The 72,089-nt window shown below is 35.6% G+C and overlaps 1 long non-coding RNA gene across 1 annotated transcript; it reads right to left on the reverse strand.

Annotated features, from left to right (window-relative positions):
* Positions 1-13,235: 13,235 nt before the first annotated feature.
* Positions 13,236-54,984, reverse strand: LOC105500016 (uncharacterized). The gene is made up of 2 exons (XR_011624232.1): positions 54,221-54,984; positions 13,236-13,377 (listed from the first exon to the last, which is right to left on the reverse strand). It is a non-coding gene; the product is annotated as an uncharacterized lncRNA (long non-coding RNA).
* Between the last annotated feature and the right edge of the window lie 17,105 nt (positions 54,985-72,089).

The raw sequence follows: 72,089 nt of genomic DNA on the forward strand, positions 1-72,089 counted from the left end.
AGGTATGGTTTGATGAGAGTTAATTGTTCATACTATTTAGTACAAAAGGAATGGAAGATAAGGCAACAAATTGATGCATTAGTAGCCATTCCCACCTCCAAAAGTTGCAGGAGGCATTTTTAATAGCCTTCATTTTCTTTGCAGGGGATCTGCTCTGAACAAAATGGAATATTCACTATTCTACCTTACATTCATTTGTCAAGAAGCATTATCATCCATCCCAAGCACACATCTTTACAGAATAACAAAGATGTACACAGTAGCAATGGCCTTCATCCTAAGCACAATGCTTTGAGTATGCAGTTTTTGTTTATTAAGTGCTTTTCGTTTTGCCTTAGGGTCTCATGGACTTGAGTAGATTCTTTCTCTGAGGTGCACAGATGGCCCTTTTATAGCCATTATTATATGTTGTTAATCTATGGTGATGGAGAAATCAGTAGATTCTCTCTTTTCCCCTTGCCTGTGTAACCTTCCTTTTGGGTTTAATCCTAATAATTAGTTTTGGGGAAAATGAATGAATAGAATTATAGTATTACTTCCTGTGATTCTGTGGGGTGAAAATACATTAGATTTTCCATCATAAACATCTACATCTGGAATTGTATGCAACCATTGTAAAAATGTTCCTTGGGCTGGAATTTAATATTGCTTTTTGCTTTTTTTAAAAAAAATTTCTGCCACTCTTTTTAAACCTTGAATAAAATGGGAATGCATTCTGAAGGAAAATTTCTTTTCTATTGCTAAGAATAAAAAATGGAAAAAGACAGCATTGTTAAATGAAGAGGAAACTTACATCAAGGTTAACTGTATTTTTTCATAATGTGCAAAAAGTTGCTTGCCCTGAAAGGAGGGATTTCTTTTTTCTAATAGCAACAACAAACAAAACTATAGTTAAAATTAAAAATATATAAAAGCCAGCCTATGAAAATATAATCACACCCTAATGAAAGTGCTCTGATGACTCAGATTCTAGAATGTTCTAAGGTAAAAGTTGAGAATAGGGTAAAAGATTAAAGCCCTTCCTCCCATCTCACTTCTCTTAACACTCTCATCTAGAGTTTGTCAGAGTTAGTACGGGGTTTCTGAGAAAGGCAAAGACTGAGATACAGTTCAAGCTCCGGTCTAATCAGAAATTAAGAAAGTCAGAACATTTCTCTATCGGCCTTATTCTCTAGAGAAGAGTATACCTGGAAATACATTATAAAGATTCCCCTATTATACTAGCCAGTCTTTAAATGTCTACTGAATAATAAAAAATGATAAATTATGTTGTCTACTTCTATCTAAGCATGCTCAATCCTAAATATTTCTACGTGTTACCAAAATATTATTGGTCAATCCACTTCATTGGTCCAGACTTTGATTTATTAATTAATTTATTCATTCAATAAAACATTTATTATCTAATATGTGCCACATAATATAATACAGCCATAAAAATAAAGTAGTTCTTATTCTTTCCAAACTTATAGCTTGAGAGAGAAGATAAACATTATGCGATTAATTACCACAAAATTGGATGAATACTATGAGGAGGAAAAGAGCTTGGGGATGCATGTGGTGATAAAGCCACAATAAGTCTAGTGTCTTCCAGTAACAGTGAATAATAAAATACTTACCTGTTCTGATGAACCTTTGCAAAAAATTAGGGATATTCTTAGAAACAACAATAGCACAATTTCTATCTACACCTAATCTCTATAACAATAATGATGGAAAAAATTCAAAACTCAGATAAATCTCATTTTATTGATGTTTTCTCCCTACTTAAACATATATTTACTCAACTATCAAGAAAGAAGAGATATTCAACAGCGTGTCCTTCTAAGAATAACAAAATGATACTTGATAAAAATATTTTCAGGATTCTTAATCAATGCTTTCCTCATTTAAATAATTACTTTTGCTTTTGTTCACTTGATTTTTTTAAACCAAGGGTTGTGGATTTTTAAACCAGTGGCAAATTATGACACATTGCAGTGGTTCAATTACATGTTTATTCAAGTTTTTATATTTTACTCAAATATAAATTATATTTACAGTCAATGTAAATTTCTCCTCATGCCTAACTAATCTCTGTCAAATATTGTCTTTAAAACATTTATGCCTTCAAGAAATATTCAAATCAATGACCCCTCAAAAATGTACAGAAAGGACATCGTTGTCACACTCTCAAAGCAGCAAACTTTGTAAAACGACCATTTATGATTTGACGTTCAAAGATGTAACTTTCTTAGTGTTACACCTAAAAAGATAAGAGTCCGGAGGCATCCAAGCCCATGTATTGCTGCTGTCATTGTTTGCTCATTTAAATGTTGCACAGGATGGTACATTGATGTGAAGTCAGTAGAAGGAAGTTTTTGGTAATAGCAGAAATACTATCAGAAGCGGTCCACGCGTATTTGTAATTAGTTACCAAATGACTGCATAAAGAGTGAAAAGGTAAATGCACTGGGGCTGTATTTTGGCTCAATCTGTGACTAGTTAGTCAATTCTATTTGGGATGTAGAAAGGCTCACTTTTTAAAAGGCAATTGCAATTATGGGTGTGTGCTTCAGCTTTGTTTTCCACCCTTCCTTGATTAACAGGCTTTCCTGTACATAAAAGTGAAGAAGAGAAACTAGAAGGTAGGCAATTTTCCATTTCTCTGAAAGCTGCAGGAGAAAAAAAAAATCTTTAAAGTAAAATCTGAGAGGAAACCTAGTTTCCTTTTAGTCATGTTCCATTCTTGCTCCTGTGTTCACAACATGTTCACAAATAAATGATTCCAATTTTCAGCCAGAATTTAAATCTCAAGTGTTCCATTCACTGCAAAAAAGAACATAAAGGCACAGAATGATGTATCCAGCTTTTGCTGTAACAAAATGTTCTGTTTGGAAACCAAATTAAGTTATTGGTCTAATTTCAACTAGGTTAACATAAAATTTTGACTGGAAAGGGCCCAATTCTTGGCAATAAAAAACTGACCTTTGAAATGTTTTTCATTTGTCTATAAAATAGAATTTTCTTAATGATATCAAGAGGGAAACAATTGTATATGCAAATTAGATATCTTTATTAAAGAGTATTGAATGACTAACAATAATTTCAACTCAACCAATATTGTCTATCTTCTAGCACTGCATAGGTCCTTCGATTGTAAAGATAATATACCCAACCTCACAAAGTTCTTGGTTTAGTAAGATAAATGAAAAGATTAACAAACTATTAAATTCATGGAGAACATACAAATAAAAATGAATATTTTATTTCAGGCAATTTCAAATAAGACTTTTGTTTTTCTGGAAGATAGATGTGTAAACAATATTGATGGTTACAATATTGGAATGCTCAATGTTCATGTGGCATCGGGCAGTAGACCCTAGGAGCTGGCCTCCTAGAATAGAGCAGGACAGTTGACTTTGGTAACTGGATTAGGCTAATTGAGGAAACTGGGTAGGGGAGACAGGCTCAGTGGATAAGCAAGAGTACAAAGTATCACAAGTCTCAGGAAAATTGGAGAGACTGTAAGTAAAGATCAGAGCATTGCTGAGGAAAGATGAGTTTTGACTGGGAATAATTTAGTCAGGATCCTTTCTGGAAAAAGTGACAACAATAAAACTTCAACTCACTTAGTCAAAAATATAATGTATTGGCTTTCATAATTGAAAAGTACGGGGCATAACTGAGGAATGCAGGCAAAGGCTATGCTCATGGAGTTGTCATAAATCCATTCCTCACTTTCTACTTGATTCTGTACTCCTCCATGTTGGATTCCTTCACAGACATGCTGAGTCCAGTTTTGATAATGAGCTACCACAACTATAAGTTTATATGCTATCACTCTTCATAGAATCAATCTGTCTATTAAGAATGAGATTGAGTTGCTATAAGGACAATGATTAAAAGAAGTCAGATGTTTATGTCTGCCTCACTTAAAAAATAAATAAATAAAATCATGTAGTCCAGGACTACTATGCCAAACCCATAGTCAGAAATATAAGGATTGGAAAGAAAGACACTAAACTGTCATTATGTTTATTTGTTAAAATTATCTGAATTAGAAAATATGAAATACTCTACACAGAAATCATTATAAATTATATGAGTGGCAATATTGCTGAGTATAAAAAATTATATATATAGCAATAGTTGCATTCCTATACAGCAGCCACAGAGTGGTAATATCTTATTAATAAAATATATTTATTTATTTCTTTTGTTTTCTGTCTTTCTCTCCATCTCTCCCTCTCTCTCTTTCTTCTTCTTTCTTTCTTTCTTTCTTTCTTTCTTTCTTTCTTTCTTTCTTTCTTTCTTTCTCTCTTCTTCCTTCATTCTTTCTATTTCATAGCTTTTGGGGTATAAGTGGTTTTTTGTTACATGAATGAATTCTATAGTGGTGAATTCTGAGACTTTAGGGCACCCATCACCTGACTAGTATACCCAAATGCAGTCTTTTATCCCTCACCTCCCCATTCTTCCACCTCACATCCCCAAAGCCCATTATATAACTCTGAATGTCTTTGTATCCTCATAGCTTAGCTCCCACTTAGAAGTGAGAACATATGGTATTTGGTTTTCTCTTCCTGAGTTACTTCAGTTAGAATAACGGCCTCCAGCACTATCCAGGTTGCTGCAAAAGACATTATTTTGTTCCTTTTTATGACTCGGTAGTATTCTATGGTGTATATATACCACATTTTCTTTGTCCACTCATTGGTCAATGGGCACTTAGGTTGGTTCCATATCTTTGCAATTGTGAATTGTGCTGCCGTAAACATGTGTGCATGTGTCTTCATATAACAACTTATTTTCCTTTGGGTAGAAACCCATTAGTGGGATTGCCTGATCCAGTGGTAGATTTGCTTTTAGTTCTTTAAGGAATCTCTATACTGTTTTCCATAGAGCTTGTATTAATTTACATTCCCATCAGCAGTATAAAAGTGTTCCCTTTTAACCACATCTACACCTACATCTATTGTTTTTTGACTTTTTAATTATGGACATTCTTGGAGGAGTAAGGTAATATCTCACTGTGGTTTTAATTTGCCTTTCCCTGATGATTAGTGATGCTGAACACTTTTTCATAGGTTTGTTGGCCATTTGTATAGCTTCTTTTGAGAAATATCTATTCATGTCTTTTACTCACTTTTTTATGGGATTATTTGTTTTAAATAATACATTTTTTCTATAAAAACAGATATAAAGTAATAAACTAAAAGTAAGTGATTTGAATAGTATCAGTAGACCATATTTTATTCAAATAAATTTAAACATTTGGAGAGATATACATATTCATGGATAAAAAGACTTACTGGCATAAAGCTATCAATACCTCCCAAATAAATCTAAAATTATGTGCAACAGGATCCCCCCTACAAGATTTTTTTTCATGAAACTTACAAAAGAGAGTATATGGAAAAGTAATGAAACAAGAATTTTTTCAAGAAACCAGTCAACAAAAGTTATATGGAAAGGCCAAGAGTCACAAATAGGCAAGACACAAGCTCTTTGCCCTACAACGTCAGGCTGTTATGAAATTAAAGTAATTAAGAAGCATGGTATTGGAATGAAGATAGAAAAATTGACCAAGAAAAAAATGGAAAAATCACATAAATAAATATGTTATATCAGAAAACTTAAATTGAAAACCATTGATGGAAGACACTGGCTGTTTAATAAATGTTACTGGAGAAATTATTTGTATAGAAAAAACTTGAGTTGGATACTTAACTTACACATTGAAAAGTGAAAATTATTTCCACATAAATAATAGGCCTAAATATGTGAGAAAACAATTTGAAAACCTGGAGAAAAAAAATGTTTTTATGACATTAATATAGAAAAGTATTTCTAAAATTGACTCAGTTTTGTAGGGAAAGATTGATAAATTTGATACTACATTACATTTTAATTCCATGCATGAAAACACATTGAAACAAAGTAAAAGGTCCAGTAACTCACTGGAAGATTATTTTCTAATTTAGTAAGTGTCAATTAATTAGGTACCATAATACATAAATTACTTTTTTAAATTTATAAGAGAGAAAGAAGGAAAGAGGGGCAAGATGGCCGAATAGGAACAGCTCCAGTCTCCAACTCCCAGCGCGAGCGACACAGAAGACCGGTGATTTCTGCATTTTCAACTGAGGTACTGGGTTCATCTCACTGGGGAGTGCCGGACGATCGGTGCTGGTCAGCTGCTGCAGCCCAACCAGCGAGAGCTGAAGCAGGGCGAGGCATTGCCTCACCTGGGAAGCGCGAGGGGAAAGGGAATCCCTTTTCCTAGCCAGGGGAACTGAGACACACAACACCTGGAAAATTGGGTAACTCCCACCCCAATACTGCGCTTTAAGCAAACAGGCACACCAGGAGATCATATCCCACACCTGGCCGGGAGGGTCCCACACCCACAGAGCCTCCCTCATTGCTAGCACAGCAGTCTGTGATCTACCGGCAAGGCAGCAGCGAGGCTGGGGGAGGGGGGCCCGCCATTGCTGAGGCTTAAGTAGGTAAACAAAGCTGCTGGGAAGCTCGAACTGGGTGGAGCTCACAGCAGCTCAAGGAAACCTGCCTGTCTCTGTAGACTCCACCTCTGGGGACAGGGCAATAACAAACGCAGCTGAAACCTCTGCAGACGCAAACAACTCTGTCTGACAGCTTTGAAGAGAGCAGTGGATCTCCCAGCATGGAGGTTGAGATCTGAGAAGGGACAGACTCCCTGCTCAAGTGGGTCCCTGACCCCTGAGTAGCCTAACTGGGAGACATCCCCCACTAGGGGCAGTCTGACACCCCACACCTCACAGGGTGGAATACACCCCTGAGAGGAAGCTTCCAAAGCAAGAATCAGACAGGTACACTCACTGTTCAGAAATATTCTATCTTCTGCAGCCTCTGCTGCTGATACCCAGGCAAACAGGGTCTGGAGTGGACCTCAAGCAATCTCCAACAGACCTACAGCTGAGGGTCCTGACTGTTAGAAGGAAAACTATCAAACAGGAAGGACACCTACACCAAAACCCCATCAGTACATCACCATCATCAAAGACCAGAGGCAGATAAAACCACAAAGATGGGGAAAAAGCAGGGCAGAAAAGCTGGAAATTCAAAAAATAAGAGCGCATCTCCCCCGGCAAAGGAGCGCAGCTCATCGCCAGCAACAGATCAAAGCTGGAAGGAGAATGACTTTGACGAGATGAGAGAAGAAGGCTTCAGTCCATCAAATTTCTCAGAGCTAAAGGAGGAATTACGTACCCAGCGCAAAGAAACTAAAAATCTTAAAAAAAAAAGTGGAAGAATTGATGGCTAGAGTAATTAATGCAGAGAAGGTCATAAATGAAATGAAAGAGATGAAAACCATGACACGAGAAATACGTGACAAATGCACAAGCTTCAGTAACCGACTCGATCAACTGGAAGAAAGAGTATCTGTGATTGATGATCAAATGAATGAAATGAAGCGAGAAGAGAAACCAAAAGAAAAAAGAAGAAAAAGAAATGAACAGAGCCTGCAAGAAGTATGGGATTATGTAAAAAGACCAAATCTACGTCTGATTGGGGTGCCTGAAAGTGAGGGGGAAAATGGAACCAAGTTGGAAAACACTCTTCAGGATATTATCCAGGAGAACTTCCCCAACCTAGTAGGGCAGGCCAACATTCAAATCCAGGAAATACAGAGAACGCCACAAAGATACTCCTCGAGAAGAGCAACTCCAAGACACATAATTGCCAGATTCACCAAAGTTGAAATGAAGGAAAAACTCTTAAGGGCAGCCAGAGAGAAAGGTCGGGTTACCCACAAAGGGAAGCCCATCAGACTAACAGCAGATCTCTCGGCAGAAACTCTCCAAGCCAGAAGAGAGTGGGGGCCAATATTCAACATTCTTCAAGAAAAGAATTTTAAACCCAGAATTTCATATCCAGCCAAACTAAGTTTCATCAGTGAAGGAGAAATAAAATCCTTTACAGATAAGCAAATGCTTAGAGATTTTGTCACCACTAGGCCTGCCTTACAAGAGACCCTGAAGGAAGCACTAAACATGGAAAGGAACAACCGGTACCAGCCATTGCAAAAACATGCCAAAATGTAAAGACCATCGAGGCTAGGAAGAAACTGCATCAACTAACGAGCAAAATAACCAGTTAATATCATAATGGCAGGATCAAGTTCACACATAACAATCTTAACCTTAAATGTAAATGGACTAAATGCTCCAATTAAAAGACACAGACTGGCAAACTGGATAAAGAGTCAAGACCCATCAGTCTGCTGTATTCAGGAGACCCATCTCACACGCAGAGACATACATAGGCTCAAAATAAAGGGATGGAGGAAGATTTACCAAGCAAATGGAGAACAAAAAAAAAGCGGGGGTTGCAATACTAGTCTCTGATAAAACAGACTTTAAACCATCAAAGATCAAAAGAGACAAAGAAGGCCATTACATAATGGTAAAGGGATCAATTCAACAGGAAGAGCTAACTATCCTAAATATATATGCACCCAATACAGGAGCACCCAGATTCATAAAGCAAGTCCTTAGAGACTTACAAAGAGACTTAGACTCCCATACAATAATAATGGGGGACTTCAACACTCCACTGTCAACATTAGACAGATCAACGAGACAGAAAGTTAACAAGGATATCCAGGAATTGAACTCATCTCTGCAGCAAGCAGACCTAATAGACATCTATAGAACTCTCCACCCCAAATCAACAGAATATACATTCTTCTCAACACCACATCATACTTACTCCAAAATCGACCACGTAATTGGAAGTAAAGCACTCCTCAGCAAATGTACAAGAACAGAAATTATAACAAACTGTCTCTCAGACCACAGTGCAATCAAACTAGAACTCAGGACTAAGAAACTCAATCAAAACCGCTCAACTACATGGAAACTGAACAACCTGCTCCTGAATGACTACTGGGTACATAACGAAATGAAGGCAGAAATAAAGATGTTCTTTGAAACCAATGAGAACAAAGATACAACATACCAGAATCTCTGGGACACGTTTAAAGCAGTGTGTAGAGGGAAATTTATAGCACTAAATGCCCACAAGAGAAAGCAGGAAAGATCTAAAATTGACACTCTAACATCGCAATTAAAAGAACTAGAGAAGCAAGAGCAAACACATTCGAAAGCTAGCAGAAGGCAAGAAATAACTAAGATCAGAGCAGAATTGAAGGAGATAGAGACACAAAAAACTCTCCAAACAATCAATGAATCCAGGAGTTGGTTTTTTGAAAAGATCAACAAAATTGACAGACCACTAGCCAGACTAATAAAGAAGAAAAGAGAGAAGAATCAAATCAATGCAATTAAAAATGATAAAGGGGATATCACCACCGACCCCACAGAAATACAAAGTACCATCAGAGAATACTATAAACACCTCTACGCAAATAAACTGGAAAATCTAGAAGAAATGGATAATTTCCTGGACACTTACACTCTTCCAAGACTAAACCAGGAAGAAGTTGAATCCCTGAATAGACCAATAGCAGGCTCTGAAATTGAGGCAATAATTAATAGCCTACCAACCAAAAAAAGTCCAGGACCAGATGGATTCACAGCTGAATTCTACCAGAGGTACAAGGAGGAGTTGGTACCATTCCTTCTGAAACTATTCCAATCAATAGAAAAAGAGGGAATCCTCCCTAACTCATTTTATGAGGCCAACATCATCCTGATACCAAAGTCTGGCAGAGACACAACAAAAAAAGAGAATTTTAGACCAATATCCCTGATGAACATCGATGCAAAAATCCTCAATAAAATACTGGCAAACCGGATTCAGCAACACATCAAAAAGCTTATCCACCATGATCAAGTGGGCTTCATCCCTGGGATGCAAGGCTGGTTCAACATTCACAAATCAATAAACATAATCCAGCATATAAACAGAACCAAAGACAAGAACCACATGATTATCTCAATAGATGCAGAAAAGGCTTTTGACAAAATTCAACAGCCCTTCATGCTAAAAAAGCTCAATAAATTCGGTATTGATGGAACGTACCTCAAAATAATAAGAGCTATTTCTGACAAACCCACAGCCAATATCATACTGAATGGGCAAACACTGGAAAAATTCCCTTTGAAAACTGGCACAAGACAGGGATGCCCTCTCTCACCACTCCTATTCAACATAGTGTTGGAAGTTCTGGCTAGGGCAATTAGGCAAGAGAAAGAAATCAAGGGTATTCAGTTAGGAAAAGAAGAAGTCAAATTGTCCCTGTTTGCAGATGACATGATTGTATATTTAGAAAACCCCATTGTCTCAGCCCAAAATCTCCTTAAGCTGATAAGCAACTTCAGCAAAGTCTCAGGATACAAAATTAATGTGCAAAAATCACAAGCATTCTTATACACTAGTAACAGACAAACAGAGAGCCAAATCAGGAATGAACTTCCATTCACAATAGCTTCAAAGAGAATAAAATACCTAGGAATCCAACTTACAAGGGATGTAAAGGACCTCCTCAACGAGAACTACAAACCACTGCTCAGTGAAATAAAAGAGGACACAAACAAATGGAAGAACATACCATGCTCATGGATAGGAAGAATCAATATAGTGAAAATGGCCATACTGCCCAAGGTAATTTATAGATTCAATGCCATCCCCATCAAGCTACCAATGAGTTTCTTCACAGAATTGGAAAAAACTGCTGTAAAGTTCATATGGAACCAAAAAAGAGCCCGCATCTCCAAGACAATCCTAAGTCAAAAGGACAAAGCTGGAGGCATCACGCTACCTGACTTCAAACTATACTACAAGGCTACAGTAACCAAAACAGCATGGTACTGGTACCAAAACAGAGATATAGACCAATGGAACAGAACAGAGTCCTCAGAAATAATACCACACATCTACAGCCATCTGATCTTTGACAAACCTGAGAGAAACAAGAAATGGGGAAAGGATTCCCTATTTAATAAATGGTGCTGGGAAAATCGGCTAGCCATAAGTAGAAAGCTGAAACTTAATTCAAGATGGATACGAAATTTAATATTTCGTATACGAAAATTAATTCAAGATGGATTAGAGACTTAAATGTTAGACCTAATACCATAAAAATCCTAGAGGAAAACCTAGGTAGTACCATTCAGGACATAGGCATGGGCAAAGACTTCATGTCTAAAACACCAAAAGCAACGGCAGCAAAAGCCAAAATTGACAAATGGGATCTCATTAAACTAAAGAGCTTCTGCACAGCAAAAGACACTACCATCAGAGTGAACAGGCAACCTACAGAATGGGAGAAAATTTTTGCAATCTACTCATCTGACAAAGGGCTAATATCCAGAACCTACAAAGAACTCAAACAAATTTACAAGAAAAAAACAAACAACCCCATCAAAAAGTGGGCAAAGGATATGAACAGACATTTCTCAAAAGAAGACATTCATACAGCCAACAGACACATGAAAAAATGCTCATCATCACTGGCCATCAGAGAAATGCAAATCAAAACCACAATGAGATACCATCTCATACCAGTTAGAATGGCCATCATTAAAAAGTCAGGAAACAACAGGTGCTGGAGAGGATGTGGAGAAATAGGAACACTTTTACACTGTTGGTGGGATTGTAAACTAGTTCAACCATTATGGAAAACAGTATGGCGATTCCTCAAGGATCTAGAACTAGATGTACCATATGACCCAGCCATCCCATTACTGGGTATATACCCAAAGGATTACAAATTATGCTGCTATAAAGACACATGCACACGTATGTTTATTGCAGCACTGTTCACAATAGCAAAGACTTGGAATCAACCCAAATGTCCATCAGTGACAGATTGGATTAAGAAAATGTGGCACATATACACCATGGAATACTATGCAGCCATCAAAAAGGATGAGTTTATGTCCTTTGTAGGGACATGGATGCAGCTGGAAACCATCATTCCTAGCAAACTATCACAAGAACAGAAAACGAAACACTGCATGTTCTCACTCATAGGTGGGAACTGAACAATGAGATCACTTGGACTCAGGAAAGGGAACATCACACACCGGGGCCTATCATGGGGAGGCTGGCGGGGGGAGGGATTGCATTGGGAGTTATACCTGATGTAAATGACGAGTTGATGGGTGCAGCACACCAACATGGCACAAGTATACATATGTAACAAACCTGCACGTTATGCACATGTACCCTACAACTTAAAGTATAATAATAATAAATTAATTAAAAATAAATAAATAAATAAATAAATAAATAAATAAATAAATTTATAAGAGAAATAGAAATAATTCAGTAGAAAAACTGATAATATGTATTGGCAATCTTACCTAAGAACAAATAGATACATAAAAAATTATCTCCAATTTTTAAAGAAATTCACGTTATAATCATAATAAAATAACATTTGTACCTAACAACTTGTGAAAAACACTAAAAGCCTGACAGTAGAGAATGCATATAAATTAGTTAGAATTCTCCCATCTTCATAAAATAATGTAAATTCCTAAAGCCAATTTGAGGGTTCTTTTTTTTTTTTTTTTTTTTTTTTGAGACGGAGTCTCGCTCTGTCGCCCAGGCTGGAGTGCAGTGGCCGGATCTCAGCTCACTGCAAGCTCCACCTCCCGGGTTTACGCCATTCTCCTGCCTCAGCCTCCCGAGTAGCTGGGACTACAGGCGCCTGCCACCTCGCCCGGCTAGTTTTTTGTATTTTTTTTTTAAGTAGAGACGGGGTTTCACCGTGTTAGCCAGGATGGTCTCGATCTCCTGACCTCGTGATCCGCCCGTCTCAGCCTCCCAAAGTGCTGGGATTACAGGCTTGAGCCACCGCGCCCGGCCTAATTTGAGGGTTCTTTGGCAAAACTTGGAAAAGTGGAAAATGATTTAGCAACTTATTTTTATGTATTTAACTCTAGATAAATCTTCATACATGCAAAACATGTATATAAGAATATACATAGCAAAAGTGTTTAGAAAACCAAAAAGAAAGGTACAAATAACATAAATCTGTATGAGGAGAAGAATCAATAAATATATTGTGGTATATGCATATATTTGAATATTATATAGAAGTGTAAATTAAATTAATGCACCCATTCTACATATATCCATATAGGTAGATCTTAAACACTTCTTTTTAACTGAAAAGGCAAAGATGGGATACATACATATAATATAATATAATATAATATAATATAATATAATATAATATAAATATAATATAATACTATCTTAGTTCTGGCTGCCATAATAAAGTATCACAGACTGAGTGGCTTAAACAACAGAAATCTGTTTCTCATAGTTTTGGGAACTGGAAGTCCAAGATCAAGTCCAAGTGCCAGCATGGTCAAGTTTTGTGAGGGCTCTCTTCTGAGATGCAGACTGCCAACTTCTCATTGTATCTTCCTATGACTGAAAAGAGAGAGAGAGAGAAAGAGAGCTCCTTTGTGTCTTTTCATAAGGGTAACAACCCCATTTATGAGAGTTCCAACCTCATAATCTATCTCCCAAAATCTCCACTTCCTAATACTATCACATTGGGGTTAAGATTTCAACATATGAATTTGAGTGGACACAAACATTCAGATCATAGCAAATAGTCAAATAGACTGAATATTTTTAAAGAATATATACATATTTGGTAAAACTAAAAGCCTAAGTATATATGTAAAATGAACATGGCATTTATCTCTGGGAGTGAGAATTGGAATGGATTTGAGAAAAGATACTTAGGAAGATTCCACTCACACCTGTAATCTTTTATATTATTTTATCTGAATGGTAATTAACAGGTATTATCATTAATACATTTTATATCTAATAGATTTTAATAGATTTTAAAAGAAAATATGAATTAGTTACTGAATTCATAGAAAAGTTAAGTGGAATTGGGTTATATAAAGTAGACAGCAGCAAAAGGTAAAATGTAGGTGCAATATTTTAAGTCAGGAGTCCTCCAACTGCAACACATAGGCTAAATCTAGCCCACCATTTGCTTTTGTAAATAAAGTTTTATTGGAACACGGTCATACTCACTCATTTATATATTGTCTATGGGTACTTTTACACTACATCAGAGTCCAGGAGTTACAACAGAGACAGTAGAGACATCACTTCTTATCTGGCTCTTTACAGAGAAACGTTGTCAACCTCTGCTCTAAATAGCTGACATGGACTTTGCTTGGGGTATAATAACACATTTTTATTTGTTGTACACCTACTATAGACAGTTTAAATTTATTATCTCAATTAATTCTTATGATTTGAGAGAATGTTCATATCATCCTCATATTATAGATGAGAAAACTGAGTCCCAGAGAATTTAAATAACTTGTTTAACACCTTTCTGAATACTAAGAGACCAAAATAGATGTCTCTGACTTAAAGAAAAGTCTAGTGACGTAAACCATGACAGATCAGTCAGAAATTGATTTTAAATTTCTTTATTTTTAGACTATACTTTATCGCGCTGTCAAAATAGAGGATGTTGAATCAATGATTTGGAAAAGGGTAAGACATAAGATGTAAAATATATGGAAATTAGAAGTTATAAAGAAACATAAATTTTGTTCCAAATTATTAGGAATAAAATTTTCCCCCAATAAAGGAATCACACAAACATGTACATACACAACTTATTTATTCTGCCTTAGAAGATACAGAGAAACTGTGTTAGCTTAATGTATCAATTATATGACACTCTACAACTCAACAATTCTGTTTTTCATCTGTTTCCTACAAATCACTAACACAAATTATGTTTTCTATAATGAGGTAGAAGATACTAAAAAAACAGATCTTCCCCTGATAGACTATAAATGCCTTGAGGATTGGCACTGTGTAGGTACTCAGTACAAATGTCCAGAAGATGAATTCATGATATTTAAACAGGGTGTTCAACCAATATTTTTAGAAGTGCTATATCTAATATAAAGAGCCTTGTCCCAGTTCAAAGAAAAAGAAAGATTTAGCAAAATCAAGGGAGCTTCAAAAAAAACCATATCTCCTACTCAGAAATTATCCAAAGAGCGAGAGAAGAGAATATAAAGGAAAACATAAGAAAGATGCAGTCTGGGGATGAGCTGAATCTACCCATGAGTCTTAAAACTTCAAAGGGCTGAAGTATAGAAGAGGGAGAGGCAACAATGGGAAAGAGAAAGAAGTATTAAGGAATACACTGGATTATGGAATTTACTTGGCCGTCACATGACATTATCAGTCAAAGCCAATTTATACGGTTGTCTAAGAAAAGACATCAGAGGTAGAGACAGAACACATTAGGTAAAACTGCTTTACTTATAAAATTAGCATGTTCTATATTTTATATTGAAACGATAAGCTCTTCTGAAAAATTACTTAATACCTTAAAATTAGAATTTCTGTTTTTTGTGTTTCTTAGTTTATAAATACTACAAGAAATAACTAAGCTTTATTTCAGAAGAAGCTCATAAAATCTTAAATATAGAAGACATCAAAGTGACTATATTGGTCACATTGAAGAAGGCTTTTTTACCTTTCCAAATTTGTGTTACAGTTTGATTTATTTTGAACCAATCCCCATCACTTGCTAAAGAAAATGGAAGAGAAGTAATGAAAGTCTGCAAGCAAGTGGGATGTTTGAGGCCACTAAATTATTGGTGCTATATTATGAGAGGGATGGGATTTGGGAGAACCTGGAATTTCATTCCAGAAGAAACTTCCTGAGGGTCTTTGTATGTGTCGTGCAATAGAATGTTCCTTGTGCAAAGCGTCTCTTTGCTGCTGGAGTTGAAGAACACGGAAGCAGGGTCTAGTGTTACCGACATTCCTGTCTTCCACACATGGATTCAGGATGAACATCCAATTCACAGGCAATACAGTTCTTACTGTATTTTGAGTAATCTATCATGTCTCGTGTACGTATAAGAAGAGATATACTTAAGTCTCCAGAATGATTCCTTCTGATTTGGTGAATAATATATAAGAAATGTATAGGAAAAAATCATCTGGTTCAGGCAATCAGTGTTGGTTTTGGAAACTTGGGAGTTCTGAGGTAACACCCAGACATTAGTCATTGAGTACAGTGTAACTTGAGCTTCTGGGACTTTAGGATATTGAGCTATTACAATTTATTACACATTTTCTTTGATTTTCAAAACCTCTGAAAGAGGAAAAGTTCACCTAGTAATCAGTAGCTATGTGACCTTTAGGCGGTCACAATACTTGATTGGGTATTGGTTTCCTAATCCGGAAGGTGAAGGAATTATAGATGATCTACATCTACAATCTTCTATTTCTATAAATTGAAGTAGCCTGCTAATAACACAGATAGATCTCAGCATAATTATAGAATAGTATAAAACTTCCGTAATGTGAAATCACCCCAGCCTACTCCCTCAGGGGAACTACTGGTTTGTCATTTAATTGCATGGGCACACAGTGCAAATATTTCAAAGCTGAACTCTGAAGGGCTATGGGGCAATGCTGTGCTAATGTGGACTCCAGGCATCAAATCCCTTTGAGCGATTATTTTAGAGAAATAGGAGATTTAACTAAAAGTGAAAATAAGATTACTTGAAGTGGAGGAGGACTGAAAATGTAGGAAAAAAAATACCTTAGGTGGAATTATTTTAACTTTTGGCAAAATCTGTGTGAGGGGATAAGAAAGGAAGGTGTGGGTGGCATGGCCCATAGCAAATAATTCATTCTCTTGAAAGGAGAAAGAGCAGGTCAAATACATTTTAATGTACTATTTTCCAAAGGAAAGGAGTGAAATAAAGTTCCAATGAGCATAAACATTAAAAGTATATTATGTAAAGCTACTTTTAGTCATAAAATCACCGTGTTTTACATATTTAATTTTGAACTCCACTTTATCTGGACAATACTTTTAAATTTAATAGTTGCATTTAGGTTTCAATGCTTTACTTTTTTTCCAATTGTCTCTAAGAATTGATTAAGTCTTGGTGAAACAAACTTTGTTACAGGATAATTAATTCGGTTATTAGGGGTATAGGTAGACCTGGTTATCTTATCACTATGCAGTTCTTCCTCGTGACCCAAGGGCATGATGATGCTTCACTCCAGTATGTGTAATCAGATTGCAGTGCAAGGTTTGTTGAGCTAACCAGAAAATTTGCTGCTAAAATGCATCCTTTTAAACTAAAAAGATACTTTAAGCCAGAAAACAGCTTGCTTCTCAGATATAAATTAGACCTTTCCAGCAGGACTTGCACATACTTTAAACTAGCAAACAAAGCAAAACTTTGGACAAATTCTGTATTCTCCTTCAATTTTCATTGCTTCATTCTATCAGATAAATTGTTTGGTTTTCCAGATTCACTTTACCCCCTTACTGTCTGTCCTAGGGTGCTGACTCATATAGAGTATATCAACACGTTCCCATTGCCTTGAGTCTCTAGTGGAATGTTGTGAAAGGAAGCTGAGGCAGAGAGAAAGCTGAGACAATATGCTCCATAGTGCTCTGAGGAATGGTAGCAATCCTGGCTTTGACTCTAGGTTACATGCGAACTCTCTGACATTGTTATACACAAAAAGAGAAGGCACAATTATAAATACAGAATGGAAATACATAAATTGCAGAGACAGGAAGAAATTGAAGCATATTTTTAATAAGAAGCAGAAGCAAGAGGCCACTAGCTCCACAAAGAATGGAGAAAGTAGTCTTGGCTCAGCTCTTTTGTGTTATCCAGTCATATTTTGCTTTTAATGCTTGGAGCTTTGTAAACTCTATAGCACCTCATATATTAGTTAAGACTTTAGGTTATAAGACATGACAAACTCTACTCTAACAAACTTGAACGAACAAATTAAGTAACATATTGGCACATACGAATATCTATGGAATGTCCAATGTTGGGTATGCCTTGAATTAAGAATTTAATGATGTCATTAGGAAATCTATCCAATTTTTTTTCTTTCTCTTAGCTCTCCTTTTTCCTAACAGGCCTCATTCTCAGCAATGATGATCCTTAATAGTCTTCAGTGGTCTGGATCTCTAGAGAAAGAATCTTAAATTTCAAGGTCCATATCAGTCCCTCAAAAAGAACTCTGGCTTGGCTGAGCCATTTTGTTACTGGTGACTTAATTAATAATTTTAGAGAGATAGGGTATTCTGGTTGGCTTAGCATCATTGCCATGCACCTTTGTACTACTGGTGAAGCTATGTGATTGGCAGTTCCGTCAGGGTAGAGAAAGAAAAATCTATAAATGAAAAAACTGCTGAGCAGACCAAGAAGGTAAAAGATCTACATTCCTTTATTCTGTTTTAGGGAATCAAGCAATCACCACCCTTTTCTCCTTTCAAAGCCCCTGACATATTTAATTCTTAGACATGAATGAGTAAACAAAAATCAAAACACAAAACATTTTTGAGCACCTAGTAATTTTTGAGTTTAAGTTTATTGTTGAATTGGGGGAGTATATTAATAAACAGGTACAAAATTTAAAAAAATATATAATGTGACAAGTGTGGTAGTAAGGTATATTGAAGATACACCAGAATATTTAGGTTGTCTCTAATTCCTTTAGTAAAACTTGCTTTCAAGTATATGCCACAAAAACCAACTTATATTATAAATGTATATTGAAATTGCTTAACAATCTTTATGTTGGGAGGCAACAAATCCTATTACATACATAAGGTAAACATAATATGGCTCATTTTATAAAATATGGTCTTGTTGGCATTTAGCAAGCATATGGGAAATGTCATTAACAGCTAGGTTCTTCCTATTCTTAAGAGTTATTTAACTTACAGGGTTTGTGTGTATGTGTGAGTATGTTTGAGTGTACATATATTATGTAAGATTTATTCTTTTAACTGTTATATTTTACTTTTGAAAAACAAAGTAGTTTAGATTTATTTTTATAGATTTGTTTTGTTTTGGGGAAAAGAAGTCACAGAAACGAAAGTAGCAATCTCATCATCTGTTAATATTTTGGAGACTATAACACAAGTATCTCTTTATGCATATACATCATTTTATGTCACAATTAATTTAATAATGAGTACTTTTATAATAGGATTTTTTCCTTTCCTAACACACAAGGGTAAAGTACTGTATTAGGATTTATCTCTACCTTTTTACTTAGGCCAGTGTTTACATTTCATACCCAAATAACTCTTGAAAAGGCCACTAGCTCTGCATTCAGTTTATTCTTATCTTCACTTGAAAAATGTGAATGAGAGTGTATGTTTAATTTTTCCACAGCAACACCAATGGTGTGTTGAAATGCCTAGGCCTAGTAAAGAAAGCCATTTGATAGGAATACAAAAATTGTCAGATAAATGTCAATTTATGGCTCTATAAACATTCGATCTGTCCAGAAAGTGTGTACTGATTGAGTCAGTTTTGACAGATGAAGAGCACTCACTGAAGATCCTATCCTGAGAAACATCCTTCATTAATATTTACATTTCTCTTGACAGCGCAGTTGCTGTAAGCATAGGGTGGGTAAATATAGCCTGCATCTGGCTAATATACATAGTCATGGGGCTGCATTTATCTCAGAATCCAAATGCTTCGGGTAAGAATATGGGGCTGATCGTTTCTGTGGACCGCTTGGAAAGAATTAATTTAAGCAAGGAAAACTCCATGACAGTTATTTGAAGGAAGGAGACATTTATAACCAGTTAACCTGTGGTTGTAAAAGAACAACAGATAGCTTTAATTCTCATCCCCCTCCCTCTCATTTTCTTTTCCTTCTTCATTTTTTATTCTGCTGTGAGCAGTCACTAAAAATATGCCTGGTCAATAAGGGGCAAGTAAAATTGGAGGGGTTGCTATAGGAACACACAAAGTGATGCAGAGCAATAACCACTCTAATTTATACTGTGTTTTCACGTTGTATTTCCATTGCAGTTAAACTCAACTTCAGAAGACTTTTCTTAAGAGAAAGGCTACTTGAAATGCAGGAGACTCTTTCTAAGACAATTTTATGTACTAACTTTGAAAATAATAAATCCTAAATCTGAGTAGTGTTACAAGCAGGAAACTGGTATTTCTCCTATTCATGCCATTATATTTTCAATGCATTTTGACCAAAATCATTTTTGCACAGTGAAAGACCGGGGAATGCATTTTAATAGTGATGAAAGCATGAGTAATGAGGAGTGCTGCCTGAAGCAGTCTGAGCTCGCATCTCCTCAGCTGCTCTCTTCCATTTTGACAGGCAGCATCTATATGCCAGCCCTGAGACCCTTCTCATTCCCAATTCTGTTGAATTATCCCACTCAGAAACTATGCTCTCCTCAAATCTTGTTTTTTTGAAAGGTGACAGACCCTACTGCCTTGTTTCTGACCTCCATTTGATAACTCCAAAATAATCATGGGAGGCATTTCAGATCGACATATCAAAATAATTTCACATTCGCCAGACCCATGACTGAAAGGACAGGGTCACATGCAACCATATCCACATGGAAATCTTCGAGAGAAGAGGGGAGCTTTCCTCATGATTAAATTTGAGGGAGTGATTAACTCAACTTCTGCTTGCTCATATCTGTTCATTTTCATGTGTCCAACTCATAAGCACAGTCAATTTTCTTTTTTCTCCCCACAGTTGTGGGGGTAGCCCACAAGCCATTTATTCTCAAAATGAGAGTGCAGGAGAAATTTCTAACCCAGTGATCAAAAAGCCCTGTGGATCAAGATAGCTCAGGAAACAAAATTTTCTACACAATCATGTAGATGACATGGATGGATGCGAGAGTAGTTTCCTTCCTTTTTTGGTTAAGTCCGAGACAAAGGTCAAAGGTTCATTCTTTCCTTGTATTAAAAAAAAAAAAAAAAAAAAAAGATTTTTTTTGTTTATAGCTGACAAGGGAGGAACTGTGGTTAATCTAACAGGGCTATTGCTCTATCTGATGTGGTTTCGGAAAGTGTTTTTTATTCGTGGCATTTTGTTGAAGCATGGGGTTTGACAATGAGAGGGGGCAAACGAAAAACAAACCCCCAAAAGATAAAAGTCACATCAAAATTTTAAAAAGTGGAATGGGACTTATGTGAGAGGGCTCAGCAATTAATATCTAATCAAATTATGCTATTTATTATGAAACAATCAAGCACAAGTTACTCACATGGGATAAAACACTCAAACGTTGAATAGCCGTTTGTCCTTCCAGAGGGCTAGTTAATGTCTGTTAAAGAGCTTTTAATCAAGATTAGGTAAGTATGTGTCTGGAAATGGGCAGAAAAGGAGTATAAAAACACTTTCTATGCCATATATTCCTAACCAAATAGTAAGGCAGTAAAAGTCAAGGTTGTGTTTATCAAATATTCAGCGCTTGCTCTATTCAAGTACCTAATATATATTACAACATTGCTTACTTTCTGGTAAAATTATACATATAGTTCTGGAATATATTTTAGGGACTTTTCCAAGGGCTGAAGTAAAAAATTTATCTGAAACCTTGGACTGATAAATAATGTCACTTTCCAAAAAATAAATAAATAAATGTTTAGAGTCAAAATACTTCTTTTTAGCATCCCATAAGAAAATTGTAATCTACTATCGTAAAAAAGAAACAAGATGTATTATTCCAGAAAATATTTTTAATGTTTACAAGATCCTATTTTAAGCTGAATAATCTTTTACTTTCACATAGACGTCAAGGAGAGTTGGGGGAAGGGATGGATTAGGGAATTTGAGCCTTCAAAGGCAAATGGGACCAGTTTACAAATGATACCTTTCATCTCCAGAGCTGTTTGCTGGAGGGCAATGCTGAATGTTTGGTCTGAAAAATGAATTCAAATCACTCTACAGAATAAAGGTTGCAGAGTTAACTAACAGCATTAGATACTGTGCTTTCCAAATGCAACCTGCTTTGTTTTTTTAACTACCCTGAATCTGTCTAATCATAAAAGAAACACATTTTTGTTGCTTTGAGAGAAGCGTTAGCATTTTTAACATCTATCACTGCATGCCCACGCAGAAAAAGAACTAATTTCAGAATTAATAAATTGGCTTATGTACATGTACAATTATTTACTATTTATGATTTCCTCTTAAGGACATTTCTGTGGGATGTTGCAGTTAGCGGAGTTTCCCTTTAGGCGAATGAGCATTTCTGGTTCCTTCAGCTTGGATATCTCTTCACTGCTACCACTGAGAAAGTAAAGACAGCTCTGTCAGGGTTTGATATTGTCCATAAATAACTACTCTTTCTCTGACTTGTCTGTATTTAGAACCAATATAAAGTCATAAGTGTCAGATAGATGTACATTGAAAATGCACCTCTATTCTTAAATTGATATTTGTTTATGTGGCTTAACTAAACAAAGCAAGTAAGATTCATGTTTGAATTATACAAATTCACCCTCCCCAGTCCCTGGCTGATTGGAATGACCACAGGCCTCACTGCAGAAGTACAGCCTTCACACTTGAAACTTCCAGCATGGTGGTTCCGAGAAGAATGTGAGTGCCCTGAGGAGAGTTGGCTCAAAAGAGAGAATACAAAGAGAGGCTGAACAGAACAGGCTTAACTCCTCCCAAACTCTCCATCAGATCACTCATTTCATCTGAAAGCTAAGTCAGTGGCTTAAAAGACCAGGTACGTTACTCGCACTGAGAACTTTTCACAGGGAAACATGAAGCCAAGGGAAAAGAGATTCCCTTTACCCCAGTGCAAGTTCCTTTCCCCACCTAATGTGCTAAACATTTTTAAAGTAAAAATGTTCTACGTGGAAACCCAACAGTCTGAAATAATTAACTTGCCTTGATAAGTTTTTAAGTTAATACTAAGAAGTGATTTGAATATTAGAGAAATTTAGCTCATTAATTTCTTATGTTAAGCCATATTTCCAGCGGCATGGATCCTTTGAAATTAGCCTTATCTATATGGTAATCCAAAAGCTAAAAAGCAATACACACACACACTGTTAGATTGCTCAGTCCATTTTATATGTATTAACATTATTTTAAAAAAATCTTTCTTAAGCATCCCACCCCCATACAGTATCATAAAACTTGCTTTGTGTATACAGAGCTTTTCTTGTTCCTAGAATGTCCCCTATACCACCATGCAGGACCTCCTTAGGTCATGAGATCCTTTGTAGTCTATGCCAATATTCTGTGTCTAATTTTTTCTTTTATAAAATGAAATATTAAATGAATTAACAAGAGGTGCAGAACAATAAAAATGCTTAGAACCTTTAAATATTCTCCTCGCCATTGATTTCCAAATGCTTCAGTCCAGTCAAAGACAGTAAAAATAAAGGAACCATGACATACAGGATGTACTTTATGACTCTCAACTATTCTCATATCAACACAGAACAAATATTCAAACTACAGCAGAGCTGCACTGTCACACTCTTTCAGACATGATTCATCCAAAGTGATCTTCCATCAATTAGATGGATGATTATGTTGATCAGAATGAGCAATTCTCCCTTCCCTTGTATTACGAGCAATCGGGAAATAATCATTGAACACTATGTCAGGTGCTAAGGATACAAAAATAAATAACCTAAGGTCTTAAAGTTGATTATGAACTAGCAAAGAAGGGTAACTTACACAAAATCGTCTTACTATTTGTTACAAGAGATACAAACATATTGTGGTTTTCTTCGTTGGGTGTAAAGATGGAGGATCCTGAGAGAAAAAAATCACATGGGGCCAGGAACATTACAGCAAACAATCCTAGAACAAGTGGCACATTACTCTACCTTGAAGGAGGAGTAAAATTTGGGTGAATAGAGAGGAGGGGTCAGGTAATCCAGGTGGGGATATAAGGAAGAACTCCTTAAGCAAAAGATGAGACAAAGATGAATCTGGCATTTTAGCTGGCTTCCCCAGAAATCAGAGCCTGAGACTGAGGGCTCATGTGGTATTATTTTATAAGGTTCTACTACTCTAGGAAACAGGTGTAAAGGAGTAAGAAGAGGAGTGAAGCAGAGAAGAGAGAGTCACTATGATACATTTTGGAGCTAGCACTGCTAACTACAACCAATTACTCCATTCTTGGAAACATATCCCCATGGGCCAACTTGATTTCAGAACCACCTGTCAATGGGTGGAAAAAGGGGATAATAGTGGAGGAATTTCACTACTGACTTCCAGTTCCCATTGGTCAAAAGTTATCTTTATGAGGCATTAAGTTCCCCGCACTTCCAGGTTAGATATGCCTGAGTATAAACCCCCAATAAGCTCCCATTACACCATCAACACAAAAGCCAAAGGTCAATTATCTTCCATATTAAATTCAAGTTTAGGAAGCTTACTCTATTGAAATGAGCAAGTAGAGGAAGGGTTGGAGAAGCAAACTAGAAACAGGAATGCAGGTTGTCATGTTTTTTTAGTTGATTCACCTGAGAGGTCACACTGACCAAGACTATTGCTATGGTAATAGGATTGATAAAGGCCGTGGGCCAGGAGCCAAAAGACCTGGGCTGTGGTCTATGTTCCACCCCTGCCTCACTTACTGACTTTAGACATGGGAGATCATTCCTCTGGCTCTCAGCTTCCTTGCCTATAAAATGGGAATAACTGAACTTGTACTGCTTACCTCATAAAGCTATGAAACTTAAAGATGATGTGTTAGAAAGTCTTTCGTAGATCTCTACAAGGAGAACTACAAATCACTGCTCAAAGAAATCAGAAGTGACACAAACAAATGGAAAAACATTCCATGCTCATGGATAGGAACAATCAACATCATTAAAATGGCCATGCTGCCGAAAGCAATTTATAGATTCAATACTCTGCGTATTGAACTACTATTGGCATTCTTCACGGAACTAGGAAAAAAAAATTTTTAAATTCATATGGAACCAAAAAGAGCCCTAATAGCCAAGGCAATCCTAAACAAAAAGAAGAAACTGAAGGCATCATGCTACCTGACTTTAAGCTATATAACAGGGCTACAGTAACCAAAACAGCATGGTATTGGTACAAAAACAGAAACATAGACAGAATAGAGGGACATAGAACAGAACAGATAAAACAGAAATAAGACTATACACCTACAACTATCTGATCTTTGACAAATCTGACAAAAAGCAATGGGGAAAGGCTTCCCTATTCAATAAGTGGTGCTGGGATAACTGGCTAGCCATATGCAAAAGGTTAAAACTGGACCCCTTCCTTATATTATATACAAAAATGAACTCAAGATGGATTAACCACTTAAATATAAAACCCAAAACTATAAAAACCCTGGATGGCAACCTAGGTAATACCATCCAGGACATAGGCACAGGCAAGGATTTCATGATGAAGATGCTGAAAGCAATGGCAACCAAAGCAAAAATTGACAAATAGGATCTAATTTAACTATAGAGCTTCTGCACAGCAAAAGAAACTATCAACAGAGTAAAAGTATAATCTACACAATGAGAGAAAACTTTTGCAAACTGTGCATCCAACAAAGATCTGATATCCAGCATCTAGAAGGAGCTTAAACAAACTTATAGGAAGAAACCAAACAGTCCCATAAAAAGTGGGCAAAGAAATATAAATTGTTCTATTATAAAGATGCATGCATTGCAGCACTGGTCATAACAGTAAAAACATGGAATCAACCCAAATGCCCATCAGTGATGGACTGGATAAAGAAAATGTGGGTCGGGCGTGGTGGCACACACCTGTAATCCCAGCACTTTGGGATCCCGAGGCAGGTGGATCACGAGGTTAGGAGTTCAAGACCAGCCTGGCCAAGATGGTGAACCTCCGCCTCTACTAAAAATACAAAAATTTAGCCAGGGGTGGTGGCAGGTGCCTGTAATCCCAGCTACTTGGGAGGCTGAGGCAGAGAATAGCTTGAACCCAGGAGGTGGAGGTTGCAGTGAGCCGAGACCATGCCACTGCACTGCAGCCTGGGCAACAGTGTGAGACTCTGTCTCGAAAGAAAGAAAGAAAGAAAGAAAGAAAGAAAGAAAGAAAGAAAGAAAGAAAGAAAGAAAGAAAGAAAGAAAGAAAGAAAGAAAGAAAGAAAGAAAGAAAGAAAGAAAGAAAGAAAGAAAGAAAGAAAGAAAGAAAGAAAGAAAGGAAGGAAGAAAGAAAGAAAGAAAAGTTGGTACACAGACACCATGGAATACTATGCAGCCATAAAAAGAAATGAGATCATGTCCTTTGCAAGAACATGGATGGAACTGGAAGCCACTATCCTGAGCAAACTAATGCAGGAGCAGAAGACAAAACACTGCATGTTCTCTCTTATAAGTGGGAGCTGAACAATGTGAACACATGGACACACTGGGGGAAACAACACACACTAGGTCCTGTTGGGGGGTCGAGGGAGAGCATCAGGATAAATAGCTAATGCATGAGAGGCTTCATACTTAGGTGATGGTTTGATAGGTGTAGCAAACCACCATGGCACATGTAACAAACCCGCACATCCTGTACATGTATCTCAGAACCTAAAATTAAATTAAATTTTAACAGAGTAAATACTAGACAAACTAAAAGTGGGCAAATGACATGAACAGACACTTTTCAAAAGAAGACATACATGTGGCCAACAATCATATGAGAAAAAGCACAACAATACTGATCATTAAAATATGTAAATCAAAACCACAGTGAGATACCATCTCACACCAATTAGAATAGCTATTATTAAAAAGTCAAAAAATAATAGATGTTGGTAAGGTTGTGGAGAAGAAGGAACACTTACACAGTGTAAGTGGGAATGTAAATTAGTTCAACCACTGTGGAAGACAATGTGGTGATTCCTCAAAGATCTAAAGACAGAAATACCATTTGATCCAGCAATCCCATTACTGGGTATATACCCAAAGAAATATAAATGTTTATATTATAAAGACATGCATGCATATGTTCATTGCAGCACTATTCACAATAGCAAAGACATGTTATCAACCTAAATTTCCATCAGTGATGGACTGGATAAAGAAAATGTAGTACACATATATCATGGAATGCCATGCAGCCATAAAAATGTGAGTTCATGTCTTTTGCAGGAACAAAGATGGAGCTGGAGGCCATTATCCCTAGCAAACTAACAGAGGAACAGAAAACAAAACACCACATGTTTTCACTTATAAGTTGAAGCTAAATGATGAGAATATATGAACACATAGAGGGGAATAAAACACACCGGGGCCTATTGGAGGGTGGATGGTGGGAGGAGGGAGAAGATCAGGAAAAATAACTAATGGGTACTAAGATTAATACCTGGGTGATGAAATAATTTGTACAACAAACTCCCATGACACAAGTTTACTATGTACCAAACCTGTACTGTTACCCCTGAACCTAAAAGTTAAAAAAAAAAAAAAAGGCTTTTGTAAAATAGGTGAGGTCATTATTATTATCAGAAGCGTGAACAAGAGAGAGTAGAACTGTTTTTACTGTTATTTCATGTAACAGATTTGTAGAGATTGAGGGTCAAACACCAGGAAGAATTATTGTGTCAGCTTCATGTAAATGTAGTCTTGATGACTGAAATAAAATAAATATAACTAGGGCCATCACCTGTATGATTAGAATCTCCAGCAATTACAACTCACAATGAAACAAAGAAATTCCTGTGCTATAGCAACAATATTATCCTCAACTGACCTCTCCAGATTGACTGGTTACAATAAACAAATTCCCAAAATTCTAACTTCTTAATCACAATTTGCTCTGTAAGTACAAAATGTTTTAATCTATAGCTGCAGAAATTTAATAGTTATTGCTTTGTCTACACTATCAAAAATAAATTTTTAAAAAATGAGATAATAAAATCCTTGAAACCATTTGACTCATTCATCTCGATTTTAGGCAAAACTATGGTTCTTTACTTAGATTATCAAGATAATTATTTCAATATACACTTAACGAGCAAGCACAGATCTACCTATATTTATATCCATTAGCTACTCAAATTACCAGAGCCATTCTGACATAGTTTTGTCATTTAACTGCCCTTATTGTCCTCTTCCCATGTTTCACCTTCAGCTCACCTCATCTTCAGATCCTGGAAACAGCATAGACCATGAATGGCACTTCCAAGTATCCTCTTATATCAGTAACCTCTTTCTCTGTTTTGACATCTGATAGATATTGAACTTGGCCTCTTTAAAGAAAATGGTGCAAAGCCCTCAACAGGAGGACTTGTAATAACTTTACATTCTGAGTTGTTGCTGGTCCATGGATCAAGTGATTTCTGTTCTAGTTCTGGTTCTTCCACTAATTGGTTGCAAGTAACTTGGGCAAGTAACATTACATTTCTGATCCCCAGTTTCAGCAATTATTAATAAACACATTAGACTGGATGTTCTCTAATTGATTTTCTGGCTTTTATATTCAATGTTTCCAATAGTAAATGAAATGCTTTCTCATGAATACAATCTACAGTAATTAAGGTTTAATTAGTCAAATTTGATATTACCAAATATCAAATGAACAGCAGTCATCACAATTAAAGCACTCAATGCTAAACTGGACCAAACTTGCTGTGGTTGGTTGTCTAATTCCTATCTGCCTGAGTCTGATACTGTCAACAGTAGGAATAATGTTTGTGAAGGAAACAGATAGCTGAAATTACAAAAGCTAAATGTGGAAAATATATGGGCCTATATTACAAGTGCTTACCAAAGTCCATTCTGTTACTTAAGTTTCTCCAAGCTCTCTTTTACCTCATTTTCTATTCCACCCCACTCTCACTAATGCCATCTCACTAATATTATTTTGATTATTCATTGTTATAGGTTGGAGCTTTTCAACTTAACCTTTAGTGATCACTTCTTACTTTAAAAATCAAAAACAAACAAACTTCAAAAAATTCACAACTGTAACTTGTCTTGTTTCGGAAATAATTTAGGACATCTTAAGAAATACATACAGTAGAAAAATAAAATATGTTTTTAGTTTGGAAGAAATTCGAGGCAACAAAAAATTAAGGGTAATAAAATGTGACATGGTGCCAGGACTAAGTACAGAACATACTTACCACAAGATTCTATGAACATAGTAAAGAGAAATCACAAATACATCACTACCTGTTGATCAGTCAGCAGGAAAAGAAAAACATGACTAGTTATGTAATTCACTGTGTGTGTAAGATAAAGATACATCAATTTCTCAGAAGCACAGACAGAAATTCTCTCACAGACTCCTTCTCTGTCATGTGGTGAACCGAGAAACTTAATCCCTACAGTAAATATGTCACAAAGCCCCACAGGGTAGTTTCTGATGACATCCTTCAATATAAGCTGACAACATAAGCCAAAGTGACAGTATAATAAAATCAATAGTACAGGAATGTTGATAAAATGTGGTGATCTGGTTTAATCCAATGATGGATTTCTATATTATTGAGAATATTGTTGTAGTAAACTTCTCAATAGCCATGGGATGGTAGTGCAGTGAAGATGGTCCACTGGAATGAGTATCTGAAATTCAGGGTGACAGTTCAGTGACCAGCCAAATGTTTTATCAGTCTGCCAAGCCAGAAGTGTAAATGCCATTTTTTAATGAAACTGAGTTGTTTAACAGGGACAAGTGTCAACATGGAAGGTCAAGCCATTCATGCTATGTGGAGACTAAGGGAGAACCCACTGGCAAGGCAAGGGTCTCCTTGAAAAGACAGGTCATCCACACACAGACAACAGAGCAGGTGGGAGCCCCAGCTTCTATGCCACAAAACATAACTGTAATTTAAGTATGTGAAAATTTTAAAGCAACTAAAACCAAACAATCTACCTTGCCTGTTAAATAATAAATCAAATCTCTAGAAAACATTCATTTGAAGTCTAGAACTTGGAGCAATAAAACTTCCTGGTATGCCCTAAAAAGATAAAAATCATTGCAATCTAGATTTCTAAGCATCAACCGGATGAGATAGCCTGTCATGGAGCAGCGTTATTATTTATATACCAATTTGAAACTGGAGGCTTGTGGAAACAAACATGACACCTTAGTTTTGGAAGAGTTGATATGTGATCTTTTCTGCTATGAAGACTGTTTCTAGTCTGGTATTAAAAAGTTGCTGTCTACACAGAAGAAAATGCTTTGTTTCTGGTACTTCAGAGTGAAGGGAAAGGCATAATCCTTGTTTACAACTAGTTGTTTTTCTGTATGTTGTCTGGCAATCCCTTACACCCAAATCTTCTTAATTCCTTTTCTCACCTTCATTTCCTCCACTACGAAAGCAGTCTAACACATAGTAAAATTGTCAATAAATATTTATTGAATGATAAATCCATGTCAAAATAAGACATTCACAATATATCCTACTGAAAGAAGTTATAACAGAGCCCACCTTTCTCGATCAGTGATACATTTTTTAAAGTAACTGATTAAAATGTGTATTTCTTGGCTCACACTCAGAAATTAAGATTGCTTTAGTTTCTGGAAGGGTTACAATGTCCACTTTTTAACAATCATCCTAGATAATTCAGATGCAAAAGATCCAGAAATTAAGGTCTCAAAAGCACTGCAAATGTAGGTTCTATATGAATGTCACCAGCCCAAGGCCTCAGCCCCTATCTGCTTTCTATCCATGATGAATGGTGTATGGGGAAGGGAAGGTGTCTCAATTAAAGCTGTAAACTATCATGTTAATACCAACAATTACTCCTCAAGGTGGTAAAGTGTAAAATAGAGGTGAATAGTGGAATACCTGTGTCAAAAATCTATGCTTTAAAAAAAAAAAAAAAACTTGCTTGCTTGAAAAACTCAGGCTTATAATTTATCTAGCAAAGCGTTTTAGAAGGAATAGATGTTGAACTAGTAAGTCTATAATTTGGGATGAAAAAGGATATAATTATCTAAAAAGGAAGCTTAACTGCATTCTGGTTTTATAAGCAAGTGTTTTGATAGCCCAGCAAAAAGCCTGGGATCCACAAATTTCATGACATTAGCAGACCTTTTAGCCAAATACATCTCACATAGATGTATTTTACCCAATTTTTAATTTTGTTTTGTTTTGTTTCTTAATTTAATTCTCAAAGAGTCCCTTTGGGTTATCTAATGGTTCTAATATATACTCTTTTCGGGCAGAAACTTGGACTTCTTTAATTTTAGGGGCCAGATACAAACACCTGGCAATGCTACAAGTTGTAGGTGGTTATTTATAAGAAGAGAATGACTGTCTCTGGATCTCTGGACAGGCCACTCAGATGCAATTGAGTTTTTCCTGCATAGCACCTATGTAAAGTTAAACTGTTTGCCTGGTGACATTATTTATTCCTTCAAATAATTTTTGAGCTTCTACTAAATGTCATGAAGTCTCACAGGTGTTTAGAAGGCAGAGGTAAATTAACCCAAGTGTCTACTTTCTAATGTTCACATTCTGTGACTTGGTTAATTATAATAATAACATAGTGATACAGGAAAACATAAGGCATTGTGGTAATACCTACCCAAGTGGGTCACTGTCTCAGGTTCAAAGAAAGGAAAGTATTGGGGGAACCAGCCCCAATATTTCAACGTAGGTTCTTTTCTATTTTCCCTAAATGTTGGCTAGTCTGAGAAATAAAGAGAAAGAGTACAAAGAGAGAAATTTTACAGCTGGGCCTCTGGGGGTGACATCACATGTCGGCAGTTTCTGTGATGCCCCTTGAGCTGCAAAACCAGCCAGTTATTATTAGGGATTTCAAAAGGGACTGGGGGTATGAACAGGGAGTAAGTCACCAAGATCACATGCTTCAAAGGGCAATAAAAGATCACAAGGGCACAAGGGCAGAGCAAGATCATAAGGCCAGGGTGAAATTAGAATTACTGATGAGGTTCCATGTCCCACTGGGCAAGTATTCTCTTGATAAGCATCTTAACAGGAAACAGGGTGCGGGAGCAGACAACCAGTCCGACTAGAATTTACCAGCCTGGAATTTCCCAATCCTATTATGCCTGAGGGCACTGCAAGAGACCAGGGCATATTTCATCCCTTATCTTCAATCGCATAAGACAGACACTCCCAGAGCAGTTGTCAATAGACCTACTCCTGGGAATACACTCGTTTTCCAGAGTTATTCCTTGCTGGGAGAAGAATTCAGTGATATTTCTCCCATTCGCTTTCTGCAAGAAGAGAAATATGACTCTGTTCTGCTCAGCCCTACAGGAAGTCAGACCTTATGATTATCTCCCTTGTTCACTGAAAATCGCTGTTATCCTTTTCTTTTCTACGATGTACAGATTTCATTTTGTTCAAACACACATGTTTTATAAACAATTTGTGCAGTTAGCGCAATCATCACAGGGTCCTGAGGCAACATACATCCTCAGCTGATGAAGATGACGGGATTAAGAGATTAAAGTAAAGACAGGCATAGGACATTATAAGAGTATTGATTGGGGAAGTGATAAATTGCTCATGAAATCTTCACAATTTGTGTTCTTCTGCCATGGCTTCAGCCGGTACCTCTGTTTGAGGTCCCTGACTTCCCACGACAGGAAAGAAATGTTATAAAATATCTCAAGAAGAGGTGATGCCTCAATTAAGTCTTAAATAAGGAAAATAGAAGTTAGGAAGGCAGGGTCAGGAAGGCATCTCAAGGTATTCCAGAACATAACATGTGAGTAATTGAGTGATAGCACATGAAGCTGAAAAGTCATGAAGGATCCAGATCAGGGTATACTTTATCTTAAAAGCCATGTAGAGCTTTGAAATATTAGAGTCAGACAAGGGAATTCTCAATGGAACAGAGAATCACTATAAGGACATCATAGAGAGAACTAAGCCTTATTTTAATTAGAAAATTATTACTTATCTGCCAGGCACGATTCCAGCACTTTCAGAGGCCTGTAATCCCAGCACTTTTGGAGCCCAAGGCAGGTGGATCACCTGAGGTCAGGAGTTCAAGATCAGCTTGGCCAACATGGTAAAACCCTGTCTCTACTAAAAATACAAAAACTAGCCAGGCTTGGTGGCAGGTGCCTGCAATCCCAGCTACTCAGGAGGCTGAGGCAGGAGAATTGAAGCAGAGGTTGCAGTAAGCTGAGATTGCACCACTGCACTCCAGCCCTGGCAACAGAGCGAGATTCCATGTCAAATTAAAAAAAAAAAAGGAAAGTATTACTTATCATGAATGTTCTTTTCATTTAGGAATGCTGGGCCCCAAGAAAGGGAGAGCATTAAGCCAATAGATTTTATTACTACAGTGTGTAATTATGTTAGAAGAACACTGATCCTTAGTGGAATATGACAGTATCATAAGTGTGATGATCACTCTTGGTTATTTCTCATTCCTGTACTTCTTCATAACATGAATGAATATGTAGCTAAAATGAATGGATAATGGTCATCTTTTTCCTAAGGCTTCTCAGATCCAGGGGGGGGAAATCAGTAATATATCTTTAAAGTAACTTTTTTTGCAGGGTGATGAGGCATACCTAGGGAAAAAAATAAGTTTCCATAGTCATTGGAAGAATATTGGTAGTTCAAAATGTTACAACAACAGTATTTCAGGATCGCATGGCCTTCCAGGCTCTTTCTTGCCTGTTTGTTTGTGATTATATACTTCAACAACATCCTATGTTATTATTCCACCTATTCCCCCTGCTTTCCCATCATTTTAAACTAAACAGTCTTAAAGTGAAGAATATCTTTGCATAGCATCGTTCATTTTCACAGTAAATTAGGTGAAGACAACCCACATTTAGAGAAGCAGTAGGTAGGCATTAAAGGGCATTTGTCCTCTAGATTTATCTTTTACTCATGAATGACCTCATCATAGAAAGAAATTAGCACAATTTATATCAATAATTTGTTTCTGTGATGTGTGAAGAAGCCCACAATAAATTAAAGATATTTTATGACTGCATTTTATCAGCTTATTTACCCTTATTTATATTTAGAACTGCAAACTCACATTAATAGAGTTATGAAAATGGCCCATGGGCTGAAGTCCTGGTTATTTTATAGTCCAATAGGAACGAAGCTGTCTTATCTGAGTGATTAGAAAGGCCTTGCTGAATTTGACTTGTTAATTATAACACTTGCTTCATTGTTGAAGGGCTGCCTCTGACCCTCTAGCTTCCCAAGCTAAGAGGTCACCTAAGTAGAGTTGCTATCTTTGGTGTAAACTGGTCAATCACTTTGTCAAACAGATTCATTTGATTTCTCTTTTAAAGCAACCTTTTGACTTGTAATCATCCACATTCTCTTCATGCTTTATTTCACTTTATTTTACTGGAGCGCATTTTAGAATGTTTGTCATGAAAAGAGCTACATAAATATTAATGTATTGATAGTGTTATGGCTTTTCAAACCTATATTTCATTTCATGGGTTTTAAGAGCTACAAAATTTACTGACTGCACAGAAAATATAGGTATAATGGACTTACTGAAATGCCCCAAATGCGATAAAACATATGAATTATTAATCCCATGAAAGTCAGTATGATCCTGTTTAAAGGCCAAATTTTCTGAACCAATCTTGGATTTTTTTTCACTAAGAGATAAAATTTCAGTTGACAGATAAATATAATGTGCCCTATAATTTTTGAATTTTAGAGTTAATTTGGAGGTATATATTATAAAGTAAACCAAAACATAAATTAAGACACATCTAGATTGAAAAGGGTACTCTAACTTAAAGCTACATGGTCACACCTCAAATTTCCTGGCTATGCTATGAACCCTACATGAAGTCATGAAGTCAAGAGTCAACAAAGTCAACAACTGCCTTACAATTTGGAAATTTAACAATTTCCGACTAAATGTTTTGGATAAAAAAATAAATTGACTCTTAAGGAGCATTCCATATAGCCAAAAAGGGATGAAAATAACTCACCCTGAGATATTCTTTACCTGTTGTGGCACAGAGAGAAATTTAACGAAAGGGAGATTCTGAACAGCACAGATGCTATATAAAACTACTGAATGTTCTGTCTTTAACTGTATATATATATTAAAAAAAAAACTACATAAAAATGCTAATTTACTCAGTGCCTTATTATCATGTAGCTAGTGAGAGGGCAAAATCTGTGGGAAAGAAAGTGGCGGAACTGGGTATTCCTTCTTCCAGAAGCATTTGACAAATACTAACAATACAGACTGCATTGTACTAGGCACTTGAGGGATACAAAATGAGAATACAGAGTTTCTAGTCTTAAAGAACTTAAAATATTTTCAGGAAGAGAAAGCAAGCATGAAAACATACACCTAGATAATAGAAACAAATTAGAATTCTGCCAGGTAATACAAGCTGCATTGACAAAGGTGAGTCGTGAAGATTGCTGTGTGTAGGGATGTCTTGACTTTAATTTTGATAGAAATGATTTTAGCACATTAACAAAGAAGAGATTGCATAGTATGCTTAGCAGGAAAATGCAACATGAGGCAAAACAAAGAAACAGTGAGTGATATGTGAGATGCCAAGTGACCACTTTTAGTTAAATGAATAATTGAATAAGGCTATATTTTCATCTCACATGAAAAGAATATGCATTAGTCTTAGAGTAGTGATATGCCAATATTTCAATAGCATTTCCCTCCTCCACACTTTCATATTATAATAGTTTTTATAGAACCCTAATTATAGGTTATGTCTTATGCTAATAAAATAATATATACTATTCCAGGTAGAATCACATGAAATATATGAAATAAGTTTTATAAATCCTTTTTTAGAAGATAAAGGAAGTGAAAATTTGTTAATTGCAAATTGTGCAACAAACAACATAGTATACTTCATCTAAATTTTCCAAATGTTTTCCTCAAAGTGTGTGTCATTGGTTCAATCACTTAAATTTTTAATTTCAGTGTTCTGCTTTGAAAATTAAAAGCATCAAACCAGATTTCCAAAGCTTTTCAACTTTGATGGTTAAGAATCATTTAAGTTTCAATATCTCCCTCTCACTTTACCTTTCTCATCTCCTCTTCACAACAACAACAAATTAACAAACAAAAAGAATAAACGGGCAATGAACTTTTCTCTCTCTTGGACCAAATCCTTGGATAAGGAGGACAAAGTTGGTTGAACATCAACAGGATCAGTGGTTCTTCAGAAAACAACTGATATGGAAAATGAAAAATTAGAATGGAATAATGGAATAGGCAAAGATAGACTAGAATAAAATTTGCCAATAATCCAAATCACTAATTTAAAAAGAAATAAACAAAATTCCATACAACAGGAAAAACAAAATATAGAAGATGATCACACAAGATATATTTCTGGGTTTCAAAATCAAGGAAAAAAATTTAAATTTTAAGGCAAAAAAAAATTCAGGAACTTAAAAAAGATGGGATGGAAAGAGGAAGAGGGAGGTTGCTATGATACACTAGCTCAAACTTCATAACAACAGCATCAACAACATTCTGAAGGAAAAAATAGTAGTAACTGAAACCTATTTATACAGTTTGATATTCAAATTTAAGGGAAACATCTTTAAAAATGAAGATGTAATTAGAAATTATTATTCCTTTTTGAAAATAACATGACATCAAAATTTTGTCATAAACAATAGATGTAAAAGACAAAAGGAAGAAGAACAAGATTAAGAACAGGAGAAGCGGGCCGGGTGTGGTGGCTCACACCTGTAATCCCAGCACTTTGAGAGGCCAAGGCAGGCAGATCACGAGGTCAAGAGATTGAGACCATGTTGGCCAACATGGTGAAACCCCGTCTCTACTAAAAATACAAAAATTAGCTGGGCGTGGTGGCGCATGCCTGTAATCCCAGCTACTCAGGAGGCTGAGGTAGGAGAATCACTTGAACCTGGGAGGCAAAGGTTTCAGTGAGCCAAGATCGTGCCATTGCACTCCAGCCTGGGCAACAAGAGTGAAACTCCGTCAAAAAAAAAAAAAAAAAAAAAAATGAACAGGAGAAGCAGATTGAACACTGGAAAAAATGTATATTTGTATATCTGAAGATGAATTTACATGGAAATAAAATTTTAATTGGCAAATGTTTGAAAACTTGATGCTAAAGCATAATCACATAAAAACCTGAAGGCAAAAAGGCATAAAACATCCTAACTTAATATAAAAAGATTTAAATTGGTTCAAAAATGTATAATTTGTCCTATATTGTATATAAAACATGTAAAGATAAAAACTGCTTAACTGCTTAATTTGTCCTATATTGTATATAAAACATGTAAAGACAAAAACTGCTTAAGAAAGATTAAAAGTAAAAAGATGGACAGATTTACAGCAAAGGAATTATTTTAAGAAAAAAGTTATAGAAATATTATTGATTTCAAAGAAAGTTTAATACAAAAAAAGTTAATGAGGCCAAAAGAACATACGATGAGGTTACAACTCTAATAATAAATCTTTATCCAACAAATAACAAAGCATCACAGTACCTAAATAATGAAATGTAGAAAATACATTAAAAATCAATAGAAAACAGATATTAATTTACATCTAAAAAGTGCTAGAAAACAAAACAACAAAAAATATGTAGCATTTCTAAATGTATATATTTATTTATATATAGTATGCTATATTTATATTCATTTATAGATTTATTTTATTTAAATATATTTATAATAATGTTCAAATCAAGTTCTACATCTTTCAAAGAGAGAAGCTTTATGTTATTTTACGGTATCCATAAAATATTTTGTTAATTGATCATACTTTAGGACATAATGGAAATGTTCATATATTTCCCAAAATGTGGGTACTGCAGACACTTTCATTATAAAAATTCTTAAAATTAATAACAAAAGTATAAACAAAAACAATCTGTCAAGATACATTTCAAGCAATCCCAAGGTTAAAGAAGAAATCAAAACCCAAATTGCAAAATTAGTAGAAATTAATTAAGCATATCGAAACCTACATAGTATAGCTAAAGCTATACCACAGAAGAAAATGTATTACAGAACCAGACAAATTACAGTGAATCAATTCAGTGACTGAATCAAGAAGATAGCCTTAAAAATTACCTATAGAATGCATTTATAATTCTGTAGAAAGAAGTTGATGATAAATTTATAAATCTATTCATTAAGAAACAGAAAAAATAGCATTAAGAATAGGTCGTTTAAAAAATATTTTTTAGTTTATTTTTTTTATTAGAGATGGGGTCTTTCTATGTTGGCTAGGCTGGACTCAAACTCCTGGGATCAAGTAATCCTTCCAACTCAGTCTCCCAGTAGTTGGAACTAGAGGAAGAGTTAATTATTTGGAAAGAAACTATAATAGATCATAAAAGATACTAATTAAGAATAAAGGGCAAAACAAAAAATTTCTAAATTAGAAATAATAGAATACTAATCATAGATCTTGAGAAAAGTTAAAAAATAACAATGGAATTATTTTAAAGCTCTGCATAAATTTTTAAACTAAATTTTATTATTTTCTGTGAAAATAAAAATAAACTACAATTAAACACTAAAACATATGCACAAAATTTCCAAATAAGCGGTTTAACACAAAAATTTCTTTGTAGTTTTACTTGATAAACAAATTTCACACTGTATTATATTACAGTGAAATAATTATATCTTTTTTTTTTGAAGTCAGGTAAACACTGATATAATATGTGACAAATACAACACAGATAATACCGACCAATCTCTCAAATGAATATTTATTTTTAATCCGACATTTTCAAATGGAAATATGGGTGTCAGTGGTAGATGAAAACAATAGCTCCTTAGGATGATAGGAAGTTTATAACAAAAATATAAGAATTACTCAATAATAGGAAATCAATTAATGCAATACATAATTGATAAGTCTATATATATTTTATATATACGTGTGTGTGTGTGTGTATATATACGCATATATATATGTCATCTTAAGTTAGCATGATTTTTCATGATAAAAATTTAACTACTCTATTGGAGCCAAGAACCAAAAACAATCAAAGAGTAGGGGGAGGGAGGTAGCTCATAACACCCCCTATTAGCACATTTAGTTAACCTTGATCTGGAAGTACTAATGTAATAGTCACTTACCATTTTTGTCCAGAGCTCTGGCATCCGATTATGCAGAGCTCATCTCACTGGTAGAGCCAGTTTCCAACTTTCTGGGTCCTTATGGCCCATAGAAAAAAGGCATATGACTTTGACTGAAGCTTTGCCATGCAAAGAAGTCACGAGTGTTGAAAATCAAGGAAGGAGGGTGTGCAGGCAGTGGCAGCAAACTAGCCATGCCAGGCTCAGAGGTGCTTTATCAAGTGCTGGCAGGATAGGTGATGCTTGTCTTGGCATTTATGTAGAGGACTGGCAGCAAGGTTGTCACCAAAAAGATTGCATGACATGATTTTGCTTTGGTTTTTGCTGACAGTCTTCTGTTACTCTTCCAGGTATTTTATCATCTAAAATCGTTTTCTGATTAAAGAAACCAGAATAAGGCACTATTGCTTCACTTAAAAATACCAATTGATATAACAAGCCAGCACAAACTGACAATAGAAAATATTAAAGTGATCAATATTGAATTGGGTGATCAAAACATCTAAGATGATGTAATTGTCTATCTAGAAATCTCCAGTCAACTAAAAAATGTTAGAAATAATAATAGAAGTCATTAAATGTAATCATATTCATGTAAAAAAAGGAAACATATATGGGGTGCAATAGAAGAGAAAAATCCCATTTGCACTGCTCCTCACACACAGAGTAATAATACATTCAAATAAACATAACAATATTCAAGACATATAGGGAAATCTACACAAAAATATATGAAATGATGTAAAATTGTATTTAAGTAAATGCAAAAATAGAATGCATTCTTGGATAGGAAGTTTATAAATATTAATTAATTCCAAACTCATATGTATATGAAATGTGATTATAATTAAATAACAAAAGGCAGAATGTTATCAAGTCCCCATTTGAAAAGGAGATGGAAATATCTAAAACAAGTCTGAGAAGATTGGTGAAAAGGGAATAATCTGGCTAGATATTGAAATATCATACAAATTTCAAAACTTTTGACATATTAATATATTAAACTCACATTGTGTCAACATATTAAAGTACTTTGGAGCTGCATAAATACAAAGTGGTTTAATGGAGCACAATAGAGGCCAAAATAAATGATAATAAATATGGGATTTTGATTTACTACAAGGATGCAAACCAGTGGGGAAAGAAGGTGATATAGCTAGACTTTATGTCCCCACCCAAATCTCATCTTGAATTATAATTTCCAGGTGTTTAGGGAGAGATCTGTTGGAAAGTGATTGGATTATTGGAGTGGTTTCCCCCATGCTGTTCTTGTGATACCGAGTGAAATTCTCAAAAGATCTGATGGTTTTATAAATTGCACTTTTTCCGTAGCTGACACACACTTGCTCTCTCATCTGCTGCCATGTAAGACATGCCTCTTCCTTTTCTACCATGATTGTGAAGTTTCCTGAGGCCTTCCCAGCCATGCAGAACTATAAGTCAATTAAACCTCTTTCCTTTAATTATTTTGTTTTATTTTTTTGGTTGTACTTTACGTTCTAGGGCATATGTGTACAAAGGGCAGGTTTGTTACATATATATATACATGTGCCATGTTGGTGTGCTGCACCCATTAACTCGTCATTTGTATTAGGGATATCATCTAATGCTATCCCTCTTCCCTACCCCCAACCCCACAACAGGCCCCGGTGTGTGATGTTTCCCTTCCAGTGTCCAAGTGTTCTCATTGTTCAATTCCCACCTGTGAGTGAAAACATGCGGTGTTTGGTTTTTTGTCCTTGTGATAGTTTCCTGAGAATGGTGGTTTCCAGCTTCATCCATGTCCCTACAAAAGACATGAACTCATGCTTTTTATGGCTGCATAGTATTCCATGGTGTATGTGTGCCACATTTTCTTAATCCAGTCTGTCAGTGATGGACATTTGGGTTGGTTCCAAGTCTTTGCTATTGTGAATAGTGCTGCAATAAACATACGTGTGCATGTGTCTTTATAGCAGCATGATTTATAATCCTTTGGGTATATACCCAGTAATGGGATGGCTGGGTCAAATGGTATTTCTACTTCTAGATCCTTGAGGAATCGCCACAATGTCTTCCACAATGGCTGAAGTAGTTTACAGTCCCACCAACAGTGTAAAAGTGTTCCCGTTTCTCCACATCCTCTCCGCACCTGTTGTTTCCTGACTTTTTACTGATCACCATTCTAACTGGTGTGAGATGGTATCTCATTGTGGTTTTGATTTGCATTTCTTTGATGGCCAGTGATGATGACCAATTTTTCATGTGTCCTTGGCTACAAAAATGTCTTCTTTTGAGAAGTGTCTGTTCATATCCTTTGCCCACTTTTTGATGGAGTTGTTTATTTTTTTCTTGTAAATTTGTTTGAGTTCTTTGTAGGTTCTGGATATTAACCCTTTGTCAGATGACTAGACTGCAAAAATTTTCTCACATTCTGTAAGTTGCCTGTTCACTCTGATGGTAGTTTCTTTTGCTGTGCAGAAGCTCTTTAGTTTAATTAGATCCCATTTGTCAATTTTGGCTTTTGTTGCTATTGCTTTTGGTGTTTTAGACACGAAGTCCTTGCCCGTGCCTATGTCCTGAATTGTATTCCTTAGGTTTTCTTCCAGGGCTTTTATGGTTTTTAGGTCTAACATTTAAGACTTCAATCCATCTTGAATTAATTTTTGTGTAAGGTGTAACGAAGGGATACAGTTTCAGTTTTCTGCATATGGTTAGCCAGTTTTCCCAGCATCATTTATTAAATAGGGAATCCTTTCCCCATTTCTTGTTTTTGTCAGGTTTGTCAAAGATCAGATGGTTGTAGATGTGTGGTATTATTTCTGAGGGCTCTGTTCTGTTCCATTGGTCTATATTTCTGTTTTGGTACCAGTACCAAGCTGTTTTGGTTACTGTAGCCTTGTACTATAGTTTGAAGTCAGGTAGCGTGATGCCTTCAGCTTTGTTCTTTTGACTTAGGATTGTCTTGGCCATGCAGACTCATTTTTGGTTCCATATGAACTTTAAAGTAGCTTTTTCCAATTCTGTGAAAAAAGTCATTGGTAGCTTAATGGGGATGGCATTAAATCTATACATTACCTTGGGTAGTATGGCCATTTTCATGATATTGATTCTTCCTATCCATGAACATGGAATGTTCTTCCACTTGTTTGTGTCCTCTTTTATTTCATTGAGCAGTGGTTTGTAGTTCTTGAAGAGGTCCTTCACATCCCTTGTAAGTTGTATCCCTAGGGATTTTATTTTCTTTGAAGCAATTGTGAATGGGAGTTCACTCATGATTTGGCACTCTGTTTGTCTCTCATTGGTGTATAAGAATGCTGGTGATTTTTGCACATTGATTTTGTATCCTGAGACTTTGCTGACACTGCTTATCAGTGTAAGGAGATTTGGGGCTGAGACAAGGGGTTTTCTAAATATACAATCATATCATCTGCAAACAGGGACAATTTGATGTCCTCTTTTCCTAATTGAATACCCTTTATTTCTTTCTCCTGCCTGTTTGCCCTGGCCAGAACTTCCAGCACTATGTTGAACAGGAGTGGTGAGACAGGGCATCCCTGTCTTGTGCCAGTTTTCAAAGGGAATGCTTCCAGTTTTTGCCCATTCAGTATGATATTGGCTGTGGGTTTGTCATAAATAGCTCTCATTATTTTGAGATACATCCCATCAATACCTAATTTATTGAGAGTTTTTAGCATGAAAGGCTGTTGAATTTTGTCAAATGCCTTTTCTGCATCTATTGAGATAATCATGTGCTTTTTGACTTTGGTTCTATTTATATGATGGATTGCGTTTATTGATTTGCATATGTTGAACCAACCTTGCATCTCAGGGATGAAGCTCACTTGGTCATGGTGGATAAGCTTTTTGATGTGCTGCTGGATTTGGTTTGCCAGTATTTTATTGAGGATTTTTGCATCGATGTTCATCAGGGATATTGCTCTAAAATTATCTTTTTTTGTTGTGTCTCTGCCAGACTTTAGTATCAGGATGATGCTGGCCTCATAAAATGAGTTAGGGAGGAATTCCTCTTTTTCTACAGATTGGGAGAGTTTCAGAAGGAATGATAAGAACTCCTCCTTGTACCTCTGGTAGAATTTGGCTGTGAATCCATCTGGCCCTGGATTTTTTTTGGTTGGTGGGCTATTAATTATTGCTTCAATTTCAGAGCCTGTTATTGGTCTATTCAGGGATTCAACTTCTTCCTGGTTTAGTCTTGGAAGGGTGTATGTGTCCAGGAATTTATCCATTTCTTCTAGATTTTCTAGTTCATTTGCGTAGAGGTGTTTATAGTATTCTCTGATGGTAGTTTGTATTTCTGTGGGATTAGTGGTGATATTCCCTTTAACAATTTTTATTTCATCCATTTAATTCTTCTCTCTTTTCTTCTTTATTAGTCTTGCTAGCGTTCTATCAATTTTGTTGATCGTTTCAAAAAACCATGTCCTGGATTCATGACTTTTTTGAAGGGATTTTTGTGTCTCTATCTCCTTCAGTTCTGCTCTGATCTTAGTTATTCCTTGCCTTCTGCTAGCTTTTGAATGTGTTTGTTTTCGCTTCTCTAGTTCTTTTAATTGTGATGTTAGGGTGTCAATTTTAGATCTTTCCTGCTTTCTTGTGTGGGCATTTAGTGCTATAAATTTCCCTCTACACACTGCTTTAAATGTGTTCCAGAGATTCTGGTATGTTGTGTCTTTATTTTCGTTGGTTTCAAAGAACATCTTTATTTCTGCCTTCATTTTGTTATGTACCCAGTAGTCATTCAGGAGCATGTTGTTCAGTTTCCATGTAGTTGAGTGGTTTTGAGTGAGTTTCTTAATCCTGAGTTCTAGTTTGATTGCACTGTGGTCTGAGAGACAGTTTGTCATAATTTCTGTTCTTTTACATTTGCTGAGGAGTGCTTTACTTCCAACTATGTGGTCAATTTTGGAATAAGTGTGATGTGTTGCTGAGAAGAATGTATATTCTGTTGATTTGAGGTGGAGAGTTTTGTAGATGTCTAATAGATCTGCTTGCTGCAGAGCTGAGTTCAGTTCCTGGATATCCTTTTTAAGTTTCTGTCTCGTTGATCTGTCTAATATTGGCAGTGGGGTGTTAAAGTCTCCCATTATTATTGTGTGGGAGTCTAAGTCTCTTTGTAGGTCTTTAAGGACTTGCTTTATGAATCTGGGTGCTCCTGTATTGAGTGTATTTATTTTTAGGATAGTTAGCTCTTTTTCTTTAATTGATCCCATTACCATTATGTAATGGCTTTTTTTGTCTTTTTTGATCTTTGATGGTTTAAAGTCTGTTTTATCAGAGACTAGGATTACACCCCTTTCCTTTTTTTGTTTTCCATTTGCTTGGTAGATCTTCCTCCATCCCTTGTTTTTTGAGCCTATGTGTGTCTCTGCACATGAGATGGGTCTCCTGAATACAGCACACTGATGGGTCTTGACTCTTTATCCAATTTGCCAGTCTGTGTCTTTTAATTGGAACATTTATCCCATTTACATTTAAGGTTAATATTGTTATATGTGAATTTGATGCTGTCCTTGTTATGTTAGCCAGTTATTTTGCTCGTTAGTTAATGCAGTTTCTTCCTAGCATCGATGATCTTTACAATTTGGCATGTTTTTGCAGTGGCTGGTACTGGTTGTTCCTTTCCATGTTTAGTGCTTCCTTCAGAAGCTCTTGTAGGGCAGGCCTGATGTTGACAAAGTCTCTCAGCATTTTCTTGTCTGTAAAGGATTTTACTTCTCCTTCACTTATGACGTTTAGTTTGGCTGGAAATGAAATTCTGGGTTGAAAATTCTTTTCTTTAAGAATGTTGAATATTGGCCTCCCACTCACTTCTGGCTTGTAGACTTTCGGCCAAGAGATCCATTGTTAGTCTGATGAGCATTAGTCTGATGGGCTTCCCTTTGTGGGTAACCCGACTTTTCTCTCTGGCTGCCCATAACATTTTTTCCTTCTTTCAACTTTGGTGAATCTGACAATTGTGTGTCTTGGGGTTGCTCTTCTCGAGGAGCATCTTTGTGGCCTTCTCTGTATTTCCTGAATTTGAATGTTGGCCTGCCTTCTTAGGTTGGGGAAGTTCTCCTGGATAATATCCTGCAGAGTGTTTTCCAACTTGGTTCCATTCTCCCCATCACTTTCATGTACACCAATCAGACGTAGATTTGGTCTTTTCACATAGTCCCATATTTCTTGGAGGCTTTGTTCATTTCTTTTTACTCTTTTTTCTCTAAACTTCTCTTCTTGCTTCATTTCATTCATTTGGTTTTCAATCACTGATACCCTTTCTTCCAGTTGATTGAATCTGCTACTGAAGCTTGTGCATGCATCACGTAGTTCTCATGCCATGGTTTTCAGCTCTATTAGGTCATTTACGGTCTTCTCTACACTGTTTATTCTAGTTAGCCATTCGTCTGATCTTTTTTCGAGGTTTTTAGCTTCTTTGCAGTGGGTTCAGACATCCTCCTTTAGCTCTGAGAAGTGTGTTATTACCAATCATCTGAAACTTTCTTCTCTCAACTCGTCAAAGTTATTCTCTGTCAACTTTGTTCCATTGCTGGCAAGGAGCTGCATTCCTTTGGAGGAGAAGAGGTGCTCTGATTTTTAGAATTTTCAGCTTTTCTGCTCTGGTTTCTCACCATCTTTGTGGTTTTATCTACCTTTGGTATTTGATGATGATGATGTACAGATGGGGTTTTGGTGTGGATGTCCTTTCTGTTTGTTAGTTTTCCTTCTAACAGTCAGGACCCTCAGCTGCAGGTCTGTTGGAGTTTGCTGGAGGTCCACTCCAGACCCTGTTTGCCTGGGTATCACCAGTGGAGGCTGCAGAACAGCAAATATTGCAGAAAGGCAAATGTTGCTGCCTGATCCTTCCCTTGTGGAAGCTTCATCTTGGAGGGGCACCCAGTCATATGAGGTGTCACTCGGCCCCTACTGGGAAGTGCCTTTCTGTTAGGCTACTCAGGAGTCAGTGATCCACTTGAGGAGGCAGTCTGTCCATTCTCAGATCCCAAACTCCATGCTGGGAGGACCACTACTCTCTGCAAAGCTGTGAGACTGGGATGTTTAAGTCTGCAGAAGTTTCTGCTTTCTTTTATTCGGCTATTCCCTGCCCCAAGAGGTGGAGTCTGCAGAGGCAGGCAGGCCTCCTTGAACTGCGGTGGGCTCCAACCAGTTTGAGCTTTCCAGCCAGTTTTTTTACCTACTCAAGCCTCAGCAATGGAGGATGCCCCTCCCCCAGCCTCAGTGCCACCTTGCAGTTCGATCTCAGACTGCTGTGCTAGCAGTGAGTGAGGCTCCGTGGGTGTTTGACCCTCTGAGCCAGGCATGGGATATAATCTCCTGGTGTGCCATTTGCTAAGACCATTGGAAAAGCACAGTATTAGGGTGAGAGTGTCCTGATTTTTCAGGTACCATCTGTCACATCTTCCCTTGGCTATGAAAGGGAATTCCCCGACCCCTTGTGCTTCCCGGGTGAGGCGATGCCCCACCCTGCTTTGGCTCATGCTCCATGGGCTGCACCCACTGTCTGACAAGCCCCAGTGAGATGAAACTGGTACCTCAGTTGGAAATGCAGAAATCACCCATCTTCTGCGTCACTCACACTGGGAACTGTAGACTGGAGCTGTTCCTATTCGGCCATCTTTGAACTGCAGAACTAAACCGCGTTCCTTTATACATTACCCAGTCTCAGGTATTCCTTTATAGCAATGTGAAAATGGACTAATACAGAGGGACTGAAGGACTCATTCAGTGGATGGTATGTGTATAACAGGCTGCCATTTAGAATTGTGTAAACATAAACTTTTCCTTTTACACAACTGGTTCTGCCTTAGCTTGCTAGAGCTGCTGTAATACACACAAAATACTAGGTGGCTTAAACAACAGTGAATTATTTTCTTACAATTCTGGAGTCTAGAAGTCCAAGATTAAGATGTCAGCAGGGACGGTTTCTTCTGCAGCTACTCTCAAAGGCTTGTGGATGGCTGTCTTCTGGTTTTTCCTCGTGGTCTTCCCCAATATCCTAATCTTTTCTCTTATCAGACAAGACATCAGCCATTTTAGGTTAGGGCCCACCCTAATGACTTCATTTTACCTTCATTACCTCTTTAAAGGTTCTGTTTCCAAATACAGTCCCTCTCTGCGTACTGGAGATTAGGACTTCAATATCTGAATTCTGACAGGACATATTAATCTCATTAGGAATTGGGCTCCCAGACCACCAGCAATCTTAAATCTCAACCTAGAATCAGAAACTCTGGGTGTGGGGCCCAATTATGTGTATCTTAACAAGTCCTCCAGGTGATTCTGAAGCATGTTAAAGTTTGAAAACTACTCCTTAAACAAAAATAATTTCCAAATTATTAAGTAAAAAAATAAAACTAAGAATTAGCACTGGGTTGAATAGTGAGCCCCTAGAAATTCATGTCCACTCTGAAGCTTAGAATGTAACCTTATATGAAAAAAGGGATTTGCAGATATAATTAGCTTAATTAAAATAAGGTTATCTTCGATTAGGATGGGTAGTAATCCAATGACTAGTGTTCTTCAAGTAAAGCAAAGGAACATAGACAGATATGCAAAGAAAATGTCCATATAATGATGGAGGTAGAAATTAGAGTAATGTATCCACCAGCAAAATACATCAAAACTTGTGGGCAACTACCAGAAGCTGGGAGAAACAAGGAAGGATCCTCCCCTAGGGTAAGGACTTCACACAGGGCAAGACCCTGCCAATGCCATGATTTCAGATGTCTGTGCTCTAGAGCTGTGTGAAAATACATTTTTGTTGTTTTAGGGGACCAAGTTTGTGGTGCTTTGTTACAGCAGCCCTGCAAAACTAATACAGAGTATTAAGAAATTAACTTAATTAATTTTTTAGTGGAATGGACTTTTATAAACAGAATATAAAACTTAGAAAATAAAAAGCTCCACATGGTAAGAAAAGTGCAATGTCAAAAAACAAACAACAACAACAACAACAAAATGATAAACTAGAAAGGGTATTAGTAATACTTAAAAGAGGTCACTTTTTAAAAAAATTTATAAAATGTTCATAAAAACAAATAAGAAAAGATGGTTAATAGGAATAAAATGTGAAAATGTGAGAGGACACTTTGAGGAAAAATGCCTAAATGCTAAAAAATGTGTTAAAATATAGTCAATGGCTTTATTACATTAATGTAAATTAAATCAGCAGGACACAATTCTTTTCATCTATCAGAATAACACATTAAGTTATAATGTTTAATGGTGGTAAGTTTAGAAATATAGGCAATCCCTTACATTCTTGGAGGAAAATAAATTTCACCCTTTTCATAAAGCAATTTGACCATATTGTAGGTTTTTAAATGCACACGGCAATGCGATGCCTGAAAATTTACATACAAAATTATTTCAAGATATATGTAAAACAATATTTCTGGCAGGATTTTTTTGCTACCAAAGCAAACAAAAAAAAACCTGCAAACAGTCTACATATCCACCTATGTGATATAATAAAATGGAATGAGATCATGTTCTTTGCAGGGACATGGGTGGAGCTCGAAGCCATTATCCTCGCAAACAGACACAGGAACAGAAAACCAAACACCGCATGTTCTCATTTATAGGTGGAGCTGAACAATGAGAACACATGGACACAGGGAGGGGAACATCACACTCTGGGGTGTGTCAGGGGGATGCAGTGGAAGGACAACATCAGAATAAATAGCTAATGGATGCTGAACTTAATACCTAGGTGATGGGCTGATAGTTGCAGCGAACCACCATATGTTTACCCATGAAACAAACCTGCACATCCCACACATGTATCCTGGAACTTAAATAAATTAAGTTTTTTAAAAAAGAAATAATAAGACATTAAAAGATTGAGGTAGATTTCTATGTATTAATATGGGAAAATATTTGGTATGTTAAACAAAGATATTCAGGGGCAGAAAATGGAAGCTTGTTTAAATTTTTTTGTGTAAATAAAATAAGATGTGCTCACAAAAAATGTATTTCTAGAAGTAATCACAAGGAATGAGTAACAGTAGATATCTTTGATAAGGGATTTGAGGGTATAAGAAAGGAGGCTTCACATGTTGCTCATCTTTATGGTTTACTCTTAGCATAACTATTTAGAGATACAGATAAGAAAACCTGCATAAATACTGTGCCAATTTATTTTATCTGGATGTCGAGATTATGGACTATTTTAATGTTTTTTAATTATAATTTTATGTGCAAAAACCTCTCATATTGTATAGTTGCAAAAAGGCCTGAGATAACTTTCCACTTAATTGCTTTACAAACTAAAATATATATATATAGACAAGCTTTCCATACTGTTTCCTAGTACTCACCAGCAATAAGCAAGTGTTTTAACTGCGAATTCTTTGAATAAGTCATTTTGTAAATCAAGGGACAAGAATGATGTTGCATGATATAAAGAAACAGCATAGCCACCATTCTTTTCTCAGACTTTGAAGGGACCACTTTTGATATGCTGCTCTATTGGCAGCCTATGACAGTAAACAATGATGGTGAACTTGGATTTTTGATCTTTCAAGCAGAGATTGTCTTTATTGTCATTCACTCTAATACCTCTGCCAAGCAGGAGAGAAAAGATGTGGGGAAGGAAGGATGTTTAGATAATTCAAGTAAATAATGTACTCCACATAATATATGATAAATGGTAACTAAGAGTTCAAGCTCTGGGTCAGGGGGCTTTGTCTTTAAATTTCAGCTTCACTGTGACTCAATTTATGGCCTGAGGCAACTCAGCTTCTTGGTGTCTGTTTTCTCACTGAAACACAGACAATAATTAGCTTCTTCACATAGGGTGATTGTATTAAGTGAACAAATGCAGATACTCCGCACAGAACCTGAGAAGGAGCAGCATTTAAAAAAAATTCGCCATAAAAAGTGTTATCTTGGAAAAAGACATGGAATTTATGTATTTACAATTGCAGTTATAATAATACATGAAACAGATATCATGAACAAGTCCAAAGGATCATGCAAATAAATTGCATTGTAGCTGACTGCAGAATTGGAGCAAAACTGATTATTTTAAAAAGAGCAGACATGCACATTTAAATGATGTTAGAAATAAATTATGTGTTTCCTACATATCAGACCCATTTCCACTCCATATAGTACATTTTAACTGTTGACTGAGAATAAGATTCATTTTAACTTTTTTATTCAAAACTGTTAGCAGCATGAATCCGTGTGGGTCTGCACCAACTCAATTCTTGCTCAGAGGAAAGAATTCGCCCAATGGGCATATGGCAGAGTGAGAGACAGAGGGAAGTTTTAGATCTGGAGTCAAAGTTTATTAAAAAGTTTTAGAGTGGAATGAAAGGAAGTGAAGTATACTTGGAAGAAGGCCAAGTGGGAGAGTTGGGAGATTCAAGTACATGGTTTCACTTTCTTTTGGGGTTTTATATGTTGTCATGCTTTTGGGGTCTTGCCGCTCTTCTCTCCTAATTCTTCCCCTGGGGTGGGCTGTCCCCATGAGCAGTAGCCGGTCAACCCTTGGGAGGGACTGCATGCACAGTGAGTTTACTGAAATTGTGTGCATGTTCATTTGAGCCATTTACCTTACTAGTCATGTGTTCCTATAGGAAGGTCATATACCAGTTAAACTGCCATTTTGCCTCTTAGTGCACATGCCTGAGCCCACTCGCGCAACTCCTGTGATCTTATCGGAAAGCTGCCGATCACCAGCTTCTGGTGATTTTTATCTATTGGGAGATTGTCTTTCCCTGGTGCTGTTTGCATCCTATTATTATTTTAGAGAGAGACAGTTTAACAACCACCTTACCATCACCTTATGGTCGCCTGACAATCAAGGTGATGAGTGGGGGAAGGGTTCTGCCCTGCTCATGTCTGCCTAACTACCTACTCTAACAAAACCAATGACACAGTTATCAAAGTGAAAATTAAACCTTTCCCCACATTTCAACATGAAGTTGTGCATTTCATGTGTAACTAATACATAGTTACATATTAGGTGCTCCAGGAATCACCTGCATTTTAGTGAAAAGATAAAAGATGTTTGGTTTTCATAGTGCCAGTTCATTTGCTTGTTTGCATGTTGTTTTGTGACCCTTGGTAAGTCTGCTGTCTTGAGGGAGGTGATGTTTTGATAATCCACTTAATTTATAGTTATTCCTTTTTTACAGAACCAACAACATACAGAACAACAACAACAAAAACATTCCTAAACTGAGTTGTCTTTTTCTTTTCTTTTCTTTTCTTTTTTTTCTTTTTGTATATTGACAGATGTTTAAAAACCAAATAATACTTACTTGTTTTAATATCTTCCTCAGACATTCTTTTTAATGTAAAGGAAACTATTGAGTTACTGGATAAAGCTGAATGTTGCCATCTTCTCTGAGTAAAATTGCAATATGAGATGCTTTGTGCTCACTAAGAGTAAGCAAACACTCATCATGGGTTCCCCAGAGCAGAGGACCTCAAAATGGGATCTATGACAGGGTTTTAGGGGTTGGTAATCCCCCTGAATTCCTATGTAATGTTTTATGTGTATATACATCACTTTCATTACATATTTAGACAAGTCTTTTATCTAAAAATTCTTCATTTCTACAGGGCAACAAATCCCAAAATATTTTAGAACTTTCAACCAAATGAAGTTTGGTAGACCTATCACTCAATTGCTGAGAGATTGAGAGAGAAGTAACGACTAAGGTCAGCTTGGAAGCATACTATTTGTGATTAACAGGAATAATTTGGTGATCTACTTGGAGAGAGTAATAAAATCTACATTTTAAGTCTAGCTAACTGTGAGTCTATTTGTAGAATGCCAAGGTCTTGGTTTTTCCCTATTCACATAGTGTGTAAAACATGGTCACTGAATAAGCATATTCTAATTAAAGTTGAGTGTTGTTTTATAGTTTTATTTTACCTATTTTTCCTTTAGTTTAGTACACAGAAAAACATTTTTGTAAACCTAAGCTGTAAAGTCTTTTCTACTGCTTTTTAGGAGAATCTAAATTGAGTTTTAAATAAGGGAAGGGAAATTGGAGTATAAATATCCTTGTGTTTATAATACCTTTGCCCTTGTAGTTGGATGTATATGTCTTTTACACATGGGGAGAATTGGGTTCAATATGTTTTTTAAAGCAAAACAAATATCACAATCTAAAGTATAAGTCGACGTATATATTTTTGACCCAAATTATATTCATACTGATATATGATAGAAAAAGACAATGAAGAAGTCAAACTTTCATTCCAATGTTGTAAAAGTATATCATGAAGAAAGCATTTGTGGGTTGTCTCTAAGAAATTTGGGGGGTTATTGACAACGTTTTATTCTCTATAATAAGGACTTGGAATCATCATTCAAGTTGTTATGGGATTTGAGAGCATATTCAGAACTTTTCTCTGAGGGTCTACTATGGAACACAGTTAGAGAACTCCATCTAGTCAGGTTTAAATTATGAATGTTTTGACCCTATTTGGGGCATGTGAGACAAATTATACATCCTGGTCAGCACACTCCTTTTGGGATGGAGCTGCCTGTTTCTATAATCATTGATGCACTCATAAACAAAGGAAGACATCTTTTCCAATAAAAGATTTTAAGTATACAATTTGCAGCCCTGAGTGTAAAATGCCCCACAATAATATGAATAGACAAAGCAGCTTAAATTCCTTCCGATTGGAGGTCATAAAATACGAACATGCTTTTTAAATACAACTCAAGAAGAAAAATGAAAAACAGACTACATTTTCTTATGGCACAAACGCTCAGCCTTACACACATTTGCAGAGGAAAAAATTGAAAGCATGCATCTTGATACATGCTATAATACGAATGCATGCTAGAACCAGGTTCTTGTGAATTATACCCTCTTCTCCGACACACATGCACAATCTTCCATTTCTTGGTTGTCTGTGATTAGAAAGAGCACAAATCTGATTTTTCTTTCAAAGGTATCTTTCTTTTTGTCTTGGCTTTATCTCAGTTGATTTTCCTCTTAGTGTTCATTTGACAAGCATTTTTTGTTGTCACCCACATGTCACCCATATACGTATATTCATATTCAATCCACTTAGTAAAGTAAGGTCAGAAATGGCTTAAAATAACCATCAGTATATTGATTACCTAGCTAGTAATTTGTGAGATAAAATTTAAGTTCGCTGATATCAAAGCTCATAATATCCAAAAATGTCTTCTTTTTAACTTAAAGCTGGCACTTTTCAGTGGAGAGCTAATACATTCTGGTTAAATAGTCACCTCTGCAGAATATGAGATGTAAAACATCCCTCCCACAAATAATCAACCTGAGTGCCAACAATAAAGAAGAATGAGTCACATCTAGAGAATTAACAAACAATAAGAACTCAACCAAAAGCCAGTCGCTTTTTATCACCATGAGCCAGACATTTAAATGCTATCAGTGATAAAGTATTTTCCTGAAAAAATATTTTATTGGCCAAATTCTAAACAGTTGCTTTGTTTACTGCTGAATTTCAATAATATTTAGTTAACCTTCAAAATAGCACGTTTTTATCATTTGCTTTATAGAAAAAAGTGTATTCCACAGGGATGTTAATTTGGACGATTACTCTTGTCTCATCAGGTCTGATACCATGACATCTGTGAACTCACTTACACATCTGCATTAGAACTAAGATTATAACAATTCAACATTGTTCAACCTTGTGTTGGCCACAGTACCTCCAACCTCTGTAGCACTACATATTCCTTTGTTTAAACAATTGATTCTAAGTTAAAAATATTAACACCGTTATGGGAAAGATGAAGAGACAGAACTTGAGTTGCATCAATTCTATCATTCTTTGTAACCATCTAGAGTTTTTAATGGCGTTTGATATTTAAACCAGTGAACTAGAATATGAACCGTGAAGTATAATATTTTTGTTTGAGATGTGTAAATCTTAGTCCCCATATTAAATCTTTCACTTAATTTGAAAGCCTTTAAAATTGATATTTATATCTTCTATAATTGTTATAAAATGTATAATAAATCCAGAAAACTATTATAATTATTGTTTTACATAATTATTATTGAAAATATTTTTTCATACAGAAGAGGGAAGTGTTGACATATATGTTAATTATGCCACTTATTGAAAGCTTAATCCCATATTAATTATAAAGTAGTATCTAATAAACTATTTGGTGACTCTTATGATTAATCTAATGTCATGTAAAATAGCTGTTAGTACAGCCAAAACTGTATGTCTCTCAGAATTCAGGTGCCTAGACGTTTTTGATATACATAGCTCTTAGAGGCTGTCGAGTTCAGAGGTAGAAACTTAATAAGAAATGAGACTGAGGGGGAATATCTGAAAATCTTACTCCCAAAAGCCGTTTACTCACGCTCATGTGCACATGCACACACAGAACCTCACACACACACACAAAACAAGTAGAATGACGCAGACAGAGAAGTACATACTTCTCAGACTCACATGTTTTGAAGCTTTCACTCTTGTTTCTCTGGAACGTGTTTAATAAAAGAATTCAGTTTTACCTCTCTGTCCAAATTCCCTTACACAGGATTTTTATCTCTCATCTCCAGGTAATCTCCATTTTCTCCTGTCCTCCAACATATACATCCCCCCTACCCTAAAAGTATCACAGTGGTAGTAATTAATACTAGTTTGAGTCTGAAAGCAGTTCACACCTCATTTCAAAAAAGCCCATATGTAGACTACTCAGAAAACTGACTTTCAGAGAGAACTGTTTATTTTGAGCTGAAGAAGTTCTGTCTATCTTTCTTCGCTACAAGCAAGTGGCACAAAGGTCACTCTGCCCTGAAAAATGATTTAATCAGAAGTTACATGCTTTTCTGAGTCCCGGTATCTTGATACCTGCAAGTGACCAGGTATCAAGTTTACTTGCATAACCTAGGAAATAAGAAAGAATAAATGTGTCCTAATTATAACCTGTATTAAGATTAGAAACTTTCTGATGTGACAAGTCTGCATAGCATCCCAAGGAATTGTTATGCTTCCATCTAAACTATGTCTTATATATAATGTGTAATCTGCTGTTGGTAATGGCCTATATGACAAAAAGATATACTTTCTTTGATGGTATAGCTTATCACACCCATAAAAGACCACACATAACTATTCTCCTAAACATGCAGATATTTTCCTAAAATTTGGACTATTTAGCCGAAGCTATTTTAACACTGGGCATGGTCCATGCCCAAGTAAAGAACTTAGAAGAGAATGCACAGCTTTTGGAATCTGTTAAAATGTCATTACTGCTAAGAATGTGACATATGGGGATAATTAGCTATTGTAGTCACCATGGACGCTATAGACTGTATTCCGGAATGTTACTGGACCAAGTCTTCTCAGCATATTTTACATAATTTGGCAGCCTTCTTTATGAGCAATTCTAAAAAGAGTGGGCCACAAATTAGCACAACAAAAATTATATTTAAAGTAATTTATCTCATTTTTCAATTTGTTCCGTCTCTACCAGCTTTAGACCAGGATTTCTTTTTTAATGATCCTGAATAGAATACAACCTTGCTCTTCTCAAGAAATGGATTGGGGTTCACTCTCAGTGCTTGTGGATCTTCTCTGTTTCTATTTATCATTAATTTAGGAAACTGGCTCTGAATGAACAAAATATACCTCATTGGATTCTGAGGCTATCATTTCAGACAACTGTAGCATCTCTGTATGACTACATTATATCTTTATCTTTTTCTTGATTAAACCTCAAGTATTATCAAATAATCCTTCTAATAACACAAACATGATTTTTTTCTTCTCGAAATTAAGGAACTGTTTTTGTTACCAATAATTTATTCATTCAGACGTTCTTTAAACCAGCAGTTGGTAAATTACAACTCATTGGTCAACCTCACCCATATTTGTAAAGATTTCTCGAAACACAGATATTCTCAATTGTTCATTTATTGTCTTTGGCTGTTTTCTCACTACAAAAGCAGAATTGAGTAACTATGACAAAGCCCAGGCATAACCTAAAATATTTATAATATAAACTTTATAGAAAAAGTTTACGAACCTTAGGTTAAACAGATATTTATTGAACACATATTTTATACTAACCACTGTGCTGAGCATCAAAAATGTAATGGTGATGAATATTTCCAAAATTCCGTAGTTAAATCATGATGGATTTGGTAGCAGAAAATATGAGTAGGAAGAATAAGGACACAAACTAGACATATTATTCAAATAGATAATATAAGCTCTGAAGAGGAAGGCGTTCTCCATTAATTAAAATAATATTGAAGAAACCTATCATGTATTCTTAAATACAGTGAGAAAGAACACAAAAATTTTAACCTACTCTCTAATGCTCATGACTCCTAATATTATTTCTTCAAGGACCACATCATGAGGAAGCTATCAATCAATATTCTACCAGAGGATTATATTTCAAAGTGAGATATCTGCAGATGGAGAAAAAAATCAATTTTATATGATTTTTAAACGTTTTCATTATACCTGATAATTATTTTATATATTTCTTCTCCAGTGGGAAATCAGAATATCATATTTTTTTTGTACTGTGAAGGTTGAGCACAAAGATGGTGATGACATTGCAGACACTTATGTACAATTTATTTTTATTTGGTTTCTTTGAAGCAGCAACACTTAAGTTAACTTTATTCTATGACATCAAGCCAGTCATCTTCTAAGTGGCCTGCCCTAACCACTTTAGACCTTGGCTTTGATGTGCCCACCCATAGATAAATATAAAACACAAAACAAGTATCTTTCAATTAAGCTGTGAATGACATTCTAATTTCAGAAATATAAATTTGAAATACATGTAAATATCTCAATGTGTCTAAAGGCACAACATGCATTCTAATTACTCTCCTTGACGTTTTTCTTCTGACCTCTAATGTATTAAACAGATAGTCTTTCTTCTGAACCTGAAATCACTCTCCTCTGTGCTGTAGAAAATTATATGGGCATTCTTCAACGCAAAGGTAAACTTAACTTTGTTCATCTTAATAAGGCTGCATTTTTGCTTTATTGTTTATTTCTTTTATGTATTTGTTTATTTATTTATTTTGAGACATATATATTATTTATTTATTTATTCTGAGACAGAGTCTCAGTCTGTCGTCCAGGCTGGCGTACTGTGGCACCATCTTGGCTTGAACCTCTGCCTCCTGGGTTCAAACGATTCTCCTGCCTCAGCCTCCCGAGTAGCTGGAAATACAGTAATGTGCCACCACATCTAGCTAATTTTTTTATTTTTTTGTATTTTTAGTAGAGGCAGGGTTTCACTGTGTTGACCAGGCTGGTCTCGAACTCCTGACCTCAGGTCATCCACCCACCTCAGCCTCCCAAAATGCTAGTATTACAGGCATGAGCCACCTCACCTGGCCTATTGTTTATTTCTTTAATCATGACTCAGGTATTAAATTGAAGTTTTGAGAAAAGCCTTCCAAGGGGTCCGGAGATCTACTGTTTTAATATGTGTCAGTGATTTTTATGCGAATCAGAATCATTAAATAATATTTCAGTTATAACTTTGTTATACTCTCCCTTCCTTCAAAACTGTTGTGAAGTAACTTATAATAAAAACATGGCTACAAGATGTCTGCAAACAATTAATGGAAGACTAAAGGCAGGGATTCATAAATAATGTGGAAGAGATGGAGATAGCCAATGACTGCAAATCTAGTTACACTTTGGTGAGTAAGTGCAACAGAAGAAATACATGGAAATATAAATTCAGATGTATTGAAGTGATGTCATTTCTATAAAAAAAAGTTATTTATAATTATTTTAGAATAATATAAGATTTGTGATTGAGTTTATAATACAATACCCAGCATACTGTGGGTACTTACATATTTGTCAAATAAAAGGACAGATTGGTTTAATCTAGTTTTGATAGAGTTTATAGCAGAAGTTAAACACTAGTTGACTTGTATGTGGGTCACTAGGTGAGAACATAATTTTGATAAAGCAATCTTGTATGGATTTTAGTCCATACTAGGTTCAATTGTCTTTTACTCATTGTCATAGCATTATAGCATTTATTTTCCATTTTCTTATCCCACTTCGATAATAATATCATAAGAAGTATTTAAGAGGGTTAGTTTGCTCAACATCAAAGAACTAAAGTTACTGTGACTGTAAAAATGATGACCTCATGTTTAAAGAAATTGTGGAGGTATCCTTATCCATCCGGACTTTTTGGGTCCCACTCCTTCCATGGTATTCTAACTTTAAATAAGATATACTGCAAGGGTGAGGAGTGAGTTTACATTGTAATTCAGCCATTTGTAGCAACAGACTTTGTGTTAAAATTTTTTGAAATCTCAAATCTAAGAAAACGGTTTCTTTCAGGGAACTCATTATATTCAATTTAGTATCTACTTTCATCTGGTTTTACATTTGATATTAATGGACTCACACAATATGTATTCTGTTTTTGTTTTTATTATTTTTGAGATGGAGTCTCGCTCTGTCGCCCAGGCTGGAGTGCAGTGGCATTATCTCGGCTCACTGCCAGCTCCGCCTCCCAGGTTCACACCATTCTCCTGCCTCAGCCTCCCGTGTAGCTGGGACTACAGGCACCTGCCACCATGCCTGGCTAATTTTTTTTGTATTTTTTAGTAGAGAAGGGGTTAGCCAGGATGGTCTCGATCTCCTGACCTCGGGATCCGCCCACCTCAGCCTCCCAAAGGGCTGAGATTACAGGCGTGAGCCACCGCGCCCGGCCACAATATGTATTCTATTATAATTTGCTTTTTTAGCTCAATATAACTCTAGCATTTTCGTATGACTACATTATATTTATATCTTTTTCTTGATTAAACCTCAAGTATTTCTTGATTAAACCTCCTAATAACATAAACATGATTTTTTCTTTCTCGAGATTAGGGAACTGTTTTTGTTACCAACAATTTATTCATTCAGACATTCTTTAAACCAGCAGTTGGTAAATTACAACTCATGGGTCAACCCAGCCCATGTCTATATTACATTTTAAGATTCATTCTTATTGATGTGTGCAATGATAGTTATACCATTTTGATTGATTTATAATAATCCATTTTATAAATACCTCACATTTATTTATACACGTGTTTATTGACTGACATTTTGATTTTTTGCATATTTTTGTTATTTTGATAGATGGTGCTAATAGTAATTTGCACATCTATTGTTCATTTGTAAAATTTCTCTAGGGTAGAGTTATTCAAAATGAGATTTGAGAACCATTAGTAGAATATGATATCAACTTAGCCATACTTAACCACAATTTTATTAAAATGTGAAGAAATAGAATTAAACATATTGAAAACATTAGACATAAAAAGAGTAACGATTGCTGATTGATATTTTATCTCCATGTATGTGTATGTGTGTGCCTAGTCACAATGTAAAGTTAGTGAAAAGATTTTAAGCAGCTCTACTTAGGATATATAGCTAGGAATGTAATTCTACATATTCAGATTTTGCAAAATGAATATATTGGTGTATACTTTCAGTAGCAGTATATACTGGTTTCCATTCTTTTTGTATCATTACCAGCACTTGTCAGAATTAAACTTTGGTGTCAAGATTATACTGGTCTTATAGAATGAACAGGGTGTATGCCCTCTGTTAATACTTATAGAAAAATTGCTATAAGATTGTTTGCTGAGGATTTTACAAACTTGTTCTTAAAATATTTAGATTCTTGGTTTCCTTATGGGAAATTTTTTAATAAGTCATGAAGAATTTTTAATTATTTTGCAATTAGCTTTAATAAGTTATATTCTCCTAGAAATATATTAATCTCATTTGCATTTTCAAATTTCTTGTCATAAAGGCATTAATAATTTTCATTCATTTTCTTTATGATTTCAGCATCATCTATACCTATGGGTTTTTATCATTCTTAATTTTTATTTATAAATTCTCTTTTTCTTTGGTTAATATTTCTGGGACTATGTCTATTTTATTAGGAGTTTTAGTAACCAATTTTTACTTAATTCATCATCTCTATTGCATTATTGGTTTATGTTTTATTAATGTTTTTGTATTTTTATTGCCCGATGGTTAATTCTCTGCCCATGCCAACTTTATGGCTTGGTGACTGTGACAACATTCTGCTCATAATGAGCAGCTCAGGTCACATAATAAGGTGAAGGTAGTTACAAGGTAAAGTAGATAGTAAAAACAGCTATTCTAATGAGAAGGAGCCAAAAAGCAGAAGAAATATTAAAAATAGGGGCATGTGTAAGATAAGGTTAAATGTATAAGATCTCAAAGAAAATTGAATAAGTTGAGACACACTTTTTTTTCTAAAGTTACACACTAATATTGGTTGAATACATGCACTGTATTTTGCTTCATGAAACAGGGAATAGTCATACAGAGCAAAGAGCTCCGATCTTCAATTAAGTTTTAGTTTAATTTGAAGCTACATCTTCTGTTAATAGAAGTCTATTATATTGGGAGGACTTACCCACTAAGGACAACTGTAAAAGTTGAGCACTATTAAAAATAATTTCTTTGAGGCTTCAGGAAGCTACCAAGATTGCAAAGAATTGCTGGCCCAGAACTAGGAGAGAATTTCTGCCAAAAAACATGAGCCATGTTTTCAAGGTTACTTTTCCCCCTGCTTTACTAAGATACTAGATGTCACTTTTGAGAGTCGCAGCTAAATAGAGCTGACAGAAAAGGCATATAGTCTAGAGCCAATTAGGAATAACGGACTACTAAACCTTCTCTATAAGGTGGGAACCAAAAGTACTCTTTTCAGGAGTAAGAGTAAACCAAAAGTAGACAGCTACACACAAACAATGCAGCTCAGCTCAAAAAATGTCAGTCTCTAAATTTTATTCAGGTAACCCCAATAAGTTAGGACTCCCAGTTAACTGGCAGAAACAAATGAAAATTATTCCTATTGGAAGATAATATTGTCCTAAGCTCAAATTATTTCTACAAACAATTTTGAAAATAAAATATTAAGAATAAAAGGACATAAGAAAATATGGAAAAAAGAAAAACTCAGAAAACATACCAGACAGTAGAGAAAGACTTTCAGAGAAAAACGTATATGAATTATCTGACAGTATTTTAGTTTACTTGCTCTATGCAGGAAGAGAAAAGACAATATTGAAAATTCTTTGAAGAAAACCCTTAAAAATATAGTAGAATTGAAAGATGCAGTATCCGAAATTACAAAGTCATTAGATGAGTTTAAGAGTGGGTTAGACATAGCTGCAGAGAGTATTAAGACATTGGAGAACTGGTCAGAAGAAACTATCTAGAATGACGAATAAAGAGCTAAAGTAATGAAAACTGCATTAGAAAGTAAAAGACATAAATAATACAGTAAAAACATTTAAAAATATTTATAATTCAGCTTCTTAAAAATTGGGAGAGAATGTAGCAGGAGTTCTCTTTCAGGAGATACTGACTGAGAACTTTCAAAACTAGTGAACAATCTGTCTACACATTCAAGAGGCCTCATGAACTCTAAATACCCAGGAACATCCTAGAATAACTACAAAAACATGAAAGAAAAAAAATCCTTAAAATATCCAGAGTAGGAAAAAAAAAATGAAATTTCAAAGATCTTGACTGGGCACAGTGGCTCACACCTGTATTCTCAGTACTTTGGGAGGCCAAAGTGGGTGGATCACTTGAGGCCAGGAGTTTGAGACCAGCCTGGCCATCATGACAAAACCCCATCTCTAATAAAATGATGAAAATTAGTCAGGCATGGTGGTGCATGCCTGTAATCCCAGCTACTTGGGAGGCTGAGACATGAGAATAGCTTGAATTCAAAAGGCGGAGGTTGCAGTGAGCCAAGATCATGCCCCTCCACTACAGCCTGGGCAACAAAGTGAGAATTTGTCTCCAAAAAAAAAAAAAAAGAAAGAAAGAGAAAGAAAAAAGAAAACAACAAAAAAAAGTGATCTCCAATTGGAACAACAAATATTCTACTTTTCAACAGAAACAATGAAAGCCAGAGGACAATGAAAGAATAGCTTTAAATTGAAGCAAGGAAATTACTGTTCATCTAGAATATTCTTTTCCCAAGATAATACATTTTAGCAATGAAGGTACAATAATATTATAAGACCAAGATCATACGACAGAATTCTTTAAAGAAAATATTGAGAGATGATTTTCAAGTAAAATGAAAATAGTCGTAGAATTTAGGAGAAGCATTAAGAAACAAAAAAATGCTAAGTATAGATTTTGAAATGAGTCATTACTGAGATACCTGGTGAATAACAAAAGTATTGCTATTTGGATGATTGTTTATAGAGTAAGTATACATTTGGTTCTTTGTGACTATTATGGAGCATGCTGACTCTTGTCTAGTTATTATCACACTTTTGACCTCCCCTTTTTGTCCCTCTGACTTTTGTATGAGAACTGCTCAATTTTATGTTGTGGGCACAAGAGCCAAATCTCACATAGTTCAGCTCTAAGTAGCCTACAGGTAGTCCTTGAGCAGTTTAGAATCAAAATTTCCAAATAGCCTGCATACTCCATAGGGTAAAAGCATTCACTAAGTGCAAACTAAGAAGATCTGAAACACGAGAATAAAAAGAATTAGCATCCATCCTTTTCCTGCTGATTCAGAAACTATAGAATGGTAACTTGATTTTATTTATTTAAAGGCTATTGTGTAATTTGTTTAGAGATAGTCTCTGGTCATAGGCCAGAATTTGTGTCTCTAGGATTCAGAGTCACCAGCTATTCTCTAAAAGTGCTTTGTTGTCAATATCCACATTCTGGATAAAGGAGCCATTAGCAGGCTGCATTTATTTATGCTATATGGGGCAATCAATATTTTCCTGAATCACCAATGATGCAGTTGGCTTAGTTCAGGCCCTGCAGGACTAGTGATGGATGGCAAGTTCTGCTTCCAAACCACCTACAAGCATTCCATGTAGCAAAGATAGGATTGGGAAAGGGAATTGTAGAAACCACTTGGGATAAAAAGAGAAAAGGATATAAAAGTAACCAGGATAGTTCAGCATAGAGAAATTTCACTTACTGGAGTGAATTAGTAGTACTATGATTTAAATTATAAAATGTGAAACATTTAAAATATAAAATATTTTTTAGAGAAATGGCCTTACTATTTTCTAAATATACAGTAAAATAAGCTGCCAATCAGAGATGTGGCACATCACTTGAAGATAATGAATAAATTATTTGTCATTAGCATGTGAAATAAAGATGGTTGATTTGTCCTGAGTTCTGAAAAAATTGTACATTATCTATTTTCCCTAAAATTTGTTTATACAAATAAGTTACTTAGCAAACTGGTTTTATATTTTTAGTGAAAACTTAAAACGTTATTCTATTCCTTGTCAATAAAAATAATACTCATTATCAGTAAGCTATAAATAAATGGACTTTTACTATAATTTTAAAGTTGTCTTAAATGTATCTCTATGTCTGATAGATGCTATGTTTAAACTATAATGTCCTTAAGTTTAGTAGTCAAATATTTTAAGTAAGTTATTTGCATAACATTATGAATAAAAATATAGCAAAATCCAACGAGGATCAGATATTCTAGTATAAGATGTCTTATTTTATTTTTAGAAATATTTTTTTTTCCGCTGGCTTACTATTTACATTGCAGGACAATTCCATCCCCTAGAATATTCCATATTTTTTCAATGACTCTCTAGGCAAATGACCAAACTGCTTTGGAAAAAATACTTTTTATTCCTGGCCAATTTCTCTCTATAGCATTGCTCACAGCTAACATTCACAAAGGAGAAACACTGCCAAATATTTTCCAACTTTGGAGGACATCTGAAACTTATTGTTGTGTGCTTTCTTGGAACACCTTTATGAATACTTGATTCCATTGTAAGACACACTGCTTGCAGTGTCTGAGTTGCAAACAAAGAATGATTGCCCACTGCCCAAACTTGAAAGAGATTTTTATTCTCATTTACTCAGCAAAATTGTCATAGAGGTACTCAGAAAGGAATCTGGGAGTATTTTATGCATCAGAGCCAGCAAACATCAAAATATTCCTCATTTATTATCCTCCTAAAATTGTTGTCATAATGCAATTATGTAAATGAGGACCTGCAATCACACTGAGTATTTGTTCCGGTTTTGAGGCAAATACTTATTAGATCAGAGCAGTTTAAAGAAAACAAGAACTCACCACCAACAGAATTCAGGGAACGTGAAGGAGCATGAGAAATTCTCGTTGGAACTGTTCCCAACGTGTTGCACAAATAAAGGTAGGGTTTGTTGAAGCTCCCCTCCCACCCTCTTCATTTTTTGAAAAAGAAGCATGCTTAACTGGAGGAATGAAGCTTGGCTCAGGCAGTCATCACAGCTCTTCTGTCCTGAGTTCTGGTGTATAAGGATTTTTTTTTTTCCTCTCTCTTTTATATCCACCAGCTTTCTCTAGCTTTCTCCCACTCCTCATACCCTCCACAAAGGATTTCCAGCAGAGAGCAGCTGGTGCCCCATATTGGCTGCTTTCCCCAGACTCGGGGGGGCTTTCACAGGAAATCAATGGCTGCTTATTTTCCCCTGCACTGCAGTTTTATGTGTGGACTGACATGGCCCCAACCATACCGATCCATTCTGCAGAGCTATTTCCATTCAGATGTGCCTCTTTACAAATAGCGGAAATTAGTGGAGGGCCAGTGTCAAACTGCTTGTCACATCTTGTTTTCAATCTGTTGAAATCAGGTTTACAGTGTCCTATTCAGAAGTCTGGGCTCCTTTTGAGTTGCACAATACATTTCAGGAGTTTCATCAGGCGATAAATGCAGAACTTCACATTGCTATTAAAAAATGATCAAAATGATTAGCCTTTTGGATTTTTTGAAGGAACTTACTTACATGGAATAGTTTGTTTTAATTGCCCAGCGTCTTTTATTTCTGGGTATTCATCTCTCTTATGTGTAAAAAGTATTCCTCCTTAATTTGTCAGTATTAGAGCTGCAATATGTGACTATGTTCTGGTGATTTAGTTGCACAGAATGAATGACTAATCAAGTGTTGTGAGCTGGAATACAGTCAATACCATAGCATACCATGCTAGTATTCCTCAAACCTTGAAATACTAATTGCTATTTATTGACCGGGTGTGGTGGCTCACGTCTGTAATCCCAGAACTTTGGGAGGCCGAGGTGGGCGGATCACCTGAGGTCGGGAGTTCGAGTCCAGCCTGACCAACATGGAGAAACCCCATCTCTACTAAAAATACAAAATTAGCTGGGTGTGGTGGCACATGCCTGTAATTCCAGCTACTCAGGAGGATAAGGCAGGAGAATTGCTTGAATCCTGGAGGCGGAGGTTGTGGTGAGCTGAGATCACACGATTGCACTCCAGCCTGGGCAATGAGAATGAAACTCTGTCTCAAAATAAATAAATAAATAGTATTTATTGAATGCATATCATACACCAAGACCATCACTAAATGCTCTATAACTCATTTCATTCTCACAACAACCCTTTGAGTTGTTCTTATGATCCCTATTTTGCAAATGGTTAACTGAGGTTTAAAGTGATTAAATAACTTACTCAAAATGTCATCATGTTTGAGAGACTAAGCCAAACAGTCTAACTCCTGAATTCACAAGGTAACCCCTATGCAATACTTACTCCTTGTAAACCATAGGTGTGCAAATGTACTCAGAAAGCTAAGCAAAACCTAGATTTGAGCCTGGTTCTAGAACTGATATAGTCTATGGATAGAAATGTAAAGTGAAACACGCATTTCACTAGCCCCTTAGGTGCTGCAGTTTAAGGAATACCATGAGAAAATGACAGGTTTAGGAGGGTTCTAAACTCTAACGAGGAGAGGAGAAGGTCAGGCTTAAAATAAAAAGATAATGAGATAAAAAAGACATATTCTCTACAATAAGGGAAACACAAGTACTTGGGAACAAACCAGGTATGGTCCAGGGTGCCAATTCAGAGATTTCATGCCTTCTCCATGCAGTATTTCTAATGAATGTGATTGACAGTTAATGCGAACTCATGCTTCCAGATAAAATATCTATCCACTGGAACACTCATTTGATAGGATGGAGAGGGTTGACTTCTCTGTAATTTGAGGCTGGCCCTTGCATCAAATGTGAAACAATTTTTCCATTTTTTAAATTAAAAAAAAAAAACCTAAAGAATACTCACTCAAAAAGTAATGTAAAGACAAAACATTAGCTGAAGATTCCTTTTGTCGTTTTGGAGGAGTAGAGAACAAAATATTATAGACAAAATCAAAATCTCCTATGCTCTCCTCCCTTACTTACCAGAGACAACCACTAGTATAAGGAACGTAAATAACTGTTACATTTTTTATACTTTCACTACCAACATTTGTATACAGGAACATTATACAAACTTATGTGTTTTTTAAAATTTACAAGTAATGTCATATTATATGTAAAATGCACTTTACTTGTTTTATTCTATTTTATATTTTGGAAATCCAGATTGACTATTATTCATCTATTCTAGAATATTTATCTTAACTGCTATATATGGGGTCACATTAATGAATATATTATTATTTATTATTTTGTTGGCAGATAGATATTTGTGTCATTTCCAATGACACAAATAGAGAAATTCCATTTCTCTATTACAGATAATGCTAGACTGTAGTGGTTTGCACATCTCCTTCCACAAATGTATGGGAATTTCTCTGAGTAATGTACTTAGAAATGGTGATACTAGGTCATGAGATGTGTACATTTTCCATTTCAGTACATTTTGTCATAGTGCTTTATTAAATAGCTGCAGCAATTTATAAAACTTCTAATAGTTATTGAGTTCTTATTTTCCAATGGCTTCTTCAACATGTAGTTTTGTAATTTTCATTATTTTGCCAATATAATACAAAAATATATACGTTTTATTATTTTAACCTCTGAATTGTTGGTGATGTTACAGATATTTTACCAGAATTGTAGTCATTCAGGTTCAACTTCTTTACCCATCTTTTTAAATCAGCATATTATGTTGCTTTACTTATTTGTGAAATTCTTCATACTAATTTATTGTTATTTCTACCCATGACTAATACATTCTTCCAGTCAGTTGCTTGGCCGCTTTCTGTATTTTCTATTAATTATATAGTGATTTCCAATTAAAGTATTGTCTATTTTATTAAATTTTCCATTTTTGATGTTTTTCCTATGTCTCATTTAAGAAATGTTTGTTTAATCAAAATTATGACAGTCTCCTCTAATACACTGAGCAACTCAGTAGTCATTCATCATTATTACTACATTTGTACTTTAATGTAGTGATTGGTGAGAGGCACGTAATTCTGAAAGTTTCATATAGGGAAAAAAAATTTTAAGCCATCCCAATAAAAGCCACCAAATCAATCTATACAAAAGCCTCGCCAGAGAAGTGAATTTCATTCTAGCCTTGGAATTCATGAAGGCACCTAAGTGTGCTCTAAGATGACCAGCACAAATCTTACGTTCTCCATAAAGCTTTTTCCAACTCTAGAATCCAGTCCCATCATGCCCTATTTAGTCTCCCATCACTGTCAAAAGCTGAGCATTACTTTCCCATGTTATTACCTCATGTGAGTAAATTACATTTTTCTCTGTCTCTTCTCTGGAGTGGGGTTGGGATAGCAACAAAATTGTAATAAAACAGTGAATTGATAGCAAATAATGGTTCTAGCACAAATGCTTCCACTGACAAGCTATTTAACCTTGGGCAAGTCAATTAACCTCTTTGAAAAAGTCATAGTTGTACCTTGCCCTGACTGACTAACAAACTTGCAGTAGGAACAAAATAAATCTTTTAAAAGTCTAGGCCAAAAGTAAGGTAATAATATTAATAATTTATTCTAGTAATCAGTACCTTTTATTAATCATTCCCATACCATGACTGATTCTAACTACCACGTATATGTACATGTACATATATAAAAGTAGGTTTTCTCAATTGTTCTGCCATGAATAAAGATTATAGAACATATTACAATCTGCTTTCTACTCTGACCATTAACATTTATTTCTCCATAGTGTACTTGGGCTTTCTGACTTCCTACCTCATTTTTTTCGACTGAATACCAACAACATTTCTTTCATTTTATTCTTTTTAGTAGCCCACACACATACCAACTGAAAATGGATCTATTTGACTTTCTCTTTTTAAGTTACTTCCAGCTACAAAATAGTAAATACTCATTTTCTCTGGCCAACTGTGAATTTTCAATGCATATAATTGGAAAAAGTTCTATTTGCCTAGATTTTTATTCTTCATTTCCTTATTTAGAATAGGACATAAAAGAAGGACGTTCAGGCAGAACAAAATGACCTAGCAAAATAAATTATTTTGTTTCTTTAACTTAGAATTATCAGATATATCCGAATAGCTTTCTGAAATGGTATAGTATAATCTTGACCGAAAAAACAGAATAAATCAGATGACCATCTTATGTCATAAACCCCGTAACTTTGATTAGAAAGGGTTTATTTTTAATTCCATTCCTATCAAGTTCACTTATCAACATCCATTTTTCCCTGAACAGAGAGAAATTTTCGTTGTAGAGAACTGTGGAAGAACCATTTCCTCTCCTTCTGCAGAAGCTGAAATATTTTATGTACCATGTAATTTCATGTAATTCTATTTGCACAGACCATGGAAATACAGAACAAAAACCAAAAATATCTAATAATTCCTCAGGAGTCAATAGAGTTTCTCAGTGAGCTTAACAATTGGCATGTCCTACCTTGGTTTCAGAATTCCTTGCAGACTTAACAAGATAATTTACTAGAAAGACAAGAAAAGCATATCTTTGGTCTTTCCTTATCAATAGAATCACATCAACTACTATGACAACCACCAAATGAGAGGGCTTGCCAAATGAGGAAGTATTGAGACTGGATATAATTTAAGCCATTGGAAAAGAAATGCATAGGAATACTAGAACTGGGGTCGGGGCGGCAGGCATCAGCAAGATTAGATGTTAGAATAAAACACAATGAAAATGATAAATTCTAATAGAAATGTTTGGATCTAGAATCCCATTTTTACTCTAATATTTAACCAAGTATGAGGAAAAAATTACTTCACATACAGAAACTCAGAAAACCTACCACTCCAAAATCCTTTATAAAATAATTTCATGACAATAGTTTGCAGAAAATGAAAAAGTAATACAAAGAGGAAGAAGAAATAGAATTGGTTTTAAAAGTAAAATAAAGAAGGTACTCTCAGGAATAAAAGAAAGTAATCTTAGGATGTGAGTCACACACCATGCCAGTAAATAATAATTTAGAATAGAAAGTCATAGATTATCTAGAATAACATTAAGACAGATAACCCCATAAACTTATATTAACTATATTCTACATTAGTAGAAATAGGTCAATGACAAAGGAATATGTGTCCAGCACTTTAAGTCATTCACATACTTCTATAATTAATATTTACATGATCATAATATTATAAATGTTGATTCTTGGATTCAATTTTAGACCCAAACTATAAGCAAAGCTTGGAAGACTAAAGTGTGCGTGTCTGTGTGTGTATGTATGTTTTATAATTATAGATTATTATTATTATTATTATTTTAAGACAGGGTCTCACTCTGTCACCCAGGTTGGAATGCAATGACATGATTATAACTCACCGTAACCTCGACCTCCCAAGCTCATGCAACACTTCCACCTCAGCCTCACAAGTAGCTAGGGCTACAGGTAGACATCTAGCTGATTTTTAAAACATTTTTATGGAGATAGGATCTTGCTTTGTTGTCCATTGGTCTCAAACTCCTGGCCTCAAGTGATCCTCCTGCTTTGGCCTCCCAAAGCCCTGGGTTTCCTAATTGTAGATTATTTAAAATAATCATATGGCGGATTAATTTGGAAAAGTATTGAGAGAAGAAGAGGCGAGGAAAATGGAGGGGCATATGTTTTCTTATCATAAAGTAGGCAGATAATAACATCTTAAGTAATCAAAATGATTATTGCATTAGAATATTATGTTACTTTATAATGACTACCAGTAGAAGTGAAAATTTAAAAATGGATCTGGCAGGCCTGGGAAATAATTATAGAGAAATGTTTAAGTGTGTTCCAAATGTGTAATATTCTATGTCAGGGAGTCTGTAAATACCAATTGAAATTGACAGATCAAGAAATATATGTACAAGTGGATTATGTAGAATTATGGAGGTTGCTGACCCCACCCGAGGTATTAAAAACAAATGATAATAGAGTAGAGGCAAGAGGATTTGCTTTCTATTATATCAGTTAGTACTGTTTTAGTTTTCATCATTCTATTAATTATTTAATTTTATGGTAAAAATATGGATACAGAGAAAATAGATGTATGTAATTTTTATGTTTTAAGAAATTCGGATCTACACAAAAGTGTTTGTGTTTAGTGTTATCCAACAGAATTTCTGAAATATTCTGTCTCTATATTGCTCAATATAATCACCACAAGCCACATGTGACTTTTGAGCATTTGGAATTTGGTTAGTATAACTGAGAAACAGAATTTTTAAATTTGCTGATTGTAATTAATTTCAATGAATATACCAACACATGTCTCATGACTACCACATTGGTCATTACAGCTCTAGATAAATAGTTTCTAATCTTTTACTATCAAAAACGCTTTTTTACTTTTTTTCTCCCAGAGATCTTTATGCTTAAAGGATTTTGCCAACCACATTTCAATAACAGTGTACTTGTTTACTGATCTTAATCAGAGACATACGACTTAATCAAAGACATACAAATAGGGCTTTCATGAGCCACAAGCACATCACCTTACTAAGCCTAACCAAAATCAAAGCAACTAGATGCTTTGGAGAAGAGGGGCTCATTTAGAATTTGGGCACAATTTTTATTAGTCTTTTTGAAATAGCAAAGTGATTCAAGACCCTCTGCTTGTGTTGTAAGAATCCCAAAATATCTGGAAATTTCTGTTGGATTTCAAGATTCTTCTAAAATCTTGTCACTCTGTTCCCTTTCAAGTACCTCATGAAATTGTGAAGGATATTGAATCAGTAATAAGCCTTCTTAACCTCTTTCCAGCTGTAAATTCTCTGCTTCTCCTTGGAGGGCTCAGTTGTTCTTTGGCGTTCCAGAAATCAATGAAGTCTGCTAAGGTATTGGGAGTTTTTCCTTCTTGAGGCATGCTGGTCATTAGCAGGTCCTAGAAGCCACACCCTGCAAGTAGTTAAGACACTGGAGGCATTGTTACCCCTTGCCCCAGACCTATCCCAAAGCACCATTTCCAATGTTCAGTTCCACTAGGAAGGGAAAAACTACTATGCTTTCTTTTTTTGTTGCTGTCACTGAGAGAAAAAAGGCATTCTCTGGAGCGAAGTTCTGGCACTGTTCCATTTACATTCTGCTCTATAGAGGCATCAAGAGGTCAGTCAGCGAAACTAATCATCAGTGCAGAGCAAATAGGAGTAACACTCTTGCACAGCTTTTCAGTCTCCTGGGGAAGCTGAATTCAGCAGGCCAAAGATTCAAAGGCTGGATTTTAAGCTGACGACATCATTTTATGGTTGATATTATTAATGATCACCACATAATGCAAAAGTCAAGGACATTGTCCACCCTTTCACTGTTACACGCAGGAGTTGAAGAGTTCCTCTCTTTTCAAGCAAAGTCTATAGGGCGAGTACTTTTAAGAACAGGTTTACATTAAAGGAGAATGGGCCACTTGACAATCACCTACACCTCCTTAGTGGTGACAGCAGCTTGTGGAAAGAGCATGCATGCACTTACTTGTGAATTAATTATTTAAAATAATTGATTTTTACTCAGAAAAAAGGGATTATTTGCTGTGATTTGACATGTTAAACAATGCTTTTGTTGTCAAGTAAGAAAAGGAGAAAAAAATAGACACTCTTCTCAACTCTGGTTATGATGCACTACATCCTTGCCTGTTACCACTTTGAAATAACTGGAATCTTATCAGCTTATTCTTTGCAGTCAGATATAGCAAAGTCCTAATGCATAGCTCTGAAGGAAGAAAATAGCAAAAAATAATTGACAATTAGAAACCTGTATTTAGCACCTAAATTCTAAGTCACATGAGAGGTGGAGGAGAAGGGGTTATTACCTTGATTCTTACCTCCCTATTCCACAAGAAGAAATTTAGGAATTGTGCCCTCTCATTTTTACATTACTAGCACTTACTTCGGTTAGCAGCATCAAGTAAATTCTTATAAATTCATTTGAATATTTATTGAAAGAATTAACTAATGAATAACCATGGTCCTTATTCTAAAAAAGCTTCAAAACATGCTGAAAAATGTAATTTTATTTTCGTATTTTATTCCAAACTAATACTAAGATACTACCTTCCTCTTTCATGACTGGTTTCA

This window comes from Macaca nemestrina, chromosome 6 (assembly GCF_043159975.1).
Source record: "Macaca nemestrina isolate mMacNem1 chromosome 6, mMacNem.hap1, whole genome shotgun sequence".
Lineage (NCBI taxonomy): Eukaryota > Metazoa > Chordata > Mammalia > Primates > Cercopithecidae > Macaca > Macaca nemestrina.